The 71,460-nt window shown below is 49.3% G+C and overlaps 1 protein-coding gene across 2 annotated transcripts; it reads right to left on the reverse strand.

The window, feature by feature from the left end:
• Positions 1 to 516: 516 nt before the first annotated feature.
• Positions 517 to 32,808, reverse strand: FAM20B (FAM20B glycosaminoglycan xylosylkinase). Of its 2 annotated transcripts, XM_016141206.2 has the most exons (9): positions 32,678 to 32,793; positions 26,449 to 26,534; positions 20,429 to 20,941; positions 15,228 to 15,314; positions 12,155 to 12,264; positions 8,564 to 8,735; positions 8,163 to 8,354; positions 6,567 to 6,626; positions 517 to 4,311 (listed from the first exon to the last, which is right to left on the reverse strand). In XM_016141206.2, exons 3-9 carry the CDS (start codon positions 20,803 to 20,805, stop codon positions 4,080 to 4,082), a joined length of 1,230 nt encoding a protein of 409 aa, XP_015996692.1. In that variant the 5' UTR covers positions 20,806 to 20,941; positions 26,449 to 26,534; positions 32,678 to 32,793; the 3' UTR covers positions 517 to 4,079. The 2 variants fall into 2 exon arrangements, with proteins under 2 accessions (XP_015996692.1, XP_015996694.1); XM_016141208.2 differs by lacking the exon at positions 26,449 to 26,534 and having other exon boundaries at positions 32,678 to 32,808.
• Between the last annotated feature and the right edge of the window lie 38,652 nt (positions 32,809 to 71,460).

The raw sequence follows: 71,460 nt of genomic DNA on the forward strand, positions 1-71,460 counted from the left end.
TTGGAATTCAAGTACAAATGACAAACCCTAGCAACACGAAATGTTGCGAATCAAGTTAAAAAGTCTTACAAACTCTGCTGTTGTCTGCTTGAATCTTAATGTTGGATTTGCACTTCACAAGTTGAAAACCAGGCTGTCCTAAGAACTACGCCAGGGCGCTGGGCTTCCCTTCCGTGCCTCTGTGGTACCGTGCCGGCAAGTTCTTCAGGATTCATAATTCTTTACTCCTGAAGGTGTACGGACGGAGTGAACTGCTAACTGCACAGCAGCAGCACAGACCACCCTATGGGACACTGTGGCCCAGTCGCAAGCTGGCGTGGGCCGCTAGGAGACTTGTGGGGAGGCGGAAAGGTCTCATCCATCAGATACCGTGAAACGATCCCTGGGAAGTTCAAGTGGGTGCAGAAGATGGAATCTTCTTTTGTCACCTAACAGAACAGATAGGAAACTGAAATATAAAACACTGGAAATATCCTGAAATGTGGGAAAAAATAAGAGGAAAACATGAGACGTCAATACTTATTAAAATCTTTATTCATTTTGTTTCCAGAATTGAAACCCATAGAACACATTAGAAATTCGGGTGCGCATCTGTCTTGTTCGGTGTCCAACCAAACACACCCTCAACTTGTGCAACAGCTCTGGGAGGAAATCCTCAGCAGTTCAAGAGGGTGCTGGTTCTCACACCTCCCTTTTAAGCAAAAAAGTTAGCTTCCCAGTAAGTTATTCCCAGTTCCCCCCAAATATTTTGTATTTGGAACACCTTAGGCCTTAGAAACCATGGCAGCACAGTACCCAGCCACCTTTTCAGCCCAGTCTTGAGGGATCGGAGAAAAACTGGCCTTCCCTGTGAAAGAGGCCTCACCGAGTCAGGTCTGCCCGGCTCACTTGTGTGCCTGGCTAGGGCAGGCTCACAGAGCACCTCAGCTTGGAGGCTAAGGGAACCTTCTACCTTCAAGTTCTTCAGCAATATCAGTCAGTGTTTCCCTGTGTCAAAATAAATATGTTTTCTTCTTGCTAGAATACATACGTGGCTATATACATACATAGACCTCACTCACGTTTCCTGAAATCAAACTGAAAGGATGACTCATACGAGACAGCTCACTGACAGATGCTGTTTTACCATCACTGAGGTGTGGTCCTTTACTGGTCAAACAACACAGGGACTAAGGAGAGAGGTTGAAGGAATATGATGGATGGGAAGTGGAGGCCCAAAAGCCTTTTTTCCTTTTTTGAGAAAAGATGGATCTCTTTGGAAGAATGTTGCATTCAGGCGACATTGAAAAACTGCAGTGTATAGGATTGATCTTTCCCAAAATATGCAATAGATGTACCCAAACTCTTCCATTCCCTTAAGTTTCATTTGATACATCAATCTCGAATACAGACAAGGAGAAATACCTTACTATTACTGAACAATGCATTGAGTAAATCAGATTCTATTAATTTGTTTTGCACAGAAAATTACTCACGATCAAAAACCCACACGATAGCTTCACATTAAAGTTTTAGAATGAAGCCTCCATACTCATATTTTCTCAAACTCTGGAATAAACATATTTAAGAAGTACGAGGAGGACAGGAAATGGCAGTCAGTTCTGACCTTCCTGGTTTTATGACACTAAAATGTATCCACATCTACCTTTAGGTTTTAGCTAGGCATACCCTACCTCGGGCTGACCAAAAATCCTTCCAATTACTTGTCTGACTATAATCGTGCTAGATTCTAATAAATAAACCATAAAGAGGACACTGTTACAAAACTTTGAAAAAGATATCTACCTCATTTTTTCAAACAGAATTCAGTGTTTGTGAATTTTAGGGCTAATGCTTATGGATGATTTTCTCTTAAGATTCACCTAAACATACTTTTCCAGCTTAACGGAATCCTGACTTAGGACATAAATTTATATTGTCAGTGTCATATCATACCACTCTGAGCATGATTCTAACGTTAACCACTATAGATCTGAACACCTTTTATCATCATCAATTTTAAAAGAGGGAAAGAGAATAAAATTACACATCTTCAGCAAAGTTTTAAAAGAGGAGGAGATGTTTTCGAAGCAGCTTTCCCTCCTGTTCTTTTCCTTAGCAAAATCGTCTTCCTTGAACGTTATGAAGAAAGTCCCCAGTTTGAGAACAATTCACAAACATTGTCACGTGTTTGAGAGAACGTGAGAACGTGATTTAGATCGACTAACATTTACCCGGAGGGCGACGCTGATGTCCGCTGTGTCCCTCTGGCCGAGTCCCTGACGCTTTGGGGTAAGCACTATCCAAGGCGTCCTCATGCTCTACGGTGAATCTGGACGCACACAGCAAACGGCCTTAAAATGGGAACCGACATCCCCTTCTGTTATCGCTAGCTCAGTGTTTGGCGCTAGTATCTGTCTTCTGAAATTCAATCTTTTGTTTTAATAACTCAGCCCATTCTTGTATACAACATGAAATGTGTATACAAAGTATAAAAGTACCCTAATTGCATGCTTTTTAAAGTAGGTACTCAGTTATCTTTCATTGCAAAGACACTGGGGCACACATTCTAAACTGTTTTTGAAAGCGTGGTTGCTTAAAACTGGTCTCCGATGGCTGGCATTAAATTTGTTCAACCACACTGTTTAAATATTAGTCTCTGCTTGACAGGACAACACTGGAACGGACCCCAGACATGATGCGGGACACACGCACAGGTGAGTACACTGTGGGCGGGCACACCTGGCCTGTCGTCCTCTGGTCCTGTATTTTACTGCAACTGCTTCCATGTCAAAGTCTCTTTGCCGGAACCCAGAACTAAGCTTGTTTTAGCAACCTGAAATTTGAGACGGCTAACATGAGACGGCAGAACAATATACGTTAATGGGTTCAGAAATTCAAACAAGATTAGATGATAAAATTAGAGTTTGATATAAATAAAAATCTTAAGGCTCTTCCTGGTACAACCTCCTTAGTTTTAAGGCTCATAAGGCTTAAAATCTTTGTTTCCGGTCTACCGTATGGCCCAAATCATAAGACAGGTCTGGCCGCCAGCAGGACCTGCCTTCTCTTCGGCAGGAGTGAGCTGGCTTTTCTCACAAGAAAGGCACCGTCAGGACGGCCAATCTCTTGGGAACAGCAGCTTCAAATGCCTTAAAGGCAGAGGTGGAAATTCATTTCAGAAGAGAAATCAGGATGGCAGATCTCACAGGCAACCTAACTCTGACTCGAGGTATTATTTCAGTTTGCTTTGTTAATTGGGAAAGGATTTGCCTCCTTTGGACAGAAGGAAAAAGTCTCCATATGACAATTGTGCCTTGGGTTGGAACAATAGTTCCATGGAGACAATTTTTTGGTTAATTTGGACACAACTGTGAGAACGCAGATTTTACTTAGGTATAAGTCACATGACTTTTACACACCTTAAGATCCTGAATACAGGGGACCCGTTTTTCATTACTTCAGTCATCTCCCCGATTCTGGTTCTACCGCGTGGGCCTCTCCTCTTTCCCCTGCTAAGAACGACCGAAAGCACTACCACCTGATCGCTTAAAAGCCCAAACACCTTTCCTGCTTGCGTCCTTCCTTCTGCTTCTACAAACCACATCTCTTCCGACAGAACAGGACCTTTCGGCCAAGCAGGACGCCAGGTTTTACTTGCTGCCACTCCTCAGGAGGCAGTAAAATCCCCAATTTGACTAGTCTTGGTAAAAAAGGACGCGAGACTGCAAAGTGTTTCCAGAAAATCCACAGGTGTGGCAAAAGGACTATAAGGATGAACTCAAAATACACACTCCAGAGCCAAGCCAGATGTCACACCACGTTTGTCCTTTAGCATGACAATTAACCGACTGCGGTGTCCACTGCTGGAACGGGAAAGTGCCGAGGAAGGCAGGGGGTTCGGCAGGAACGGTTCCGTGGCCTGAAGCTTGTAGTCTTTGTTTTAGCTTCTGCTATGGGAAAAAAACACCAAAGAAATCCTGTCCCTGATCACCAGAACCTGCTGCTGGCCATTTCAAATCCTTCTCAGGGCGTTTGGAATTGATTGTGCTGTTTCTCTATCTTTGTAAAAAGAAGTTTCACTCGTTCTGTGTTGAGAATCACAGGTGCGAGAGAGGCATCCTGTCCTCCACCAGCACAGCGTCCGTCCCGAACTGGTCCGTGCACTGCTTCACGGTGGCCAGGACACTCAGCAGCCGCTGGTCCACAGCACCCAGGTGCGAGTCGGGGAGCACTGGGGAGATAGGGTCATGGGCCATGGCAGATTGTAAGGCAGACTTCAGCACGCCATTCTTCAGGTAGTTCAGTCTGTTCCACGTGGAAACCCGAATGCTGGAAGAAAAAATTTTAGGGCAGATTACAGAATACCTCTCCCTGTAGAATGCGGTTTAAAGGCTGCTTGGAGGACAAAAGTAAAGAAATAATAATGTAAAATATCTCAACTAAAAAAATCATTATCACATTTAGAATTTTTTCCAGGTAATTAATCCAAGGTATATAAAGATTCACACGTGTTCACTGCAGTGCTACTGGTAACAGGAACCAACCTGAATGCCCAACAACTGGCAAACAGGTAAGTACAGCTCGCCCATCACAGAACACACCACGCACACACTAAACACGGTAAGAAAATGTACGCATGGGAAGATGTCTGCGATACGCTGGGTGGGGGGAAAGGTAGAGGAAAAGGACGGTTTTGCTCCGAATCTGTGGGGAAAAGAAAATGTGCTACACAGAGCCACACATACACGTGATTAGAACAAAGGCCCTGCGGTGCTCACAGAAATTATCCTGACCTCCTAAGGAGTCATTTAATTTCCCTCTTGTTATGTTTCTGAATTTAAAAAATCCTACCATTAATATTATGGATATGAAAAGTTTATTTTAAGAACACCTATCTTAATTACTTCACTGAGTAAAGAGGGTCTTTTGTTCCCCTTCCTGTGGGCACTGTGGGAATTCCCGGGAATGCGGGAAAGCTGGACTCAGAGAGGCGGCCATTCCGCGACTATTTCAAAAGCAAAGCAGATCGATCTTTGGCTACAGCCTGGAAGGGGCGAAGGAGCTCAGAGGCAGTGTGGTTCTGCCATTCCAGAAAACACCACAGACACCCACAGTACCGGAGCTTCCTGTGCGTGACTAAGCTATCACTGCCTCTCAGCTCCGAATTCACGCCTCACAGAGACCTGCTGTAGGGGACAGGTTTCCTCAGCACGTCTCGTCTGAAGCTTTCTCAGGAGAGGGTACTTGAGGGTTGCTGCGGAAGGAAGGAAGGTTCTCCAGTCGCTCTGGCTGCTGCACAGTGGGTCGGCAGAGCATGGGAGGTCATCAAATGGTTGCCCATACCCAGGGCAGGCCCTTGGTGACCTGGCTGCCTCGGGCTGGCCTAAGAAACCTTCCTGAGGCCCTCCTGACATGGCAACAGGAGCCCCAAACGTGCGGCCCAGAGGGGTTCTACCAGGTGGCCCTGCCCTCTATATGGACGAGCTGTTGACTGCGTGCGCCAGGCCTGCACTCTGAAAGGCTGCTTCCTGCTCGCCCAGAGCTGCAAGCTAGTGGACTTCTCTGCCATCCAGCGGGTGAACTATACCTTCTCCATGAGGTCCAAACCCCAGCCTTGGGGAACGGTCCCCTTCCCAGTTTGTGCTACTTTGGTTGCTCCTCAGTCCTAGCTGTCTTTTATGGTCACTCTAGTATCAGAGTTAACAATTCTTTATCCTAAACTTTCCTATATAACCCATTACACCATTTCTATCTCTTGACTGGACTAGACTACTAACACTATCAATACAAAAACATCTTCCTTCAAAGACAGTTTTTGACTGGATGTATCACTGCTTCCAATATTAATGAAGATAATCAAGGGTTGCCTGGGTAAACACTTTCTGCAGAGTAGTACTGCTACTGAAAAGATAAAGCAGAGCAGACCAAGTGCCCTGAGGGTGGTCGTATGTGGTCCCGGGTCCGGGGCGGACCAGAAGGAAGTGACACTCTGGGATCTGCATGTGTGTGTGGATCCCAGTTGATGCTCAGGGTTCACACTCTACAATTTTACCAGCAATTGTGATCTGCAAAGGAGCTCCTTAAAACCCAGTCTTTATCTCATTTTCTTGATTTACGTTTTAATTTCTTAGTTCTCTAACATAGGCTTTTTTAAAAAATCAGTTACTAAATACCTACGAGAAATCTTACTTTTGGTTTATAAAATTTCAAATTGATATGCAAATTGCAGGATGGGGTGTGAGTGACAGGACTTAAAAGCCTAAGGTAAACACAGTACAGTGACACAGATTGTACTAAAATTTTTTTCAGGGTGCGGAAGAGGACTATATGCTGATATTAATACAGACATGGATATACATTACTGAACGCACTGAAAATTTCTATTCATACAAAACTCAAAATGAATTGAGCATTGGGTTGCCTGCTCCAACTTTCCCTGCTCCCCCATCTCAGGATCTTGAGGGGTGCTGGGTTGGACAAGCGTAAGAAGCACTGCTCAGGTATTAGGAAGCTTTAAGGCCACTGTTACCTGAGCCCGGAAGGGAAGGCAACGCAGGCACATGCGTCTGATGTGCGTAACTTACATGCAGCACTGATAGAGGGGGGCGAGGATGCTTCTCTCATCCAGCGAGGGGTTTCCAAAGCTGGAAACAAAAAGGAGAGTGTGAGGAATCAGATGAAGTGCCAGTTCCCTTCTCACCATCAAGCGAGAGCAAATTCTCTAAGAAACCCTAACGTGGTCCTAACTTCATGCTCCTGCAGCTCAAATCTCAAATTCAAAATGAACAGGGTGTGACCAACACAGGATTCCTAACGGCCTGTCCTGCAGTGTCAAACAGCACATACACTCGTTTACACGGACCCTTCCTCCTGCCAAGATCCTGCGAGGTGCTAGAGCATAACCACAGCAACACAGTGTGGCGTCCACAGACCAAAGGGAGAACCTGGGCTTCCTTAAACCTGGGGCAGAGAAATAAAGGCCAACGAGTAGATGGTCATTACTTGTAATAAGAAGTTATACTTGTTCTACTCCAAAATACCAATCAGAAAAGACTTGGACAGGTTCAAACTGGAAAAAGCACTCACAGAGCCTGAGAAAACCGTGCTGCAGAGCAGAGGCTCAAATGCTCTTAGCAGCAGTTCAGAGATGGAAAGGAGGACTGACTCAGGGACAACCACTGGCCCCCTACTCTCCCCACGGACACACGCCTTAAGGGCTGGAGGGTCGGGCAGCCTTCGGCACAGCGTGGGCCTCACACAATGAGTGGCAAAGGGGTGAAGGCAACTACTTCAGTGTACGCAATACACACAACCTTTTTTTTAAAAAAAGATCATTTTTACGAGGAAGGATAAGGATTTTCAGGGACATGCACAGCACTGGCTGGGACGGGGAGGGAGAGAGGCAGTAGTCGCTGTCATGACCCTGGTGCTCAGCATAAGGGGATGCGGCCCTCACGGGCTCCGCGGAGGACCCCTTTCCCGGCTCATTCGCAGCGACCATCACTGACGGCAGTGACCTGGGCTCCTGGGAAAGTCTACCGAGTCCTTATTACGTGTAACTAGAAGCGCGGTACTGAACTGGGCACCATGGAGAACGCAGAGTGCACACCAAAAAGAAAATGTAGCCTTCAACCAGCTCAGACCGAAAACAGTGGCAGTCCGTGTATTCAAAATTAGTAACATCCTCCTCTTCCAGATCATCTCCACACACAATCACCACTCGACCCCTCTCCTCTCGTGACGTCAAAACGTCTGGGCCCAGACTGCCATAAAAAGAGCAAAATACACTACCAATCAAATCAATTTTTAAAGTGCATGAACTTTCCGATAGAATAATTTAATAGTCATCAAATTTCATGTTCTACTACATGTATATTTGTCAAGATTCTGAACATCGGTCAAGAAAGAATGGGAGTAGTGATAAACCGAAGAGCGTGGCTTCAAGCTGTCTGTGAAGAGAATCGTAAAGTCTATGACTCCTGGGAAAAAGCCACTTTTCCATTTTTTAAAGTCAGGACCCCAAGGAAGACAGAGGAACGGGTGCCAACAACGAGGACCCTGAGCAGAAACCAGAAGGACGCCTCCTGTCAAGTGTCTTCTGGGTTGTTCCAGGATACCCTAGAAAATGTCCTTCTTGTCTACACAGAGCCTTTATGGCAAGGGTTGTCTGCTGGCCCTACCTTTTGGCATTGTCGAGAAGGATGAGCATACTAGCGCCTTCATCGTCTTGGAAACTCTCATAGTGATGGCGGTCGGCATTGCCAATTAGGTAATCAAAGACGGCCGTGTCAATGATGTCCAGGAGGCGCGGGCCGGAGTCATAAGGGGACGTTTTCTTCACAGCATCGCAGTAGCTCTCATCATACTCCCACCTGGAGGCAAGCAGCATCGCCAGGCATTTACTGCGAGCCAACGCTACCTGACATTGTTTGAACACGGGGACATGAGGTCCCTGCCTAGCAGATGCGCCCCAACCCTCCCCCATTCCTTTCAGTCCTGGACAGAACCCCCGGCTGCACACAGGGCAGGCACCTGGCCAGGCGCGGGAGAAAATTAAGTAGCGGCTCACAGGAGCCCTTACCTGGCCAGCTTGCCCTCTCGGTAAGTCCTGCCCCATGGGTGTCGGTGTTTCTGCAGAGGCCACACATCTGGAAGCCAAAGTGTGACAGATCCCTCCATGGTGTCCCCATCGGCACAAGCTGGCTCCGTTTCTCGGCAGTAATAACACTTTCCATAGAAACAAGTATTATTTCCTAAAGGAGAGAAAAGAGCCAAATATGCTTAAAGGAAAAAAGATTCCACATTTCTCCCAAAGTAGAACGGAGAAGCTAATACACAGAGGAAGTATAAATCTCGGTTGCCACAAGATCTTGAACTTACATTTAAAACATCTGTTTACTTTCTGTTTAGGGAATAAAAGCACATGGTGCAAAAAAAAAAAAAAAAAATCAAAAGGTACTGAAGAATCTATGTGGAAAAGCCAGCCCCCCTTTCTCTCTGTCCCTTCTACGCGACCTCCCTCCCGGGAGCCCACTGCCATCACAAGCATCTCTCTGAACTCCTTTAAAGTAAAGGTAAGTAACGGCCTCCTCTGCTTCATTAGGACTGAGGTTCTGGTCGGAGCGTCCAGGGGATCTGGAATGTTCTATTTAATATGTTCACCAAATGCTTTCCATTCAAGTATCTCTTAACTCTTTCCGTCCCGTCCTTGCTTTACTTCTGACTCTCACTGCGTAAGGATTTACTACAACAGCCCCGAGTGCTCTCGTCCCCCAGTTCTCCCCTTCCCAGTGCGTCCTCTACAATGCTGCCACAATTACTTTTCTGAAATTCAAGTCTGATTTTCCCACGTTCGAACTCTTCTGGTGGCCTCCCGGTGCCTGAGGAGAAAGTCTCGACTCGTAAGCACGGTGTCAAAGTCTCTTGAGTGACACTGTCCCGACCACCGGCCTTCCCCGCCCCAGCTCCACACACAGCCTTCGCTTCAGCTGAACTAGTCTCCTGAGCCTCCCCTGCTCTTCTCGTCACCCTCACCCATGCTGTCCTCCACCTGGGACGGCCTGTAAGCGGCACATTTTTATTTTTATTAACTTCTATCTGAAACCTAGCATCCCCTTCGATCACTATGGTAGGGAGCAAACCATTAGCATTATCTGACCTTTTCACCATGAGAAATCACAGATTTTTTATATCGTAGTAGCACTGTTGCAGATATTACAAAGCATCACTTATATTCATAGCCTCAAATTACGGTAGTTACTAGATCACTGCTAGTTCCTGCTAGTAATGTGTTAAATAACAAAGCACAGGTGACTACATCACGAATTTGCTTTTTGTAACTTTTGATACAAAATACCTCAATGTTGGCTTCGTTTATAAATCCATGTGTCCTAATTTATGCATTTAAAAACATTACTTAGAGAAAGGATCCATAAGCTCCTCTAGACTGCCAAAGGAGTCTCTAGTGCAAAAAAGAGATTGAGCCCAAACCTTGGATGTGTGCTTGCCCACTGTATCTTTCTGCAGACTGCTACTTTCCCTTCAAGAGCTGGTGGCAATATCACCTTCACCAGTCATACCCCTGGCCTTACCTTCTAGGCCCCTCCCCTTCCCCTCCACATTCCCAGAGGCCCTCTGTCACCAGCTCCCTCACTAGACAAAGCTCCCTAAAGGCAGGAAGGTTTTATTCATTTCTATATATTCAGCATCTAGCTCAGAGCCTGCCACACAGAAGTGAAACAAAATTTTGTTGAATTAATAAACAAATAAAAAAAGAATACAATCAAATTAAATATTTTAGAAGTCATAAAATCTGGGTTTGAATCTTAACAATTAGTAGCTTTGTGACTGAGAAAGTCATTTATACTCTTTTAAGCCTCTTTCTCAGGTGTGAAATGTAGATAGATCCCTACTCGCTGCACTTCCGTCAAGAGGCTCAAACGAGCTAACTGTGCGGCAGTGCTTCGGTGCCCTGTCGAGTCGCAAGGCTACCCAGAATTTCGTTATTGTTACACCGAGTTATCTCAGTAACACATTTTTAAAAACTGTGCTAAGGTCAGCCCATTACTTAAAACCAGCTCCAGTCAAACCCCTCTATCCGCTCGCTTCGGACTGAAAGTGTGTGCCCCCACACTAATACGCTGGAGTCCTGGACCCCAACACAGTGGTGTTCGGAGGTGAGGCTTTCAAGAGAAGCCCCTATGAAGGGATTAGTGTCCTCATAAGGAGACACATAAGATGATCTCTCTCCCTCCCCCCTTCCCTCTGTCCCTCTTTCTCTGCCATGTGACGATACTGCATCTAGGTGGCTGACTAAACCAGGAAGAGGGCTCTCATCGCAACCCAAATAAGCTAGCACCCTGACCTTGGACTGTCGGCCTCTGGAACTGGGAGAAACTCACCTCTGTTATTACAGCCACAGAGTGTATGACATCTCGTTACAGCAGCCCAAACTAAGACACTGCCCTATGCTGTGGGTGCGTCTAGAAGCTCGTTCCCCACATGTACCAATCCTGTGCACTTTTGAGTCTTCATGCCCTCGCTCCTATTATTTTGCCCAGTGCCCCTTCCTCATTGCTGCCTGGGTAGCTCCTGCTGATTCTCCAATACTCAGTCCAATACTCAGTGTTAATAACCTTCTCCACAAACCTCTTTCTGGCCTCTCCCTTCTGCTCACAATGCGCGAGAGCTAACCTCTGTGACTCTAGAGAGCAGGGACTCTGGCCTATGCTTCTTGACCTCCTCTCATCCATTAGGAGCTCACCTTTGCCTGAGCATAAAATTGAACAAGCAAACGCAATCAGAAAATAAATGAAACAAATCGGTGACACCGTATGCTTTTGATTATCTGTAAGAGCAGCATAGCTCTAGCCTTATAAGTTTAAACTCTGAATGACGAATCTGTCGCAAGTCTTTTAAATATTCAGCTTCACCTCATTTAAATGTAAATCCATTCACTCTGGCAACGCAAGGTGAAGTTCATCTTGCAATGTCTGTTTCAAGTCATATTATAATGTGGAGCACTGTGTCATTGAAAATGTCGCCATGAACAGGCAGGGACAAGAGACCACAGAACCTCCTAATTCTTCCCACTCTCGCTGTGCCCACAAGAACAGGAGTGAGAGTTTTAGCTCAGATCCTTTACCGCAGAGTGAGAGAGCAGAAGGCAGAGGCCAGAGGGACTGAAGCCGGTCCATGCACGTGAGCTGTGGGCTAACCCCTGCAGAGGGGCAGTGGTGATCTTCTGGGCCCTAATGCCTCCCTACAGGAGAATTTCTGACCCTCTTACAGAGGTTGCCCTAAGGTTTTCTCGACTTAGGGGAGATAAGGAGACGGTTCCCAAGAAAGTACACGTGTAAGTAAAAATCACCAAGCCTATGATATATAGACAATAGCAGATTTAGTTTGAGATTTAGCTTAAGATCAAGCAGAAGGAAAAAAAGTTATTGGCTACTTACACTAATAATAAACGATCTCACCGTCTACTTCACAGACACAACAAAGCACACATTAGGGAAACTCGGTTTCTTGCCGCTACCCTTAGGGCCATCTCCCCAGCAATCCGAGGACAAGTTGCCTGATTCACTTCTGTATTCCCTTGAGTCCTTCAACTCCTAAAAGTCCGATGACGCGCCATTTAACTCAGTCGCTATTTCCCTACCTAGAACCTTACCTACGGTTAAGAAGGTGCTCAAGAGCTGCTCTGTGGCAACGGGCTTGATCTCTGTCCGCAGATTAACAAATCTGCCAACCACCAAGGGGGCTCGGCGGAAACCCAGAATCCTGGTTTGGAAGGTTGAAAAACAGAAAAGAAAAACCTTTGGAGATGTACTTTAGATAACAATCTTAAAAATTATGGTTAATCAGGTTAGATATGTAAAGGAACTGTTGACAACTAGGTAAATTAATTTTTAGAGGTACATATGTGAGTTTAATATCAAGATGCATGAATGTGTGTTAATACACACTTCGGCCAAAAGGATAAAGCAAATCTGGCAGAAGTGAATAATTGCTTATTCCATGGAATGGGTACATGGGTTTATTATGCTATTCTTTTGTTTCTAGAAAGTTTTCAAAATAAAAATTTTAAATAAATTTTAACAAAGCATTAAAATAATTTGAGCCTACACCCACTCTTGGGTTCAAAGCTTCGGATAAAACAATACATTGAAAGAAAACTATACAGATTAATCTAGAAAGATAAACTTATAGGACAAATTAAATATAGATACATTTGAAGACATTTCACTCTAATGGTCTAAAAGTACAATGCTATGGTTGAACACAATCATTTTTTAAGAAATTACTCTTCCTGTCTAAAAAAATACACAGTCACTAAAGTTGGACAGACAGAATTTGGAATTAATGCACAAAAAATTTATAATAAAGAAAATAAAGATCGCCCATAATTCCACAGCCCAGAAATAACTACTGACATTTTAGTATTAGTATTTTTCCTTTATGTATATATAGAAACATATACTCACTCCTGTGTAGTTTTATATTCTGTTTCTCACTGATTATTATATCATGAGCCTTTTACCATGTCATTAGAAGGCCTTTAAAAATGGCTGTGTCATAAATAATCCACTGTTCGGGGCTGCTGACTGACTCTGTCCTAAACTCAATCTTTGAAAAGCCACAAAAGCAAAGAGATTGATAGGTCTGTCAAAATGACATAAAAATCAAGAGACCCTCCTGAAGCCAGAGAAGGGGGTCAAACCCTAACGTAACGGAGAAGCAGCTACCCAGAGCGGAGAAACGCCAGGAGCCGTGGGTGGGGAAGACGGCTGGGAAGGTGGGTTCCCCCACTGACCGCTGCCAGCTTAGTGCTCAGGAGCCCGTCACAGGGGTACTTCAGCCTGGCTGGTGTGGCAGGAAATAAAGGTGCGGGGGCCTGGCCAGACAGAATACCCTTCAGACTTTGAAGTAGGGAAGGACTTTTAAATACAAGGCCCCCAAAGCACAAGACATGAACTGAAGCATTATATTTAATTAACATCAAAAGCAATGATTTCTGTACAAAGACTACTTCGCTCTAAGTTAATAGGTATTGTGCAAAGATAAGGAGATACTAAATTTTGCCAATATCTGGGGAAATATGAAATAAAATGAGATACCACTTTACAGATATTAGATTAACAAAAATTGGTTTGTTGGATGACAGGAAACATTGGCATGGATATGGGAACAGGACCTTCCTGCACTGCTGGTGGCTGTCAACAGAGAAGCAAGTGGGAGTTTGGGGATGAAGAAAACAGGGAAACAAACGAGGTCTTAGAAAGACTAATTCTAGTGCACCACCAAGTGAGAAGTAAGATTTACCCAACTTTCCCACTAGGTCTTGAAAAAGACAGTAAAATTCATGGGACTATGAACATTTTCTCAACTCTTCCCATCACATGAGATGTTTAAATTGCTACCAGCTTTTCGCTATGGAAAATGCTAAGATCGTGGTATATGTTTCTTTGAATTTGATTCCTCTGGGGTCCTTCCTCAAAATATTTTCCTAGAAATATCTTAAATATTTGCATAAAATAGTAAGTAGCTACTCTTTCAAAGAGTATGAACGTTAAGGTTTCTGACACGTAAGGCCAGAGGTCTTAAAAGACTGAACTATTTAACGATGCCAGAAGCAGCATCTGAACCTCAATGTGTCCCTGTCAAAAAAAAGTATTATTTAAAAAAGAAAATCTTGGTCATTTTTAGGACAAAATAGTATCCCCTTGTTTCAAGTGGATTTTAAAGAAATTACTCATCAGGATGAATCCCCCTGCCACATTTGCAATTAAAATTTTCTATTCTGCTAACTATGTCCTTAGACCATTTTCTACTAGAGTTTTAGCATATAGATAGATTGTACGAACGTTTATGTTAAGGCTGTTGATGCTTAGGTTATATTAAAGTATTTCCTCCTAGTTTTTTTTGCATTTAAATTTTGTTTGATGTTTTTTGACATGAGTTAATTTTTTTTAGTTGAGTCTGTTGAGCTTTTTGTGATTTTTGAAATTGCTTTTATGCTTAGAAAATCTTTACTAATCCAGAAGAAGACAAACATTCAACTTCATTTTCTTCTGGTTTCCTTATGGATTCATTTAAAAAATACCGTAACTATTTCTTTAAAAGTCTGTCACTGTGCCCTGTGAAAGAGCCGCTCAGAAGAGCAAGTGAGACGCCACACAGCTCGGCTGCAAGCCTGACCAGCGGCCTGCTGAAACATACTAATTCTCCTAGTTAACTTATGCATATAGAGTTCACGTCCATTTTCCTTTTGGAATTATTCTGGTTATTGAAGCTGTGCATATTTCTTATGAAGGACAATAAAATTCAACGTATATGTCATGCCATAAGTTTCTACTATGTGGGGGATAAGTATTACTTGAAACAAAAACAAAGTAACAACAAAACACTACTGCCAGGCCCAATGAACAACTCGTTCAATTTGGAGATTTGAGTTCAAACTCTAGTTTTCATCCTGCCATTTTATTTACCAATAACATCTTCGCTCACGATAATAACAAAGGGTGTACCGGAATGAAATGACCCCAAAAACCCCCTAGTTAAAAATTTACTTTAGTATTCCTAGTACTACCCAAATTATGAGGGATTCATACGAATTTAACAGACTCAGTCAATCAGCTATCCAAAGCGGGTAATAAGTTGTTAGTGTCGCACCCTTCAGAAGGACCCTCCGAGATTTTTTTTAAAGGAAACAAAACGAGCGAAACCCACGTGATCACACATACCTGTCCAAGTGAAAAGCTGCGACCTCTGCGTTGTGTCTATCGTAACCCGCGTACGGCTCCCCTTCCACCACGTGGTCTCGGTTATACCTGCGGAGTGACGGGGAAGCACAGGTGCAGACGTGAAGCACGTCATGCCCCACGAGAGGCAGCGCAACGGACACCTGGGCGGGCCTCACCTGCTCTCTGCCACCTTCTCTGCCACCCCTGAGAAAACGGCGAATCAGCACGAAGCACGCGTAGATGCCGTGGAGAAGGAAACCAGACTACCCCTCCACCTCAGTAATCGTTCCATGAATAAAACAGAGGGTGTTATTTTCACCTTTGTAACACTTCCAGTATAGTTTAAGTAAAACTACAAGGTAATTTTCTGGAAGGCGAGAACCATCTTTGTATCTCTAGAACAGCGTTAAGCCTTTAGTTGGTGCTCAACAAATGTTTACAAAAATGTTTACTAGACTGAAGAAATGAAAGAAAACATACTTAAAATGGTTGCTTACCAGAGGGTTACGGCAAGGCTGACAGAGAGGTTTAAAACCCTGGGGAAAAGTGGTCCTGACACGCCCAAGTGCTTGTTACTGAGTAGGCAAAAGCGCCCTTGAAAGACAGCTGCTTGAATAACCATTCTTTTTCTCTAAGTTTATGATGATGCAGTGGAAGAAATACTGAAGTGACGACTAGGGGTAGTTCTGTCATCACCTGCCTGGATAACCTTAAGCGAAATCCTTCTCTTCTCTGGGTCTTAGAGTCCTTAGCTACGATGTTCGGGGTGGACTGACAGGCAGTTTCTAAGAGCTGTTTCATCACAAACGCCATTTGATGATTTTATATCATACACATGACAAAGGATAATGAAAACCAGTATTTCTTTCTACTCATCATAAAGAGACAATTTAAACCTGTTAATTGGGAAGAAAGAGACACTTAATTCGCCTAAGACCTCCAATGTTCACTTGTGTTTCCTGAATCAAAAGACGGCTTTTAGACTCTACAGGAAACTGTAAAATAGAAATAAATTGAGACTGAAGGGGCGAGGAGCTGCCCCACTAAGGACACTTGGATGTCCAGAGCTGAAAAGGCCGTGGGGGAGTGGGAAGCAGTGCTAGAAAAGGCAGTGACTTCGACATAAATGACCTTGGAACACCAAGTGAAACCTACCCCAAAACACACATTTTCAAGGCAAAGTGATGAAACATTTATGCTAGAAAGTAGCCACGCACCACCACCTGGGTGGACACCAGATTCTTCTCGGCACGGTCACTGTACTCACGTCCACTGCTTGTTTCTAGTGTCGAAGCTTATTTGGGCTCCCCAGAATTAGAGTGGCTACCTCCAAGTTAAAAGTCTCAGTTTTTAGACAGGACTGCAGCAAAAGCTGGCACTGTTCAAGCACCTTCCTCTCCACCGCAGCTATAGGCTCGTCTGTAAAGCTGGGGGGATGGTCCTTGAGGTCTTTATTTTCCCAGACTCCAGTGGAGCCACAGGAAGGTGCGTGGTGACGCGCGGTGCATTCCTTTCAGCGAGAGCTGCCCGACGACGTACGGAAAGGCTGCTCAGAGGGAAGGGGAGGAGGAGGACTGAGAAGCGACAGGGAGGAGCCGGGAGGCCTGAGCCCCGAGCCCGCGCTCCGGCTGTGTGAGTGTGGAAAGCTGGACTCGGATCTCCTCTTCCCCACCTGTGAAGTGGTGGCTGGACCAGCTCACCTCCACGGCCCCTTGTAGCACTTCCTGGTGCCACTCGCTCACTTCTACCCACCCACAGGCCCCTGGCATCTTGTTTCTGTCTCACCAGAACTGCAGTGTGTGCCCGTGACAATCAACCTACCTCTAGAATGGATGCACCTGCACTGAAAAAAAAATCATTTATAACGTAAGGCAAACGCATAAATAAAAGCGTCACCGTGTTCCTGAGTACTTCATCCATCTCCCATCTTCCGTCTCCGAGCAGGGCAAGCAGGCTCCGGAGACGCCGAAACCACAGTGGCTATTAGAAGTGCACGTCTCGCCTCAGCGGCAAGGACTCCTCTCAGCAGAGTGATCCATCTTAAGTCGCTGACAGAGCAGCGAAATTCATACAGTAACGGCGCTGAATCCCTCCTGCCCGTCTGTGAAGGACACCGATTCGCACTGGGACTAAATCGCCTCTGAGGCCCCTGGGGTCAGAACAGCAATATGCTGGGCGCTTAAAACTAGGCACGAGCACTTAGTGGGCACCCGCCTGCCCCAGCCTGCGACAGTGCCCGCTGCGTTGTGTGCGGTGACCAAGGGCACCGTCACCCGCTGCAGGGGCGCATACGGCTCGCAGGGTGGGGGACGGGGTCCCCCAGAGCTGGGAGTGGACGCGGCTGTTCAGGAGGTGGTGAGGGAGGAGGGGACCGGTCTGGGAGAAATAAGGAGCTGGGTGAGGCGAGGAGGACCAGACCAAGGGCTGGGCTGTGGAGGCCGCGCTTTGGCTGGTGAGCGACAGGAAGTCCCTGGACGCTGTAACTGGGCAGCATGTGATAACAGTGTTTGCGGGAAGAATGGAAATGGTTTTCAGGCTGGTCTGGGAGAGGAAGGTAACGGGAAGGTTGCAACGGTATGGAGATGAGATAAGGCGAGAGCAACTAATGTTAGTTTATGCGTGTCCTGCTGCCACGGCCCCTAGCCGCCAGTCCGGCCTCGTCCCCCTTGCCCATGCCTCGTCTGAACACCCCAGGCCTCCGTGCCCAGCACCCGCACCGACGCTATGCTGCATGCCACCAGGACTGCCTGGCCTCCAGTGCTCCCGCTGTCCCATCTCACCCTCGGGCCTCCGGTGCAGAGCAGCGGACGCAGAGGATGTCCTCTCATTTAAACACGAAATGCCTCCAACTCATCTCTTTACGCAAACGTAGCTTTTGTTTCCCGTTTATCTTCTGTCACTCTGCTTACGCTGTGATCTCTCAGGCTACAAACCAAGAGCTCGAGGACCACATTTCCAAACTAAACCAGTGGTTTTGGATGAACAGTGCCCCACGTCTGCACACTTAGCGGAAGGCAAACGAACCTGAGAGAATTACGTGTGCGCGCCACACCTCCGGCCACTCACACTGTCAGACCCAAACGCCAGCTGCATTAGTACTGCAGGGTCACCCTGCCAAGTCAGTTACTCTCTCTAAGCCTGTTCCTTATTCTGGAAATAAGAACTGTAAGTGCCCAGAGCTGTGACGTATGGTGAAGGCATTAACAGGCACAGAGGCGCTTAGTGCAACGCCTGGCCGGCGGTGTGCGTTCAATGGAAATTAGACCCCACGGCCCACATAACCATGCTTTTTCCATATTACCTGCCAATCGGACTTTTCTGTTCTCCAAATGTCTACTGCATTTTTAAACTTTCCCAATTTCCACATCTTCCACACATCATACTCCCAGTTGCAGGCAAAAGCAGATCCCTTCAGTTTCTAAGATCCTAATATGTTAGGATCTACTATTGGGTAATGAAGGGAGCTAAACCATCTACTCTGGTCACAGTTGAATTCTGTATATCTTTACCCCATATTTCTTCTCCCACTCCAGCAAAAAACCCAACCCAAAGATATCTGTTCGAGTTCTTTCAAAAGCTTCATTGAGGAATGAAAAAAATGGTTAGTACGCAGAAAGTTTTAGAAATTACAAACTTTAAGAAAATTCACTGGTAACTCATTCCTGGGAAAAGAACATGAATCACCATGTTAACCTATTTTAAATTCATATACTCAGAGAAAACTTAAACAAAATTAATTATACTATGGAATTATACACAAATTATCTCTGTAGATCCCTAGAGAAGCCCAAATGGATCTCTAACAACACACAATTCAGTCCACTCTCTAGTTCACATTTTGGACTGAGGCAACCAAAATGGCCCAGCTCTCTGCTTAAGGCAGGTAACAGGAACAAGATATCACTACACACCTATAATAATGGCCAAAATCTAAAACATCGACAACAGCGAATGCTAGTGAGAACGTGCAACAATAGGAAATCTTTGCTGGTGTGAATGTAAATGGTACAGCTACTTTGGAAAACAGATTGGCTTTTTTTTTTTTTTAAACAAAATTAAACATACTCTTATCATATGATCCAGCAACTATGCTCCTTGGTATTTAGCCAAATGAGCTGAAAACTTGTATCTACACAAAAGCCTACACACAAGTCTTTACAGCAGCTTTACCCATAACTCCCAAACCTGGAAGCAACCAAGAGGCCCTTCAATAGGTGAGTGGGTAAATAAACTGTGGCATATACAGACAATGGAATATTATTCGGCACTAAAAAGAAATGAGCTATCAAGCCACAAAAGACATAGAGAAACCTTAAATGCATGTTGCTGAGAAGCCAATCTGAAAAGACTACAAAAGGCATGATTCCAACTATATGGCATTCTGGAGAAGGCTAAACTAGGGAGACAGTAAAGAGATCGGTGGCTGCCAGGGGCTCTAGGGGAGGGAGGGAAGGATGAACAGGTGGAACGGAGGGGATGTTTAGGGCAGGGAAGCTATTCTGAATGACACCGTAATGGCGGACGCTTGTCACTGTATGTTTATCAAAACCCACAGAAGGTACAGCACAAAGGCTGAACCTTAATGTAAACTATGGACTTCAGTTAATGTTAATATTGGCTCATCACTTATAACAAACGTACTACACAAATGGAAGGTGTTAATAACAGGAGAAAGCGGGGTGAGGGGGAGAGGGAATACAAAGGAACTCTGTACTTGATCTTGCCCTTTCCATAAACCCGAAACTGCTTTAAAAAGTTTACATTGATTAAAACAAAACCAAACCCAAGCGAAGGAATCGTAGCCTCATGCTAAAACCCGCTCCAACCTGGGCCGCCCCCACTCGGCGGCACCCCTGCCATGTGGCTCTCCAGTCCTAACCGCACACTCGTGGTGACGGGCTGCCTAGTTCCTAACCAATTCATTTTGTATCTCTAACATCTGGCGCAGTAGATACCCGATAAACCCAGAAATCAAGGATAGCTCTAATTATAAAAAGTTCAGTCTTATAATAGAACCAATACATGTTCCTACCAATTTCCCCTCCTCAAAGGCTCACAGAACATTAAGAGCTAGAAAAGACTTCAGAGGCCTTCACTTTACTGAGGAGGACACCAGGAGGAGGAGAGGAACGCTCTCACGTAGATCCCAAGTTTCAGGAATCGGCCAACCAGCATATCCAACTCCCGAGAAGCAGACTTACCGCTTAGGTTTGAAGACAACTTTCTGTCCTCCTTCAAGTATCAGTAAGGCTTTCAGTTGTGTCCCTTTGTAACCCACATCAGCTTTAATGACTTTCTTGGTGGCCATGGCATGCATGATTGCCCCAAGCTCTGGTGTCTCTTCAGGGTACACTTCCCGGGGAACCACCCACTGGGCTGCGATCTCCCAGGGGGACTGCAACGTGTGGTCCAGCTTGGGCACCAGCTCCACCCGCAAACCTGCCATCATTCGGTGAAAAGCCCTCTGGTCCTCCCGGTTGGCAGCTGATGAATCTAAGTTGTCAATCAGGAAAACTTTGGTGAAGATAAAGATGACGAGGAGAATTGCTAACAGCACGACCCGCTGCTTTAGCTTCATGTTGATCTCTTTTCCTTCTCCCCTGACCCACTCTCTCGCTTATCAAGGAGAGCAGGTGGTGACGGTTAGCAAGGAGAGTCCATGATTATACACTGGTCCATTTCTTCAGTGAAACGCCTCCCACGATCCCTGCAAGCTGAAGCATAAAGCAAAATTCAATCAGAAATTCTGTCCTTCCACTCCTGAAGCTTTTGCAAACTTCAAATACATTACTTACCCTTTGGGCCTTGCTAAGTCTATATGCTTGAAAAGACCTAATAACTTAAAATTAACTTGTCTGGGGAAGGACTTAATAGGTAAGAACCAGGTACAATGGAAATTTGAAAGCAAATACTCCTCTTTTAACAGGGTGCATGCAGAGTCATTGAGGAGCCCCTTGGATGGCTACTACTTCCTAAAAACCGAAACAATGAGAAACAGCACAACAAAAACAACACATTAAGATATGCGTAACTCTTAGACTTTCATTTTCACCTTCCGAAATCCGTAAAAGACTTCTGAACACACAAAACCACCAGTATTTGGTAACACTCCAGTTCTTATCTTCTCCAAATATGTCTTATGATGCACTGGAAGATAGGAACTCCTAAAAATGCCAGAGCGGGTACAGGTACGGAAGAGAATAACTCCTCCAAATGCAGCCCCCAGCCACCCCAGATGCGTCACATCTGCTGCTCGTGGATTTGCAGATGACACCCAGACGTGCCTCTCTCATTATTTTTCGAAATTAAAATTTGTAAAATGTGAATAATGAAATCTGGATAAATTAAGTAAAGGAAAAACATATCCCTATATCATCTGGCTATTAGTAAAACATGACTAGAAGACTAATGACACCTGGTACCCAACAGCACTGCTGGTCTGGACGGGTCTGGCACGCCACGAGGATACTGAGGCCACAGACAGACAGAAGTGCTGCTTCCTGTATGGGGCCAACCACGCTCGGTCAATTCCCAAGCTAGAATATCCCAAATGCTTGATTCTCGCAGGAGTGTCAAGAACACATGACTCCGTCTCATTTGCATGCTGAGAGGTTGCTTTCCACTCAACAGGGCCATTTGAAAACATGCACGAGCTTGCTCTGCTGCACGCTTATGGCACGGCATCCGCCTAAGACAAAGATGACAAGGTAACAGGGTGTTGCTTCACTCTCCGACTCGTTTAACAACTCAAACCATTAGGAAGAAATAAAAACCAATACAAATTACAAGGGAAACGATTCAACCTGAGACACTCCCACCCAAACTGGAGACTGCTCCCCTGGCAACGGCTGCATCATATTCAAAAACAGTCGACTCGAGCAGGTGCGTTCTGAGAGCAACGCCCTGAGGTGCGTCCGTTGACGTGCAGTTTATGCTTCGTCACTAACCAACCACTCTTTTCATGTTCGTTTTCATGAAGCGGAAAGTCAGTCCAATTCGAATTCTGATTACCTCCAGCCACCTGTTTGGTTTCATCATCATCTCCCGGGGAGTACATAACACTATTAGTGGAAACAAAAGCAATTCGAGTGCATCCAAAATGTAACTGATGATATCGGGTTTGGTGTGAAACTAAAAGTTCCCTGTGAATACGGATAACAGCAATGCTGGGAGGGCAGATTTCAGAGATTTCTGCTAGTTCCAACATGACCTAAACCACACAACTTCTTCAATTATTTCTTCAGTAGTACATATCTCAGGCTGCAGTGATAAGCAGTAACATGGAAATTTCTGTCCGCAGTGGCTTCCTCGGCACCTCCACCTGCACCTACTACAGTCCTGGTACAATTCTGGCACAAAGAGGGTCAGCTAAACTCCATTCACTTCCTACAAGACATTCTTCAGGACTGAAGTCTGGTTAACCCATAAACTTCTAATGATGCTGCTCATTTCATTTAGATTAGAAATTCTTCCCTTGTGCTATATAAACATCATATCTAAATATTTAGAATAGAGGTTAGGGATACTGAGTTGTCTTTTTTTTTTTTTTTTTTAAATTACCGCTGCATGCAATAGGAAATTCTAGCAGCCCCTAAATTCAGACAAAACAAACTGCCCAATTCTGCAATTTGAGTTTGTGTGCTTTTAAGTTTTGAAATTCCATTACCTTTTGAACAGGCCTCAGAAGAACACATTCTGATATCAATTCGGGGCTGCAAACAATTCATCCACTCTACTGGGATAGAAATTTATACTGAGTGAAGGGAAGAATTCAACTGTTCGATTATTTCACTATTTACCTTTGCAGGTAAGTAGTGAGGGCAGGTTTAAGGAAGAAACTAAACCAGTTTTCATGTTTGCGATCAGTTACCACATCCAGGTAGATCACAATAAGGCATTGTTTTCTATACTGCCCTTCATTCCCACTCACCAACTTAATTTACTGCTCAACACCTTTCCCTGGATCGCTGAGACCTGCCTCCCAAGCCACCAGGTTCTCCAATCCAGCCTAAACAAGCAGCAGAATTCAGTTTTCTAATCGCACACCACTTCTGATTTCTACAAATTCCTTACCATGCATTAAAGCCCCACCCCACATGGCTTTGGCCAATCTACTTGGCTAGGTATCACTCTCTCCTCCATTTCAACCCAGACCATGAACATGCTCTGGTTCCCAACACTCCATGTGTGGCTGACCTTTGCCCTTGTCACTTCTCACAATGGAAGGCCTTCAAAATCCCTCTTGCTCTTATCTTTTCTTCCCATCTTCTCCTGTTTAAAGTCTGATCGTATCTTTCAAGGGCCATCTCCAAAGTCACTTCCCCGCACTCTATGCTAACCTCGCTCTCCTTTATACCAGGACTTAACTCCATTTTGCCTTGTCCAATATCTTCTTGTATATAGTTCCTAATTCCGCTCAGAATCCTGGCTCCTTAGTAATCCTAACTATCTTCGCATTCCCCATGGTACATAGGATGCCTCATTCACCTGAACCACAAACTACTGCAAATGAAGCTTTGCAAATATCTTAAGACTCTGGTGTTAATCTCCTTCGGTACTTAGCATGAAATGTCCATCATGGGCACCTCATCCTTAGTCAGCCATCCTCCCCTTTTTTGGCCATCTACTTCTCTACCAACACTACCGACGCTGACAGTTCAGAAAGAGGCTTTCTTTCACCTGTAAAGCTGCTATTCCTTCAGCCTGCAGGGCAAGCACAAAGATATTTAAGAAAGTGGCAATGTAGAGTTTAAAGGGGAATTGCTACAAGAAGTCTCCTATTCCAGAAGAATGTATGAGATGCACGGTGTGGAACAGTTTCATCCTCTAATGATGGGGTACTTCAATCTTGTATCCTTGAGAGGCTACCCAAAACAGGGTTTCATGCTATATTATCTTCTTTTCTTGAGACAGCAGCATACTGTACACTCTGCAAACTGGGTTCCTCAGATACTAAGGAAATTAAAGCAGTATCACTGGGTATATTCCTAATTATTCATGAAAACTTCACTTGCATTCCCAGGAGACTCTGCCTGCGCTATTTCATGCCCTCACCTCCTCCTGTAAATGCCTCCGGCAGAGTAACTGTCCAGTTACATAATGGTCATTTATTTTAATGTTTCTATTATGTGGAACAGAGCCTACTTCAAAGAACAAATACCTCAAGGTAATAACATAACTCAAAAAACGTTAAATATAAAAGAGGCAGTGCAAGCTGACACTGGCGTTCCAGAAGGTATACCTTCACCAGGGATTTACCTGCTGACCCTGGTTTCACTTTCAGCTCCAGAGGCTAAATGAGGCTTGCTGTGGAGGTTCCATTTACTTTTGTTCTACACAATGATATAGACCCCATTCTACACGTTTGATATATGTTTTATAAGGACAATCTTAGGACTATGAAGTTGTTTTGAGAGAAGAGATAACGGCTGCACAGAAAAAGGTGAGGTCCTAGTATAAAGTCCTCTGTTCAAGAATCTGGCTTATGTCTGGAAGAACATATACAGAAAAACACGTCGATGCAGAGGTCTAAGCGCCATGTGATAAAGTTCACTGTAGTGGCTGCCGAGGAATATGAGAATACCTACCTAGGGGCTCCCACAAGCTACAGAGACCAGTAAGGTTCCAAGTCTCATTAGCAGCAGCCCCCCTTCAATCTCTCTGATCAAATGATGACTTTGCACTACTTCTCCTGAGGTCATAGAGAAATTCTAACCTTTGCTCACAGCAATTAAAATGAAAGCTTCAGTAATAACCCTTTTGTATGTTTCCAGTTCAACAGTCAAATCATGTTTTTATCACATAAATGGAATGTAATGTTCCCTGTGAGGGTTAAGGTACCACAAGGAAAACAATCGGCATGAGCATTTCATCCAGGGGGCGATCAACAAAGGAGATTTGTGGCAAAGGAGACGGAATCTGTTATATAACTTAGATGTGATCATACTTACACAAACTCCCTGCCCTTGATCCTGAGTAGGAATTACAAGGACCCTTTCACAAACTTTTCGGTTGTTGGTTTCAGCAAACCTCTGAAGGTATGGAGAGTATAAGAAGAGGTAAGACCTGAATTTAATTATAAGTTTTTGGTCGACTGCCTACAAAAATGGATGCCGACAATCCCTGCCCCCATCCATAGGTGGAATCGATTTCTCCTCCCCGAATTTGGGCTGGTTTTGTAACCTGCTTTGACTAACAGAATGCTGTGGAAGGGACTGTGTGCCAGTTCTGGGCCTTGAGCCCTGGCGGCTTCCACATGGGACCAAGCCACTAGGATGCAGCAGCTCAGGTGAGACTACTGAATCATGAGAGGCCTGTATGGAGGGAGGGGCCGGGCGAGGCCCTCGTTGTTCTGGCCAACCAGCGGAGTGCCAGCCCCAGAAGTGCAGCCATCAGGGGTGTTCCAGTTCCAGGTGAGGTCCCAGCTGAATACAGCTACACGTGACCCCATGTGGGCAGAAGAACCCACCGAGTCCAGTTGACCTACATAATTATAAGAAATAAATCATTATCTCAAGCCGCTAAATTTAGGGTAGTTTATAAAATCCAACGTTCTCACATCATTTCTGCCCATATCAATTATTTGGGGGACTTTAAAAATACCAGAGCAGAAGACATCGGTAAATAGATTATGTGACTAAAAACAATTCTCTCAGGAAGGAGGAAGCATTAAATTCACCATTAAATATGAATGTTTATACGTGATTACTAATGCCTTCTACAAAGCTATAAACTATGAAAGTTATATGCCATTTCTCTAGGAATAGATTTGTTTAGGAAGATACATAATTAAGGACTCTTAAAGGTAACACAAAAAAATAGAGCCTCCACTGGATCATTTACTAAAATCCAGTTACATACTTTAGAGCAATCAAGGCTAACCTAACACACTCAAACCCGTACAACTATACACACCCACTTTATAAAGCCCGATCTTTATACTTCAACCAAAGCACAAATAAAAGCAAAAATCACAATCCTTTAATACAAGAGAAACACACACTTTCACCCTGAGCTAAGGCTGTTTTACTTGGCGGTGACATTAGAGCATTGTGCTATATTATTATTAGCTGCCCCCTGGAAACAAATGCAGTCTCTCCTGATTGGTAGTGGCACTTATAAGTAAAATGAAGAGCATTCAGAAACCTTTCTACTCGTCATCATGTACTTAGATCCAGGAAGCCAAAACCTCCAATACCAAATGGCATCAAGTGTTTATTACCTGAATAAACTCTGAGCATCCCCAGAAAACCAGCCCACCGCACAGCATATTATACTGCTTTTTCATCTTCAAGTGGGAGTCTTCAGCTAAAACAAAAAACCAAATAATGACATTAATCAGTCTATATATAATTCTGTTTTCCCTGCTAATTCTCCACTTAAGAAATGGCTTCTTAATTCACTTTATTTTAAATACAAACTCTTCTGTAGCAGAGGCATTGAGAGTGTGTGCTCTGGACTCTGAATGCCTGGGCCTGAATGTCTGCTCTATCATCTTCTGTGGGATTTGAGAAAGTGATTCAATGTCTAACCTTTCTGGGCCTCAGAACAGTATTATCTAACTCATAGAGCCGTTAAAAAATGGATGACTTTACCACATGTCCTATGCTAAAATTAGTGCCTGGACAGCCCATACTGATCATTTGTTAAGTCATTATTGCCATATCAAACCCCAAAGTTGACTTTCTGAGAAGAAAAAGAAATGACAAATAACCCTCACTGGTTAGTAGTCTTCTGGGTTACAGAGTAAGGGGCCAGATACAATTGCTGCATTACCAAGAGTTCAAGTAGTCTTATAACCCCGAACAAAATCTTTTCCTAAATTTGAGAAGCAGCTAAGACTGTAAGCAAGTAGGTAAGTATCTTCAGAGTGGATACCATGGCGCGCAGAAGACTGGGTGGTTATATCACCAATTTGACCAACCTGTTTCCTTTACAAAGTTCAATTCTATCACATTCAATGAAAGTGAAACCAATAAGAAGCATGAATTTATTCTATTTCACAAAAAAGACTGGGAAGAGTGCCTTTTACAATATTCTTCAGTTTGGAAAATTAGCTGTTTTAAAGATGACAGCTTTGCATGTCCTTAAGCTCTTAAAGTAAGCCTTAAAAGTTACAAGTACAGGAAATCTAATTCCCATTTAGTCCAAACTGGTCTGAATGTTAGATTTTCCTGTTTTCACTCCCACTTAAACATTTATTCTTAACTGTAAACCCAGAATCCCTTAGGTGAAATCCTCCAACAGGTTCCTGCGAAGGAAGCCAACTTAAGACAACCACAAGGTATTAGTGAAGCATTAAGATAACTTTTCTTCTCGGGTATGAAAGTAAAAATGAAACAAGCAATAGTATTTATTCCCTTTGAAAAAAATTAATTTTTTGCAATCTGTCCCATTTAAACCTTGATTTAGGGCAACGCTCTTCCTTGAAAAATGAAAAAAATCTTATACTGTAATTTGTTCTAAAAAAAAGTGATCACTGATCTAGAAACTCTGAAAATGCCTAAGAATTTGCATTGTTTCAAATGGGCCAGGAATAATGAACCTTCCTGAGTTATAGGTATTTCACTGCTCTATTGTCGGTATATAATCACTTCGGCTTTATTATAGACTGTTATTCCTAGAATATAGCATAAAGATATCAAGTTTCAAATAATCTAACATTTTCCTTCAGATTTCCATCTTCACTGTTCAGTTCACTACAGTTCTTGGAAAGGTATATAACCTTTATGCAACAATAATAGTGCACATTTTTTAATCTTCTGTTCTAAGAGTGTCAAGCTGACAGGCCACAGATCACCGCGAGCAGGTCTGTGCTGAATTATGGCTGAGCGGCTCTAAGCATGATCCCTTTGTTAATACACACACACGCACACGCACACACACACTTTTTGGTATGCCTGTCTCCCCTACTACATTGTGGGTTCCTCCAGCACAGGGGGTGAGTTTCACTCTGTGCTTCCGAGTAAGCTAGCACAATGCAGGGCACGTGAGAGGCACCTGAGAAATGCCTGTTGAATAAAAGGAGTGAAGAACACGGGGAGAGACCTTTTGCTTATACAAATTTCTGTAGCCTTTTGGTTTATAGATGGCCTCTTATTACAGATATAGGGAAACCAGGTCTGATAATGAATTCAGATAAGCAGTACAGTAAAAAAATGCAGACATATCAATTACATATACCAATTTTATATACCCAATTTTACATTGCTACAGTCTATATATGCTGCTTCCAGTTTTCAAAGCAATGCGACTGCCAACCTGGTTCCTGGCATTGGCTGGGACTGGGAATAAAGATAAGCTGGAAATGCTAACTAGACTAGAGATGGTTCAAGACACTGTCCAAGAGTGAGATAAGGCAGGGTGGAACCAGAGCTTCAAGTGTCACCGACAACGCTTTCTGAAACGAGAACTGACACTAGCAGGTCATATCATTTTCTTTTTTCTACAGAAAGGACTATAGGAACACAAACGCGCAGAGTGCAAGTTCACTATCTAAACTAAGAATAAGACACAGGAAATAAACGAAAGGTCTTTGGGCAGCCAAAACAGTGGTTACAGAGTTCATCCATTGACAGAGAAGAGGCTGCAGACCCTCACTAAGCCTCTTTAGCTGTTTCACATTCAAATTCAGGAAGTGGAGTTATCTGGGTTACTACTCCACAGAAGACCAGAAGCTGCAAATTAAAGAGGGCAGCAGGGACGCTAACGGCAGCAAAAGTACAGTTTTCCCACCTCTGAAAGAAGAGACAGACTGACTATTGAAGTAGATTCAAGAATTCAAAACACAGAGGGGGACAAACCACCTACGTATTTCAACTGCCTTGAAGCCCAGCTCAATTACTGTCAGAATGGATGCTAGTAATGACCTTGAGTCAACAGAGGTTAAACTATATTGTTTAAAAAGCAAAGTATATATTACGTTGTAAAAATGTTTTCTACAAAAAAGTATAGATAAAGTAAGGATTTTTGCACATAATACCTTATTCCCTAACAACAGTAAATAACTGAGCCACTGCTATACACATAAAGCAGAAAGTCAGCATCTGAAAGCGTGGAACCACAGACTTCACTGTCTCACCTGTACCTGGTTCTGCTACGCACTCCTTGACCTTTTACAATGTACCCAAGTCAACACCCTCCCCTCCATGAGGCTGTTACCTTGCCAGAAAGTACAGACCCCCAAATACACACCAAGCTTAATCTCTCTTTTCTACATTAGCCTCTATTTCTTATACTTCAGATTCTTGTTGAAAATATACTGCTGAGGTGGGTATCTGAAAAGGGTGTTAACTTGCTGGAGCTGCCTTGAGATCTGAGTGTGTGAGTGTGTGAGTGTGTGGTGTTCTAGCCACGTGCAGCCCGGGAGCAGCCCATGATGCTCTGGCAGGGGCAGCTTCACAAACTTGCTCCTGAAGCCTTCTCTGCCTAGGCTAACTGAGCAGTTGTTTGATAGTATTTCTGCATTAATAGAAGAACTACAGCTTTGGGGATGACAGATGCACCCCCAAGGCTCATCAGGTCCAGAGCCAGGCCTTTCCTCCTCTGCTTTAGGATAAGGAAGACAAAACCATAAGTTACATCTTTGCATTACATTCTCCCCTAGATGGCTCTACCAGTCATGCTGACATCATAAGTTGATCAAAAGCTAGTTTCAATTGCAAAGTAAGGTCTTCTGTTCTGTACCCCAGGTCTGTACTAATAAATTAATTAGTTCGTGGGGATTACAGAGGCAGTTCAAGGAAGGGAGAGAGAAAAATAGAGGTGGAAGGAGGGGCTGCTAAAGCAGTTCAGAAAGGGATAATCCTCCTCTTCCACGCCCAACATAAGGGACTAGAAAGTACATGGGGTCAATGATATTGGCGCAGCCATTACCAAAAGCTATAGTTCTATTAATGCAAAAATACTATCGATTAACTGCTCAGTTAGCCTAGGCGGAGAAAGCTTCAGGAGCAAGTCTGTGAAGCTGCACGTGCCAGAGCACCACGGGCTGCACCCGGGCTGCAGGTGGCTAGAACACCATGCACTCAAATCTCAAGGCAGCTCCAGCAAGTTACCCTCCTTTGCAGATACCCCCTCAACAGTATATTTTCAAAAAAAAATCTGAAATATACATTTTTTTACACAAAAGGAGAAACGAAACAATTTAATATGTGCATTAGAATGTTTCCCCTACCCTTATATTGTTTTCCATTCATTTATTCAACCACCAAATATTTCCTGCACATGTATGTGCTATGCACTGTTAGGTGCAGAGAGAAGAGTTCCTCAATTACCATCACTATTACAGCAAACTGTAGTGCCTCACCACACTATGCTCCCAAACCATCCACAAAACCATCTGACACTTAGGCCCAGAGTGACCTGACATCGGCTTCAAAAGACCGATTCTTTTTAATTGTTTGCAAGCATGGCTGCAGAATAAGTCGCTGAAGAATAAGCCGCAGAATACAGGAGGAGCCTCCCATTCCTATCATGTGATTATAGCAATCACCAAGAGACAACCACTCTGTTACTCTTTTAGAAAGTTATCAAGAGCTGAAGTATCTGGCTTCATTGAAATCATGGTTACACAAAGTGTAGGAAGCTGAAGCTAACCTGCAAATAAAGGAAATAAAATCTGATTTAGAGACTCAAAAATTCAGAAAAGATAAAAGGCAGAAGCTTTAAGGCTGTGTGAAAGAGTTGAGTCTAAAAATAAAAACCAAGAGAACACATTAACAGTCAAGAATTATCAATTCAACATTAAATAATTCTATGATACAAAGGATTAGGTGATAGAAACAGTAAACAGTAATTTGTTTATTTGTTCCCTAATTCAAAGTATCCAGAAAAGAAAGCAGGGCATGTGTTTTCAAATCATAGCCATCTTCCTCCTGGTTCCAGAAAAACAGAACAAATCAATGTCACATTTTCACCCGCCACATTGAAGGAAAGCTGTGAACTCCAAGATTTCGTGATCAGCTTTTACCTCCATCCCTTTCTATCATTGCACTTTACTGTGAGGCCGAGAGTCTGAATTACTCGCTTGTGCTTTTTCATTCTTTAATAAGCACATGCAAATGTGGAAGGCCCGCCCGCTGGCTGATTCCTTGCATGGTTCTAGGGACCAAAGTACGACATCTTCACAAATTTCTGAAGTTATTAATTTAACACAATTTAACTTTAAATCTACCTTAGACTGTCTGAGTCTAGGCAAATAATTTGTCATCTTTACCACCTGTACCTGTTTCTCAAAGACATGTCATGATGATAAATAATATATAGGGAAGTGTTTTAAGACCTAGCTCAAAGGTCCTGCATAAACTGAAGGAATGTTTGTAATACATTAGCACACTAGTCTTGAACCCAATTTAAAAAAATCAATCCCACTGAAAGTTAAACATTCATTTACAACACCAGGAGAACAAGAATAATTAGTAAATAGCAATCTTAATGACTAGAGCACATGTTTATAAAGTTGTACAAGTTAAAAGCTGGAAGACCCCACATTCCTATTCCTTCTTTTCAAGGTGAGAAATCAAACCTCCAGAGAGAAACTGGCTGGGTGGAGAGGATACTGATTCCTGGCCCTAGACTCAAGCAGCAGTATCAAGCATCTTTCATTTTCCCAAATTACCAATCCCTCAACCATCCAAATGATCGTATAGCCATTTAAAGGACTAATAGTTCCATAACGACCCGTGATGCCCTGGTTCGCCCCACTTTCCCTCCAACTTCCTTCTACCCCTTCTATTCCTACCAGGAGATGTGCAGGTAACAGAACCCTGATCAGAATGAAACTTATCAGATCCCGCAATCAAGGACGCAGCTTGACAACTGCTCACAGTCGTCACTCATGGCAACGTTTCGGTTTTCCTAATCGCAGGGCCATCACACCCGGAAATGGAACCTCAAGCGCAGCCCACTTCAGACTACCGTATCATTTCCTTAAATCGCGCCCAATTGCGAGCGCGGGCTGCGCGACCCCGAGACCGCGGACCCCCGGGCACGGTTATCCCGCCTCCCGTGTGGGGCCTGCAGGTCACTCGTGCCTCCCGGCCACGAGGCGGCCCCGCGGGCGCGTGACCCCCCCGCCCCGAGCCGCCGCAGCGGGCGGCCGGCGGGACGCGAGGGCGGCATCGCGGCCAGTCGCCTCGGGACCGCGTCCGGGTCGGGCACTGGAAGGGCCCCAGACGACCCGAGGCGTCCCCAGGTAAAGCCCCCGCTTAAGACGGGCGCCCGCGGAGGCCGCGTCCCCTCAGCCGCGACCTCCCGCAGGAGCCAGCGAGGAAGCGCGCGCGGCTCGGGTGTTCTCCGCCCGGAAGCCGCCCGCGGCCGCTCGGGACGGCTCGGGGGCACGGGCGCCCGGCCCTGCGGGGACGCACCGCGCCCGGCCCGCGCACCGCCCGCACTTTCCCGCCCGCCGCGGGCAGGGGTCGCGCGCCCTCCCCCGCCCCCACGCCGCTCACCTGCCGGGCCCTAGGCTCGCTCCATGGCCGCCCGCACGGTGCGGTGCGGCCCGGCCGCCCCCGCCGCCTCCGGGGAGGGGCCGCTCCAGGCCGCGCTCACCGCCCCCAGCTGCCGCTGCGGCTCCCGCCCACCCCCCGCCCGGCCATTCCGCGGCCGCCTCTCCCCGCGCAGGGCCGGCCGTCCCGCACCCACCCCCCGCCTCCGCGGCCCGCGACTGTTGGTACCGTCCTGGCGTAACGCCTTCCCTGCGACCAATCCGAGGGCTCCTTCGGCGAGGCCCCGCCCCTGCCCCGCCCTCGGTGGGCGGGCCTGCCGGGTCCGCTCCGGCCCGCCCCATTAACCCTCACGGTCCCTGGGCCGCCCCGCTTAACTCCCCGCGCGCGGCTCCGACCCGCACACCCAGATTGACCCCACTTCTCTGTGGCCTTCGCTTTTCCTTTCCTGGTTTCCTTAAGCAGGTAGGTGAGACAGGCAGCAGGACTGGAGAACTGGGGTACTCAGATCAAGTTCTGTTTGTGAGATGCAATTTCCTTCCTCCTTTTGCCCCTTAATTTGCCTCGACTTCTGCTTCTGCCTATTTAAATGATCCCCTCGCCCAGAAGAGGCCAGCTTTCCAACAACGAGACCAAAACGCTCTTCCTTAGGACCAGAGTAAAGCCCCCTACTACATTTAGTTGCACGTAACAAAACTGTGATCGGCTTACTGTAATCTTACTTGTTTAACGTCTGTCTCTTGCAATGGACTGTAAGCCCCATAAGGACAGGGCAGTCGTGTCTGGGTCTCCAATGCCAGACATTCGGCTGACTCCCTATAAATGATTGTTTCCTTTCCCCTGATTCCATACAGAACATCTGCTGTATGGAACATCCATTCACCCTGTACTAAGCTTGAACTTAGTGTACCTGTCCCTGACATGTTATAATGCACATTGCTCCATGGGTTAAGATGTGTGACGGGAAAAGATGGAGTTGATGCTTTTTTCAGCCTGCATAGTTCCTTTATGCTGCAGAGTGTGATGGGAAGAACTCCCTACTGGCTGTGATACTGGGTGTGCCACTAAACCACTCGCAGTATCCTTATCTGGAAAATGGTAATCATAGGACCTATTTCACAGGGTTGTTGGGAGGACTTAAATCAGGAAATGTGTGGGGAATGGACTTGCAAATTATTGAATGATGTTAGTTATTATTCGTGTGTGAATTTATTGAGCACTTACTATGGGAAGATCTCAGAGAAATAATTGGTTTTGACACTGGCCTCAGAAAATCCAGTTGGAGAGGCAGCCCCTTTGCAGAAAATATTAATCACTGCAAGGAGTACAGGGTCAAATACAAGAGTTGTATCAGCCTTTTACCAGAAGGTTTGAAAAGGTTTGGGAGTCATTTTCACACCATGGAATACATAATTCTTGGGAAAATGAGCGGGATGGTCATGAGAATCTACCTTATTTCTCTACACAGGGACACTGGTCTGCCTGCAGTCAGCAATTCTCCCTGAACTCTGTTCACTACATCAGCTCATAAAGCAAAAGTGCAAAGCAACAGTTCCTCTAAGACGCTTTATCCCAAAAGACACTCCTTTCTCACCTGTAACTCTGGAAGAACCGGGAGGTTTGGAATGTCCAACCGTTACTGCTCAGGAGGCAAGCCCATCCTGCAGCCTCGGTTTCCTCGTGACCCTCCACTCCAATCTTTAAGGACATCAGAGAGAAGGGTTCACGGCTTCTCCAGGCAATCCTCTCCAGTGCTTAATCCATCAAATCTTTCCAGCCACCCCACAAGCTGCAGGACAGACACACTTTCTCCTCTTCCGACCTCAGAGTTCAGGGCCTCCGAGTCAAAGGCTTTCAGACAGCAAAATTGTTCTGTCCGCCCCCTCCCCCCCCCCCCCCCCCCCCCCGTTTTCTCTTCACTAGGCCACATTAGCCAGGCTCTTTGTGAATGTACGCATAGCACCAGCACAGTCCTACGCTCCAGGGTGTCAGTTTCTGTCCTCTCCTCCTGTGATGGGCCTTATTTCCCAACCAATCAACAGTCAGTATAGTCTGGATGTTGTGGGGGATGCAGTCATTTAAGATGGGGACTGTGCCTTCAAAGAGTTTACATGACTAGCATATAGGAAGCAGCTGCAAGGAATATGGGGGCTTAAATTATGCAGCGCAGACTTTGTGATCATTGAAAGAATCCGGGTCCAGGAAGACAGCGTGGGCTGGTGCTGCCAGGGAGGCAGGATTGAGGTGAGCAAAGCATGAGCAGGAGATGAGAGGGGCGATATGAACCAAAGTCCGGCAGTGCTATGTGAACTTAGACAGATGACACATGATAGGAGAGTTGTTCTCACTCCCTCTTGTCCCTCCTGCAGGGAATGTCTGCCAAGTGCCAGACTGAGCTAGACCCAGGCCATGCAAAGACCAGGGAGGCCTGGCCCTCATCCTGGAGAAGCTTACAGTCTAGGACTGAGGAACGGAAGGTCAGGCAGAGCCCCCATTACGAAAGCCTGAGCACTTTGCCAAGACTTGCATGATGCTTCTTTCACAACCCACGTGATGGACTGCGGTTCTAGGGTTCCTCGTCTAATCTCCCCCTTTGCCTCTTTCTTCCCTGTCCCCAAACTGCAAGGCTCTTAAAGAAACAGTCTGACTTTACTCCATCTTTATTTTCACCTGTGGAGTGTCTGTCTCACGTAGGGTACCCTTCTCTGCACTGATGTGTTGAAGTGCATTGAATTGAAATCAGAGCAGAATCCTGGCTGTCACCAGCCGAGGGCGGCGCACACACCTCCTTGGCAGAAGAATATCTCCCCAGCACCCTCCAGTACTTGCCTGCAGCCCGCAGGATTCAATGACAATTCCACTGCTCAGCATTTCCGATCTCAGTCCGCCTTTCCAGGTCCATTTTCTGCAAATTCCTTACCCTCCTTCCTAAAGGGCTCAGTGCTCTCTGAAGCCATCCCCTTTCCCTGTCCCCACGGTTGGGACAGAGTCTTCTTCAAAGCCCACCTCACCCCGCCCCCAACTCTACCTGGGAAAATGTTACTTCTCTCTCAAACGTCACTGCTCATGAAGCCTTTGCTGCCCTGCCTGGCTGTTTCCCTGGGCTTCCAGACTATTTGGCTCTCCTGCGCAATGGTTTGTACTGACATCTTTGGGGTGTATCTGCCCCTTCCCCTGGAGTGTGAGCCCGTCGAGGCCAAGGACGGTGTTTTATTCCCTTCTGCGTCTTCTGTAGCACTAACTCTGCATGTAGCCCATGGTTGACACTCAGCACTTGACAAAGTTTTAGGAGAACAGGTCCCATGGAGGTGGGAAACCAGGGGCCCTGGAGGTTTCTTTCTTGGTCCCGTCATCAACGTAAACATTTTCTTTAAACTGTTTCGGAATTTCCAAGTCTGACAATTTGTCAAGCCCCTGGACTCAAATAACAGTCCAACAATCCCCAAGGTATAAAGAGAGTATCGTCTCAAGATGCCTTTATGCGCGAACACGAAACGCACGCACCCCCTCCTCCTTCTGAGAAAATGCACCCAGTGACGGGTCCTACTGAAACGAATGAAGCGGATTCTACATTGAGAGCTAACAGGGGCTGTCTAAGCGCTCACGAGATTTCAAGGCGTGTGGTGCCTGGGAGAGGGTGATGGGAGATCAGTGAGTGGAGCACACGTGTCCCTTTGTGCCCTGCTAGGTGCACTGAATAAGGATGCGTAGGTGGCTGAACTAAACTCGCACCATCATTAACTGTGATGCTTGCGTACCTATTTAGTGAAGTCAGTCAGTAGTAGGTAAGTTATTCTCAGGCGACTCCGTCTCTAAGTTCAAGGAAAGTACTAGTGAAATAAAAAACATTTGGTCCTGGTGGCCCTTTCTAGTGCCTGCTTGGTACTCTCTGGGTGTGTTGTGGGGGGTAGTGGAGGACGGATTTCTCCCTGGTTAGGTCTAATAGGGAGCAAGTGAGAGAGAAGTGGGGGAGGGGGGGAGGGTTATTGTCAGGAAGATGGAGAGCTTTTACGAGAACGTTGCTTTTAAAAAGTGCTTACGGAAGGAAGGAAATCAACCTCAAAAACACTAACAAAAGCGGTTCAATATTCTCCTTTCGAGGACCTCAGAGTAATGAAGTCTCAAGCAGTCAGGTACTAACCTTGGATCTGGTCCAGTCTCTTCATGTTGCTGATGAAGAAACAGGTTGAGTTGAAGTAACCTGCCCAGGGAAACACAACTGGTTAGAGTAGAATCAGAACTAGAGATTGGATTCCAAGTCCAGTCCTGCCTCCTGACACCCACGAGGCCACCTTCTCACTCCCCTAATCGTCCCATCGGAGCGGAGCTGTGTGTCTCTGGGCCTGGTGCGTGATCAGCTCTTCCACAGTGTGCGCGGCTGGTTACGTGGGGCCTGTCCCACCTGCACCCCCCCCACACCCTTCCTTCCCCATTCCGCCTGGCCTCTGAACCTGCCAGAACTTGTTTTTCCAGCTTCCCATCTTGCTAGAACATGGGAAAATGCCCAACCACAACTGATGGGACCAGAGGAGAAATCCCCTGGAGGGTTTCTAGAAAAGGCTGTCCTCTTTACTAAAAGGAGAATGACAAATGAAAAATGCCCAACTTCCTGCCTTTGGATGCAGCTGCAAGGAGCTTACGTTTGTGACTTGGCAGCAACTTTAAAACCGTGAGGGTGGGAGCCTGAAAACAGGGCCAGTTCCACGAAGAAGGCAAAAAGGACGAGGCACTTTTTTTTTCCCTTGCATATTTAAACGCCTGAAGTATAACACGTAGAAAATTACAAGCATACATACAGCACCATGAAATTTCACAAATTGAACACACCTGTGTAACTAGCATCTGTTATTCACTCCCTGGCCCCAAGGGTGAACACTGTCACAAGGTCTAACATCACAGACAAGTTTGTCTGCTTTGGGGCCTTGTATAGATGGGACCTGACCAGACCCTGCTGGATAAATCATCTTCCGAAGGCCCAGGACTCTTCTGTGTCTGGCGTCTTTAGCGTGAAGTTCGTGAGAGTCATCCACGTCATGTGTAGTTATAGATCATTCATTCTCATGGCCGAATAGAACTCCATTGGGAGCATACGTTACAATCTATTTACTGATTTTTATGCTTGATGGACACACGGGTCGTTTCCAGATTTTGTCTGTTACAGACAGAGCTGCCGTGAGCCTTCCTGTGCTGTGAAGAATGTTTGCGTTTGGCTGGGAGTGGAGCTGCTGGGTCCTTGGGTATGGGTCTGTCAGCACTAGTAGCTAGTGCCTTCGGAAGGGGAGGTACCACTTGACACTCATGCCGGCAGCTTACGAATGGCCGTAGCTCCAGTTCTTGCCGCCTCGATCCTTTCTGAGCCATTGAATTAACCGCACCTGGAACTGCCTACTTCCCACTTGTGTCAGTGTTTAAGCAATGGCTACTCAGAGTCTCTGTTGCATGCAGCCCAGGGCTCCCAACGAAGACACCCGCCAAGGGTAGATCGGGGTGCTTCCCTCTGAAATACATCTTTCCTTCCAAGGCCAACCGCTTTCTGACCTAGAGGGCATCTACCGCACGGTGGAGGCCAGTCGGTACAGAGCCTTCGTGTCTCCTTAGGGAGGGGCACATAGTTTCTCACCACCACTGCTGCCGCTCATCTAGGCCCTCCCCATTTACTTCCTAAACTATTGCAATAGTTTGCTCCCGGATTTTCTCATCGGCATCTCTCCCCACTGCAGTACATTCTTCGTACCGTCCACGGAATTAACTGCCACGTATCCCTCACAGCTGAACTCCTGGGGTCTTCTGGATTATCTAAAAACTGACATTATATTTTCTTCTATAACCCCTTTAGCTGCCCGAGAACACACTGAAAGGCTTCTTTGCTAATAGCCAACCAATCACCCAGTATAGTAACTACAATGAGCTGAAAATTCATCTTGTTTGCCAAGCCCTGTGCTGAGGACATCATATATATTATCTCATTTTATTCTCACATTAATCTTAAGATCTTTGTGCCAGTTATCAACTTATGACCTCTCAGTGCCAATCCACCCTCATTGAAAATCTCGTTGGACCTTCTGGATTTTTTTCCTTTGCTGGGTGGCACTGTGTTAAGCTTTGCCAGTGGAGGGCGCTGGAGAGGCGCTGCCAGGAGGAAGGGGCTTTCTTTCCTTGTTGGTTCTGGCATGCCTCTCTCAGACAGACAGGGTCCTGCAGTGCACAGAGGCCAGCTGCTCCCCCCAGCATCCCTCCTGGCGCCTCTGGTGAGACATCTTTCCATAAATGGCTTTCCTTAGCATCCCAGAAAGTGGGCTTTGAGCAAGTTTAGATTTCCAGCAAGTCCCTCCATTTGCAGCGTGACATGACTTCTCTGCTACTCAGTGAGGCAAGACTGCGCCCTCTCCAGCAGTCTGGATCTCAGCCCTGGGAGGGGAGGGCCTCCCCTGTCACTGTGTCAGCTGGAGCAGGACGTGGCTGGCCCTTGTATCTGCTATTCTTATGTTCTAGAGAGTTCTGTTCACTTTATACGAGCCTATCCCCTCTTATTCCAATCCACCGTTACAGTTAATAATTCTTTTAAACTTTCTTTGTTCAAATTACTGTCTAGTCCCTATTTTCTGCTCAGACCCTGATGGATATAGTCTTTTTCGGATTACCTTTTCTTTTTTGTTATTGTTGTGAATGACTTTTTTTTTCTTCATCTGTTCAGTTTTATTATTATATCAATCCAAAAAGCTCTGCCAGTAGACTTCATCTCCTCTCTACAAATTGAAACATTATTTTAATAATTTCATCTTCTGTAAGAAATCTTCCCTCGCGCTGACTGGCTCCCACAGGCTTTTTCGCCCGTCGTGCCTGGTTCGCCTCCACATCATGTTTGAAATCTCCTTGGACAGGCCCGCCCGTGTGGCTCACATTCGTCCGTGTGCTTCCATGTTTTGTCATTTTCGTCCTGTTTTTGAGGATGCACGCCTTTAAAAAATAACCATTTGGGGCTCTAATTACAGGCCCGGGTTTGTTTTTCTTTAGTCTCACTTTAAAGCAAATTTTCATTTACTTGTTATCCTCCACTGAGGATTTATATTAATATAATTGCTAAGATTCTAATAAAGAGCCTATTTAGGGAAACGATCCTTTTATTTTCCTTTTAGAAGGTCATGGGGAAGAACCAAAAAAGCATACACATGTGTTTATTTTGCCATCTTTACCCAGAACTTCCTGCATATATTATTTTAAAATCTACTTTTTAACAGTGTATAACTTCATAAACAACTTCCCACATTATTACATATTCTTTTACCAAAACATTTCCTTAAACTACTATATTTAAAATGATCTTTGGTATCCTACGTTGTAATTTATTTAGGTTTCCCTTTCTTGGGCATTTAGGTTGTTTGCATTAATCTGCCACTGAGAAATTTTTATAAGGGTCATGGGACAGACCCATATAACAGGCAGCTTGTCACGTACACAGCACATTTGCACACCCAGGGGCTCTGGAGAATCCATAAACCACTGGAGTTACCTTCTTTGATGCCCTGTCTAGCTGCCAAGGGCAGGACATCCTGACTGCCTTCTTAGCTAGCTGCCTGCTGATCAGCAGCTTACCCAAGAAAAGGCGAACTCCTGCAGTGCACAGAGGCCAGCTGCTCTCCCTAGCATCCCTCCTGGCGCCTCTGGTGAGACATCTCTCCATACATGGCTTTCCCTAGCATCCCAGAGGGTGGGCTTTGAGCAAGTTTAGATTTCCAGCAAGTTCTCCATTTGCAGCGTGACATGACTTCTCTGCTACTCAGTGAGGCAAGACTGTGCAAAGTTCATTATTCTCAGCTGGTCTTCAGTTTTTCCTTCTCCTCTATTTTGCATTTAACTCTTAATTTTGCCTTCCATATACGAACTAAATCCATTATTCGTTTCCCTGGCATGCAGTAGTGTGCTAATAATTTTGTATCTTTGAGTTAGTCTCTGACACCATGACGTACGATGTTTCTGTGCTGCTCATGCGGGGTCGTCGTCCATGGATAAATTAGGCCCTGACTTCAGGTGAGTGCTGTGGCGCCATCTTGGCTCATCTGACTTCAGCTCATGATGTGGGGGAGCGGCTGTCAGCATCTCCAGTCACAAAATGCACCAGATAAAGACACAGGATGCTCGATGGAAAACTAAATTCCGGAGAGACTTACAAGGAAAATGACAATAATTTTGACCCTTCAAATCTTTACCCTCCTCCACACACAGACTGGCAATTCACAAGAAATTGCAAGGTTTTCAACTTCCAACATTTTGGAGTAATGAAAGAAAAAAAAATGAAGCACTCTATACAGTGCCTTTCCTTGTCCTTTTTAAAACTCAACGTTCTCCTTCTGAGTTGAAACCAACAGCGGCTGAGGTGGCCCCAGCACAGAGCTCCTTTCATGAGTGTGAGTGAAGACTGGGCTTATTCATAGAACTTGCTGGGCGGTTAGACCACACCCTTTCTGGGCTGCTGGGTAAAAACCCGCAGCTTAGGCTGGGCCTGCATGGGCGGGCCGACGGCCAGAGGGCAACATGGGGTCTGCTTCTGAAGCAGCCTTCCTTCGCAGGGGCAACCTGAGGCGAAAGCTTTCGTGCCAGGAATGATCTGTCGCTCTTGATAGTCAGTCCGGCCTCCGATTCGCATTTCTTGAGCTGAGGCCACGTGCCAGGCCTGGGAACAGGGCACCAGCCCCGTAGGGAGATACACGCAGACACCCAGAATCATGACTTTTTTCATGCCGCTGCCTCATGTAACAAACACCTACTCACCGGCTATTTGTGCCACTGCCAAGATTTCAATAGAAAAGGGGCTTAGGGGAGCCCTTTTGGAAGCGGGAGGCCAGGGGGCTGATGGGGCAGTTCCTTCTTAGACTGTACGTCGCGTACTAATAAAGTTTTCAAAGATGCTCTTGTTCACGTACATCAGGTTGAGAAAATGTCAGTTTTCCACATTACATACATCACATTTAAAATGTTTTCCTTATTCCTACGGGGGGAGGCCGGGGGAGCACTGGTGGAGAGTGTAGGAGGCAGCTGAAGCACCCCTCGCCATGCTGCCCCTCCGGCTGCCTCTAACCAGGCCCCGAGCCCGGCGCAGAGTGGCGTCCAACACCGTCCCATCTGCGGAGGAGGGAACCACGTCATGGGGCGTCGCTACGCAAATAAAAACGCAACACAGCCGTCTCCCCTCACTCGCGATTTCACTTTCCCTGGTTTTAGGTACCTGCGTATGGTCAAACGTCCAAAAATATTAAGTGGGAAATTCCAGAAATACACAATTCATCAGTTTGGAATCGTACGCGGTTCCGAGCAGCGTGATGAAATCCTGCCCCGCTCTGTTCTGCCCAGGACATGACCATCGCCTCGTCCTGCGTATCTACACGGTACACGCGGCCACCTCCTAGTCACGGAGTATCTGTCACAGTCGTCAGAGGGAGGGAGGGCGGGGGATGCCACAGGACACTGTTATAATTGTTCGATCATTGTTATTAGTCTCTTATTGTGCCTAATTTATAAACTGAACTTGACATAGGTATGAGTGTGTAGGAACAAACCTAGTATTTATAGGGTTTGGTGCTATTTGCAGTTTCAGGCGTCCACTGGGGGTCTTGGAATGTGCCTCCCTCAAATAAGGGGGAGACTGTGCAGCTCATTAATCCACTTACTGAACCCGGTTTTCACTGTTTATGGAGTACCCCCTGCAAGCCAGCCAGTCCTGGGCCCTAAGGGCACCAGAGTCCTCTTTCCCTGAACTCACAGGGCAGGGAGGCCCTAGGGGAAGGGCAGCCTGACGGAACCCAGGGAGGCCAGTTAAAACCGCATTTCAGATAGAGGAAGCACACATTTTTAGTATAAAAGTATGTCCCGTGCAATACTTTCACTTGCCGAGTCTGGTGGCCCTTCCTAGGAGAGACCATGCAGAACGCAGTGCTGGGGCCGGCGGAGGGAGAAGGGCGTCCGTCAGGTCCCTGCTTGCGTGCCAGCTCCTGGGCGAGGCCTCCGTGACCCTCCCCGCAGCCGAGTCACCCCGAAACGGCGCACGCACGTATGCACATACGTGTTTGCCGTCAGGACGGAGTCCCTCCCGGCGGGGTCCTTTCTCCTCTCCATCCTATTCACGGTCCTCTTTCCAGCAAGCAGGTGTGCAGTCCCTACCTGCTGGATCGATAACGTTCTTGGGGAGACGGAAGGGGGACACGGTGGTCAGGGGAGGCAGCGCAGAGGTGGCGGCGATGGAGTAGGGCCCTGAGGAAGTCCACGCTCTGAGGCGTGACGGGACGCGCCCTCGTGGGGCATGGTGGGCACGCTGCACGCGCGAGGCCACTGACTGGGAAGGGGCGGCCGCAGGTCCCCAACGGCTCGCGCGGTGCCCCACTCACCAGCCAATAGGAGCCCCAGATCTACTGGGCGACATTTTCCTCTGCGCCCCCAAAGGGACTCCGCATTGGCCGTGGCCTCAGGGAATAAATTCTCCTCTAGGGAGTCGTGGGGGTGGCTCAGCTATTTAAGTGGTGACATCTACGGATCAAAAACAAGCGCACAAGGATGGATGACGAGCTAATGGCGTTTCACAGGCTAGCGATAATTCCAAAGCCACGTGACCCGTAGGGCAGGAAATTAAGCTCCCAGGCGTCTGCTCGGAGCCAGGCCCTGCCCTGGCCCTTGCAGGCTTCACCGTAGGCCCTTCCTACCTGCGCTCACAGGAATGAAGACCGGGGGCCCACAAGGAGAGAGGGCTGAGTTTTGTTGTGCGCTTAGTTTAGTCTTTGCTTTTATCAAAAAAATTTTTAATTTCCCTACAGCAAAAGCCACTTTTTTAGTGACAGTCTGTGCGTTTTTATGCACATATAGATTCTTGTGAGCACCACCTCACGCAGATACAGAACAATTCCTACACCCGCCCATCCCTCTCGTGCTGCCCCTTCCGTATCCAGACCTTCCCGCCTTCCCTAAACGCTGCCAACTACTGATCTGTTGTCTGCTCCCATATTTCTGTCTTTCCTAGAATGCCATGGGGATAGAATCATACAGCGTGGGAACTTTTGGGACTGGGCTTTCCGTCAGCATAACGCACTGGGGACGCATCTGTGTCGTTGCATGATCAGTAGTGCCTTCCTTTTCGTTACTGTGTAGTACTCCATGGTACGGACGCGACGGCTTATCCATTTGCCATCGAAAGATGTTTGGGTTGTTTCCAGTTTGGAGCCACTGTGAATAATGCTGGTGTGAACATCCATATACAGGTTTTCGTGTGAAATATGCTTTCATTTCTTTAGGACAAATACATTAAAGTGGATTGTTGGGTCACAGGATAGGTGAGGGTTTGACTTTTTAAGAAATTGCCTTTTTTCCAGAATGCCTGTGCCATTTTGCATTTGAGAGGGCGGAGTTTTGCTGATTTTTCATTGGTCCCTTCCTACTTTCCTTCCTTTGTTTCTTCTTTTAAATTTTTACTTCAGTACTACATGCCATCTTAAGTAAAAAAGTAGATGATTCTCTCTCCTCTCTCTCTCTCTCACCCCCCCCATCCATGTAACTACCACCCAGATCGAGATACAGAACACTTCCAGCACCTCCTTTCAGTAAATACCTCCCAACCCTGCAAAGGAACTGCTATCCCGGCTTTAATCGCCAGATTAGTGTTGCCTGTTTTAGAACTGCACTGAAATAGGGTCAGACAGGACGTACGGAATCGCCTGCCTCCAGTCTCTGCACGCGACGCTGTGTGACGTTCATCCGGCTTGATGCGTGCTGCAGCATCGCAGTCTCTTTTGCATTGCTGAGTAATGTCGCAATATATAGACATGCCTCAAAATATTCATTCGCTCTGCCGTGATGGACATTTGGGGTGAGTCCAGTTTTTGGCTATTAGAAATAAAGCTGCTCTGAATGTTCCTGTCTATACGTTTCTGTATGTTTTTGGTGGACGTAGGCACTCATTTCTGTCGGCCGTATACCCAGGAGTGGAATTACCGGGTGTGTTTAGTATTAGCAGAAACTGCCAAACAAGTTTCCAGGACGTGGACCAATTTACAGCCCCGGCAGCAATGCAGAAGTCTATGCTGAGTCCCGACATTTGGTGGTGTCAAACCTTTTTATTTCAGCCATTCTGGTGGAAGGAGATAGTATTTCAATGTTGTCTAATTCTCATTCCCTTGATAACTAAGGATGTTGAGCATCTTTGATATGTTTATCGGCCATTTGAATGTCTTTTTGTGAGGCACCTGTTTAAATCTTTAGTCTGTTTTAAAAATTGGGTTACCTGTGTTGCCTTTTCTTTGTAGGAGAACGAAGGTTATATGAAGACTCTAAAGTTAGGCAGTGATCACCTCAGAGAGAAAATGGACGTTGGCCCAGGGACAAAAAGTGTTTTTTGGGGTACGAGTGGGAACAAGCGAGAGGGGAGCTGTCCTCTCTGAAACCCCGCCATGGCGTGGGCGGTTCTGTGCAGCTGGCCCACCCACCTCAAAGATCCCGAAGCCCCTTTCCCTCTCCTGGCGTTTCTCCAGCCCCTTGGGTAAGTACTGGAAGACTGGGGTCTTGGGAGGGACCAGCCTCTCCTCCTGGATCACATGGCTGCTGGCTCTCCACAACCAGCCAGGACTTTTGAGTGAGGACTTTGCGGGTGGCAGTGAGACAGGCTGCTGTCCAGTGCCGTGGCTGCTCCCCTAATGCAGGGAGACGCCTCTGAGGGGGCTGGAATGCCTGGGTCCTCCGGCAGTGTGCCCGAGGCGGCCTGAAGGCAGTGGTGCAGTGGACAACCTGCTCAGTGCCCGGAGCACAGAAAGCCCACTCCTCGCTATTAGCCACTGATCTAGTGGTGAGTGTTGTCGCGAGCCATGGGCGTCAGGCTTCACCTGTTTAAAGTCATGGAGATAGTGAGAGAGGTGTTGGAGTCGGCAGTCCCCGTAAGGATGTGCCTCTCAGTGTAGACGGTTTCAGAAAGTTCTGGGCATGTTTACTGTAGCATTCCCCCAGTAGAATGCAAGCTGTATGAGATCAGGAAGTTTGTCTATCTTGTTTACAGCTATATTCCCATTGCCTAGAACACAGCGTGATACATATTTGGGAGCTCGATAAATATTTGCTGAATGAATGAACACTGTTTAAAGGGCCTCAGCCTGTCACTGCTAGTAAGTTTTGAGTACATAGAGCTGGATGTGGAGGGGCAGGAATGTGGCTGGGTACTAGAGAGGCAGTGGAGAAGTCCAGAAGGGAATGGGAGCAAGTCTGGGCCAGAGACCAGACTTGGAGGGGGTGGGAAGAGAGACTGAGGATCTGGTGAGGCAGACCTCACATCTGACAGGTTCCAGACTGGCAAGGTCTCCAAGGTGACATTTACAGCTCATGCCCACACCCCCTCCTAGCCCCAGGGTCTCCCCGCACAGCCTGACTCAAACAACGGGAGCCTCTCTTTGCTTTGTGTGTTTTGCTGAAGTCTCCTGTGCCCACCTAAAATCAGGCCCTAACCAGACAGGATCCAGATGAGGCTAAAAGTCCCCTCAATGGAAAGATGGGGATGGGCTGCCTCTCGAAGGTCTGGCTCTAGCAGGCGGAAGGAAAAGTGCAAAGTGCCGTTAGCAACGAGAGCTCGTGGAGACGACCAGATGAAGCCGAGGCTGACTTCCCACGGAAAACCATCAAGTGACAATTTCCTTCATTATCGCAGGCTTCAGTTACCCTGAAGTTTGGGACAACAGAGGAGGTCTTAAATGCCATAGAAACACAGTAATCAAGACGATGCTAACGACGTGGAATGTGGGTGAGCTCAATTAATCACTCTAGCTTGGGGGCAGAGCCAAAATCAACACCATCCTAAGCACATCCGTTTTGTTCCTCGATTTTGCAAAATTGAGTTAGCACCTACTTTGAGTTAAATCCTGTGCTAGAGATGGTCGTACAGAAATGGATAAGACACTGAGATGGTCCTCAAAAAGTTGTATGGTTTAGTAGAAGCCAGCCAGCTTCTGAACACAGGACCGTAAGTGTGTAAGTTGTGCCGTGTGGGCCAAAGACCTGCCGCCAAAGAACTCGCCGCCTTTCTTACCGTCAACCTCACGAGGTCTGAACTTGCTGTGATGCCACCTACGTCCCTCGGCTGTCCCTCCTGAGTCTTGAACCCACCTGTCTTTCGTGAATCAGTCTGTAGCTCCAGCCTCTGGGCCTGCCTCTTAGGGTCACGAGTCCCGGAAGCGTGCTCCCTGTCAGGCGAACCGGGTGAACCCCTCTCGCGGTTTGCACAAGCCGCTCTCTCACACACAGCAAGGGGATCCTCTAGTGAACGGTCTCCGTGTGTGAACTCACCGTGTTTCCCTGAAACTCGCTCCTTCTGTATTTCTCATGCCTCCGGACGGCATCGCCATGCACCCCATTATTCAAGTCAGAAAACTGAGATGATGCTCCTCTCCCGTCCCCTGCTGCTCCTGGCCACCACGAGGCCTCAGAGTGGCAAAGCGGCCTGGCTCCGGGCAGATGGGGTGGGAAATGGAGTGGACAATGGTTTGTCAGCTGTGCGGAAGCCCACGGTCCTACAAAGACAGCTCCTCCGCCCCCAGCCCTCACCTACTCCTTCGGTCCAGCTGGACGGGCCAGAGATCTCACCGTACCATCCACTGCCCCACTCTGTCCCCTTAAGTTTTAGCCTCCTGCCCCCACTGCTCACGCACGCACACACGTGTGCACGCACACACACACACACACACGCACAACGTCCTTCCCCCTTCCGAATAAAACAAGATACTCTGCCCCTTTTATTTGGTCAATGAACACAAGCTTCTGTCAAAAACAAGACAACAGGTCCAAAATGGAGTTGCTTATGCTGAGCCGCAAGTCACCAAACGGAGATTTGATTTCACTTCTCCCAGAAGTGGAATCTTAAACCAGTCGGTCAGGAACCATCTGATCAATGCTCGTGGGTCCTCTGCGTGACAGAGCCCAGCCATCCCCCAAAGGAAAGTAACTGTGCAATGACCAATCCACTGTTTTGCCTGGTATAATATCAATTCCCTGTCCCCACTCCCTTCTTCCTATAAAAGTCTTTTACTTTGCACGGCTCCTTGGAGCTCCTTTCTGTCTGCGAGGTTGGATGCTGCCTGATTCTCGAATCAAATAAAGTCAGTAAGATTTATTTAAAAATTTACTCGGTTGAATTTTTTTTTTAACAGTTCCATTCAACTTTGATGGTTGCAGAACAATGTGTACTTAGTGCTGCTGAACTGTGTGCTTAAAAAAAAAACATGGGCAAGCTGTTAGTGATACCATGTTTGGGACACTGTGCTCTGTGCTTTAGGGGCCTGAGGATGAGGGAGAAACAGAGCTCTCCTCCCCTCGGCCTGTGAAAATCCTTCCTGCTCGGTGAGCTCATGCCCGCCACCTGTGCGCCCCCTCTCCTGCCCGCGATGAACTCAGTGTCCGAAAGCCACAGCCCAGTAACAACAGCACGGAATCGAGAGCGCCTGATGGGGACAGGGCACCAGAGGAGAGCGGTCAGCAGGCCCTGTGCTGAGTAGGGACAGAGCTGGGTCCATCGGGGAGGGTCTGAAGGGGTCACTGGGCTGAGGTCAAAGGGCCGGGGGACCACGCCGGTGCCCCACGCCCTCACTCCTCTCCCGGTGTTGCACCTCCACAAGTGGCCACACGGGGTCAGTGTCCTTTCGCGCTTGGGTTGGCGCCGCGGGACCCCACAGCTCTCCCTGCAGTCTTTCTGCAGAGTTCTGGCTAACGGTGAAAAAAACTTCCCGAGGGCTGTGAGCGATGTGGTCCACTGGGCCAGGGGCACCCCGGTCCAGGTGGCGACGAAGAGCAGGTGCCTTCCCGGTCACACTGTCTTACTGGGAGCAGCCACAGGGCCCTGCCCGGGTGCCCTGCGCCCACTGGCTCCGGGCTGATTCAAGACAGAAAGCGCTCACTTAGATCGGCATTGGGGCGGGGCGGGGGGCAGCGGGCCGGGGGGCGGCGGGCCGGGGTGGGAGGGGTGCAGGCGGGTCTGCCAGAGCAGGGGAGCAATCGGAACCACGCGCGCTCAGGAAGACGGGTGTCACGCCCCTCGGGAGCGCACCTTCTGTTTGGTCGTTCCCAGCAAAGAGGGAAAAAGTCCGCCGTGCTCCGAGCTGCCGCGCTCTGCCCGCGACTCGCAGGCGACGCTGGCGCCCGTGGGACCCGGCCCCACCTTTCGCGCCCGCGGCGCCTGAGGTTTCCCCGAACTCCATTCCGACTCTGTGCCTTCTGAGCCTCGCTCCTCTTCCACCTTCCACCTACCCCGCCCCCGTGCCAGGAGCCGCAGGTCCCCGCACGACCTTCGGAGCGCGGAGAGAACGGCCATTCCCAGAAGCCGTTCTGCACCGGGGAAAGGGCGTCATAAATCATCGACACTGGGGAGCGGCTGCAAATCACACAGAAAACGCGCTCTCAACCTTATCCCCCCTTCGGCCAGACGCTCAAAATGCCCAAAGCCACCGCACGCACTACCCAGCACGCGGTCCGGCGCCGAGTGGGGGAAGGCTGCAGTCATGACGGGCTGTAGTTAACATATCTCACGGTTCCAACTTGTCCTAATTTTAAGCAGTTGCTAAGGGCCTCCCCCCAAGAACCTGGAAGACCCCTCGCCGGCGAGGGTCCTGGACCTCGAGCTTCCTGAGCTTCCTGCGGAGTCTGCCCCTGCCTGGAAGCCCTCGCCCTTCCCGCCCTCTGTCCTCCAGGAACTACTTGGCCTTCCTCGCTCTTCACTGCTCAACCTGTGCTGCTTCTGCGGGAGGAATTTCTTCCCCCTCCAGGCTGAAGGCTGAGCACATCTCAGCCCCACCCCCCACCCGCTGCTCAGAGAGACAAAGTCACACACAGGTGTTAATGGTGCATTTTTAGCTGTGGGCTGACGTGAATAATCATATCTTTTGATGAAAACAGGTTTGGGCTCTCCTGGGGCTCTAACCTCTTGAGGTGGGGTTGAAGCTCTGGGTTGACAAGATGGATAAAGCCTAGGGCAGCTGGTGGCCGAGGTCACTGCCACCTCCATCCCCCCCACCCCCGACGGACCCTGAGTTGTTTCCTGGATGAGACCAAGTCTCCTGAGGGCAGAAGCTGTGTCTTATTTATCTACACGTCTTCTGTACCTGGCATAGTTCTTGGTACACAGTTGGTGCTCAATGAATGCTGAGTTTGAAAAGCGGAAAGGAGCTGGGGGCCCCGCCTGCTCCCGGGCGGCCCCTGTGGGAATAACAAGGCTGCGCCGTGCCTCAGCGGCCGTGGGCACGCGAGGGCCTGCGATGGGCAGCATCCTGGCGTCGGTGCCAAACCCACCGCCCCCCCTCCCTTCCCCCGTGTTCTCGTTTACGACGCTATTCTGTTGAGCAGCGTCCTTCCTTGAGAAACTGGACAAGGACCAACTGTAGCCTAGCGTTTCTATGCAGGAATTTCTTCCGGGCATTTCTTAGGAAATCGGTATGTTTTTAAATCCTGACTGCTGAGAAAAATCAATCGGGAGAATAGGAAACAGGCATTCTTCACGCCTAACAATCAACCCGGAGACGCGGCTGGTTTGAAGGATCCCACTGCCATCGAGGGCAATCAGAAAGCGCTGACGACTCCGAGTCGAAGGTTAAGGTCGACATTTTTGGGAACAGGGACAGGAACACAGAGAGACGTGGCCCCCATCTCATCAGTTTTACTTAGCAGCTGTTGCAATATTATGAACGTGTGTCTGTGGCCGTACCTGGTGCTGAGTTACTGTCACGACAAAAGCAAATACTAACAGGTTGAGACATTTAGTGCGCCCTTTTCGAACCTTCCAGCATTACAAGAAATAACAAGCAAAAATAAGTCCCTAAATTGGCAATGTCAACACAATTCTGTGGAGTGCTGTTCACTCTGCTGAAAGATTTGAATGTCACATTATCCGAGAACTATCCGTTTTCCTGTGTATTTATTTGCTATGGGCAGTGGTTCTTGGTAAACACCACTAAATTTAATATTTCCTATATAGCCAATGAAATTTTAAACACATAATAATGAGTAAAGAGTAGGAGGATTGATTACAGTGTTTTAAAAATAATACGATTTGGGGGAATTTCTGAGAATTCCCAGGAACTCTGATTTCTTGTTCCTGAATCCTGAAGTTAAACACCACTCCAGGGGGGATTCAATTTCGAGTTAGGGGACTGGGCGCATCCAGTGTCATGGGACTAGGACACCAGCTGGGGGAACTGCCAGGTTCACTTCAATGTCTCCTGTTATCGGCCTCAGCCCTGGACACACTATCTGTGTTTGGGTCTGTGGGTTGCACTATGCTAAGAATTGAGAATTGGAAGCGATCTCAGGCACTGCCCACTGACCTTGCCCTGGAAGGGCATCCTTGGTGCATGGCCTCGTAACCACCGTTCCCTTACCCTTGAGCCCCAGGTTCGCCACTGGCCCCAGCCCTGTGGAGGGGGGCATTCACCTTCTCCCCCCGGGTACCAATCTGAAAGGCCGTGCAGATGCTCCCTGACTTATGATGGGGTTACGTCCTGATAAACCCATCCTAAGTTGAAATATCATTAAGTTGAACACGTATTTAATACATTTAACCCAGCAAACATGATAGCTTAGCCTAGTCCACCGTGAACATGCTCAGAACAGCTACGTTAGCCTGTAGTTGAGCAAAAGGATCTAACGCAATGGATAGCTGTAGCGTGTCGGTTCCTGACTGGGAGCTGTGGCTCGCTGCCTCTGCCTGACATCGTGACAGAGTGTTGGACTGCATATCACTAGCCCAGGTAAAGACCAAAATCCAAACTTCGAAGCACTGTTTCTACTGAATGTGTGTCACCATCATAAAGTCAAAAAATTGTAACTCGAACATCCTGAGTTGGAGACCGTCTGGTACATTATTCCTTAACTTGGCATCTTCACGTGTGAAGAGCTCTGATTAAAAACGCCCAGATTTGAGTCCCGCATCTGTCATTCACAAGCCTCGTCACATTGTAGGAGCACTCGCCAGGCTGTGAGTGGGGCATGGAGCCCTACCAAACACTGGTTACATAAACAAACAGGTAGGTGGCTAAATGAGCAGTCTGGGAGGCCCTGGGGAAGGAGGTGACGAGGCTGCTGGCAGGTACCATCTCTGGTCCTCACGAGAGAAAAATGACAACTCTTGGTTAGACAAGGTGGATTAAAAACCTGTGTCTCTCTCTCCTCCCTCCCCAAACTTCACTTAAGAAGTTTTATTAAGAAGTAAAAAAAAAAAAAAAAGGTGTAAACTCACAAAGACAAAGAGATGTCAACGGGGCAAGGTCAACAGAACTGGCCTTTCGGGGCCGAGGAGGCTGCAGAAGGTGCCGGGTTCCTCAGAAGGTGGGGGAAGAGACGGGACAGACAGAGAGCGAAGGGACAGTCGGGGCCACCCCACCTTCACAGGAGACAGGGAGTGTGTACTTTCCAGAAACAGACCCGACAGACCAGGGGTCCAGGTCACCAGGCCCCAAGGACGAGGGTGGGGGGCGGGGAGGAAGACGTACAGTGAGATCGACGCCCTGAGTGCAAGTCCCGCCCAGCCTGCTCCCGGAGCCCCAGCGTCCCCCTCCCCTGTGCTCAGCGGCCCAGCTGCTGCCTTCCAGGTGGGAGATGGGAAGGTTCTTCTCTGGCAAAACTGACCAGCCCAAGAGAAAAGGCTTCTGCAGCTACTGAAATGTGGGGCCTCTCAATGACACAGGCAGGTCTACAGAGTCTGGTCACTCTGTCGAGAAGCCTGGCAGGCCCCACGCCCTGTCCCCACGCTCAGGGAGGCCCCACTCAACCACCCGTGGGCAGCCCAGAGTCACCAGAATGGGGGAAAATCAACAGTAAACAAACAAACTCAAACTCTGCCTGTGTTCAGGTCTTAGGGAGCATGCTCAGAAAACACTATTTAAAACCACTACCACTCCCCTGCGGCAGTAAGAACAGGTAGAATTATTCTTAGCTGTTTGGAGTTTTGCACTGAGTTCTGAAAACCATGATTTTTATGAAAAAAGGCTTACTCAACTTTGAATCATTAATATTATTCACACAGATGTAGATTTATGATTAATGCTCTAAATAAAGTTTCATAAATTTGGTAACTAATTCAAGTGTTTACTACGCATTTCTTTTATGAAAAACCAGTTTTAATGCAAATGAAGTTCCTTATTTTTTATTCCTTGGGCATCGGGAGTTCTTAAGAACAGAACATACAGTGTATAATAAAATGCAATTCAATTTAAGATTTTAAAATTTATACCAGTGAGTTTGCCTAGCAAAGCATTTTACTGAAAAAAAAAAAATGACCTAATATTTTTAAAGAAGGTAGCTTATAAATTCTGATTAGACTTTATTTCTAAAGGGAGCCTTATTCATATCTTGCTTTTGTGGCTTATGTATTTTTTTAAATCCATACTACACAACCCCTAACATTAAAGAGGAGATCAAAATAAGCCATCAAAAATAAACAGGAAAAAAGTTCAGAAAATAAGGATCATGTGAGGGACCAAGGAAAACAAACAAAATTAGAATGATTATCAGAAAGACCAAGATTCATAAAAAAAGAATTATATATTATAATACATATTATAATACATATATGTGTGCATAATAAAACCCAGGGAACAAGAAATAGCTCTTGGAAATTTAACATACGATAGTCAGGTTCATTAGGGGGGTGATACATAAACTCATGGGAATCTCCCCCAAAACAGAAAAAAAAAAACCAGATGGAAAATAAGAGGGTCAAATACCATACTAGAGAGGTGTCAACGGGAAAGACCAGAGAAAATGGAGAAGCAGGCACCATCAATACACGAACACAAGAAACATTTTCAGCACCGAGGCCATAAATCACCAGTCTGAAAAGACCCGCAGAGTGCCAGCGAGGAGGAGGAAAACGGGTCCACGCCACCATGGTTAATCTCACTGCCAGGACGGCAAGAATAAAGAGGTGGCCCCGACAGTCAGCTCGGGGCGTGGAGGGGCAAAGTCGCATACCAGGAGCAGTAAGGAGCCGGGAGGAGGCGTCTCACCAGCAGCCGCGGAGCTGGAGGACAAGGAGCAAGCGCCTTCCGACCTCAGATCCTGTTTCCCGCCAAACTCTTGCGAGGGCGGACAGGGCATGTGGGGCGCACGACTGTGACACGATTTCCCTCCCACGCACCTGTTTCTCAGGAAGCTACTGGAGCAGCTCCACCAAAACGTGGGCCCAGACCGGAGTGTGGGGTGGGGGGACGAGAGGCAGGGGGGCGTGCGGGAGTTGGAGGGCAGATGTCTCAGAGGAAAAGCAAAAGTGGCCCATGACCTGGTGTCAGATCACAGAGAGAGGCGTGTTGGAGAAAAATGAATGACAGGTACCCGGAGAACACAGAAAACCACAAAGGCCGCTCTCAGCGTGGGGGCGGGGCGGAGGTGGGGGGGCGGGGCGGGAAGGAACACGCAGTCGGGCGCCAGGAGACTCAGCTCCGGACCGTATCTACCTAGTAATAACGTGAATACCCAACACTGGTTCTAAATACTGCCACGCGGCTTGCTGTGAGGCGGGAGAGTGGCTGTGTGTGTGTGGGGGGGGGGGGCATGAGAGACGCATCCTTATCTTTCGTGGGGGAAGTCAATAAAGAATGTGTAAAATGAAAAAGAAATCCAGAAACAGCCCTTTATGCATGGAGGTTTTTGTTTGTTTGTTTGTTTGTTTAAATAGCTAAGGAACTGTTGCAAGTGGTCACCCTGGAGCTCGGGAGTAGAGGACTCGGGGTTTTATTTTTTTTTGTTATAAGCCTTGAAGCACTTGAAGTACACGTACCCCATATTACTATACTAAAAGCGAGAATGAATGGCAATTGCCCAAACCTCTGGCCCCCCTCGATTTTACGCTGCACCACCCCCCCACCGGGCCCTCTGCACTCAGAAGCCAGTCTGCTGGGCATCTAAGGAAGGGCTTCCCGGTCCCCCGAAGCACAGCAGAGTTCCGGAAAGCGGGAGCGGCCCCTGAGCTCCTCCGTGAGAGCGAGCGAGACCCGGCCCGGCCCGCAGCGCGCCAGCGGGTTAAGTGCCGCATGGAGTCCCCCGCCTCCCTGTTCGCCGCTGGGCTCCTGCCAAGACTTGGTTCTTTACTAAATCAAAGCTGCAAGCCCTAAATCTTCCGCCCCACCCCCACACCGGATCCGGCCAAACTGACTTTGCAGGCGGATTTATTAAACTGGAGGTACCTAATTTACAAAGGGGCGGCAGGCGCACTCAGACTGCAAGGCATCTCCACAATTGCTATGGTCCCCTGGAGGGCAGAACGGCAGGGCCGCCCTGGGAGACCAGGCGGATGGGAAACGCATTACAGATGTGAGCTTAGGCATCCCAGGGACACTTGGAGACCTGTGCAGTTCAGGAGCTCGGGGGTATTCATGTGTTGCCTGGAAACCAGAGACCAAACAGGAAGCCCTAGCAGAGAGAGGCTTAACTACTTCAGCATCATTTCCAGAGGTGAAGGCCGCTTGCCAAGGCCTAAGGGCCCCACTGGTCCTTATTTCTCCTCAGCCTCAGATCGTTGGAGCTCCTTCTACCTCATCTCACTGCCCCCATCTCACTTTGCACCTCTAAGAGGTGGAGGGAGGCTTCTCAAGGGGTCCACGGAGGAGTTACCATGTACACACATGAGATGTGAAGCCGTTTTCTAGAAATTTAACGGAAGTGTCATCTCACACATGCGGGTCTCCTGCAGCTGCAGACTGCCTGCCCAGGGCACTGATTTATTGCTTCCACCTGTGTGCCCCTGGGTGCGGTGGGGTCTGTCTGAGTTCATCCCAGAATTCATAGCTGGAGCCGAGTGTGGCCATGCTTGAGAGTTCCGGGGACCCCAGGGAGCCCAGAGCGTGGGTGCAAGTGGCCCCCAGCTGAACGCACCGACTGTGTCTTCCTCTGCTGCAGACACAGGCCTGGCCAAAGGGGTCCCCTGTGTGCCTCTCCATGTGGAACTCCCACCCCACCTCCCGCCTGAAGGCCTCTTTGGGGGAACCCCACACCCCGCGGCTCTCTGACTGCAGTTCTCATTTGGCACTGGCATCTGCACACTTGAACATTTGGGGCGTCCATGTGGTGTGAACTTTAGGGTCAGGCAGAACTTTCCTTCCATCCTCAACTAAATCTAGGGCAACCTAATCTCTCTCAGCTTCGGTTTGCTCCTCTCCAAAAACATGGACAACCCCTTCCTCTCAGTGCTATTGTGAGGATTGGGATATATGAAAATATCTGGGTCTTGAACAGATATTTCTCCAAAGAAGATATACGACTAGTCAGCAAGTACATGAGAAGATGCCCACAGATGTCAAATTATAATGTACACCTGAAAATTACATAATTATATTAACCAGTTACCCCAATAAACTTCATTAAAAAAAAAAAGATGCCCATCATTAGTCATTAGGGAAATGAAAGTGAAAGCTGCAATGAAATACCACTGCATGCCTACTATGATGGCTATTAAAAAAAAAAAAAAGAAGAAAAATAAAAAATAACGAGCATTGTCAAGGATGTGGAGAATCGGAACCCTCACACGTTACTGGTGGGGATATGAAATTGTCCGGCTGCTGTGGAAGACAGTCTGGCAGTTCATCAAAGAGTTAAACACAGAATTACCATATGACCGAGCAATTCCGCTCTGAGATATGTACCCCGAAGCATCAAAAACAGATTCTCAAGACAAAAACTTGTATACGAATGCTCATTGCATCATTGCTCACGACAGCCAAAAGGTGAAAATAACCCAAAATGTCCTTCAAAGGATAATAAATTGTGGTCTCGCCACACAATCCGGCCTGAAAAAGGAAGGAAATCCTGAGACACGTGATACCAAGGACGAACCGTGAAGGCGTCCTAGGCGAAACAAGCCCGTCACCAAGAGACAAACACGACTTGATTCTATTATACGAGGGGCTTAGAACAGTAAAATTCAGAGGAGCACAGCAGAATGGCGGCCGCCAGGGGCCAGGGTGAAGAGGGGAGCGGGGAGCTCCTCTTCCCCGGGGGCAGAGTGTCACTTTGGGAAGATGAAGACAGTCCTGAGGACGGCTGGTGGCGACGGCAGCGCAGTAGCATGAAATGGATTTGTTGCTACGGAACCGTAGTCTTAAAAAAGGTTAAGATGGCATACGTTTTATGTTTTTACTACAATTAAAAAAAAAAAAAAAGGTTTCTCTACAGCCCCCCACTCCCCAAGCCACGAGCCACAGCCTGTGGGTCATAGAGAGCTTCGTGCCTGGCCCGGATTCGGGGGGAGGGCGCTGCAGGGACCGGACGCGTGGAGCTGAGAGTCGCTGGGCCCGACAGGCTCTGCACTCCAGGACCGGGGCTGCGACTGCCCCGTCCCCCTCCACCGCGTGTCTGACTGCCCAGTCCGCCCCCTTCTGGGTCCCGCATCTTGACTGGCACAACCATCCCGCCCCCTAACACTGAGCCCAGACTCTTCCCTGACCTTCCCTCAAACCCGTTCGGTCACCCAAATGTCCTGCCTGTGTGCAGCCTAAAAACCTCGACTCGCCCCCAACCCACGGTCACCGTCTGTCTCTAGGCCACCACCTGCCCACGCGTTGGGCTAACGCGAGCACCCCCTCTAACTGACCGGTCTCCTCGACTGGCCCCGGCAGCCCTTCCCCCACATGCCCTCCAGAGGGCACAAGTCACAAAGTCAAGTCACGAAGGGGGGATCCCGCCCTCCCTGCCTGACGTAACTAATTACCACTAAGTTAGCAGCTTAGAAGAACGCAAATTCATTATCTCATGATTCTGGCCCGGGTCTCACGGGGCTAAAATCAAGGTGGTGCCGGGGAGAATCCTGTCCTTGCCTTCCCCGCCTGGAGCACCCGCCCTCATTCCATGGTCTGCACACCCCCCCCCCCACCCCGTCTACAAAGCCAGCAATGGCTGGAGGAGTCCTTCTCACATCGCATCCCCCTGGCCGCCTCCTCTGCCTCCCTCTTCCCCTTTCGAGGACCCTTGTGATTACACTGGCCCACCTGGCTAACCCGGAATAATCTATCTCAAGGTCAGCCTCTTAGCAACGGCATTCCATCTGCAACCCTGCCTTCCTTCATCCCATCTGCTTGCTCTTGGCCATGCAATGTAACACAGCCACAGATTCTGGGGATTAGGAGTGAACATACTTGGGGGACCAGTCTGACGCCTCTTTTTTAGTTTCGTTTGGAAGATTAGTCAGAAAGGAACCGAGGAAGTGGGGGCGCGTGGGGGCCACCTGGCTCACACAGACGTTCCCACTCCTGCGGCCCTCTCCCACGCTCTGGCTGGAGACGCCGCCGTCAAACCGGGAGCTAAGGAGGACACGAAGCGCCCTCCACCCGGACGGCCCCAGCCTTCTCCAGAGGTTGGGGTGATTGACTCGTCTGAGCCTTATATAATAAGCCCAAGACAGGCAACAAACCCCCGATGACGACCTGATGACTATTCATCATGTGGACGAATGCCCCCACAGTCCAGCTTTGAAGAAAGTGTCTGGTGAAAACAAAGATCTAGAAATTGGCAGAGCAGTCTGCCCTCCTCAATCTAGTTTCCAAAATGACCGAGACACCTTTCTCCTGATGGCCAATATGCCCCCCGGGCCACGTCTGCTGACCCATCCCTGACAGCGCCGACGTCACTGGAGAGACTCAGGTCGTCAACATGATCACGGACCTTCCGAGGCAGGTCTCCTACTTGGAAACACGAAGAAAGCGCTCATGTTGCCGGGGACCGACTCGTAGAGAGAAAGCAAGGTTTGCGAGCTCTGCCTCAGAGATTTCAGAAGACCCAGGAGAGGGCAGAAGCTTCGGTGGCGGGCATGCTGATAAGATTATGGTTTAATGTTACGACAGCTGGGTTTGTTTGTTTGTTTGTTTTTAATTTGGTGGCGCGTATACATGTGTGAAAAAGCTGTATACTACCTTAGCGAGCCATACTTTCTTAAAAAGTACATCCTTTTGGGGAATGTTCGGAAAAACGACAAAAAAGAAAGGGATAGGCCGAGCCCCTGCCTGGGGAGGTGGCGATGCTAGCGGATGTCGGGGCTCACCAGATGCTCTCCGCTCCGCAAAGGGGAAAAACAAACAATTGCAAGAAGAAATCGCAACCCGACAAGGAGTGAGATCGTGCTGCGGATGACAATCTTGGTTCCTGAATTCAAGTGGGCAAGAAAGGTCACATTTCCCTATTTTTTTTCAAATTGACTCCAACCTGACCCCACATTCCTACCCTGCCAGTGTGGCAGGAAACTCAAATTCTTACCAAGGCCCCTGCTTTCTCAAGAATTAGGGGGCTGCCCCCCTACACAATCAAACATTATCACCGCCACCACACTACGTGCCAGGCACTGTTCTAAAGGTTGATGTGTATGAACCCATTTAACGCTCGCAGCAATCCTGAGACAAGGGATGTGAATGTCCCCAGACCTAGAGAGGTTCAGGAACTTGCCCAAGGTCACACGGCTTGGGGAAGGCAGGAGGTGCCAGGAGACTGGCGGATTTCAAACCACTTTTTTTAAAAATGGAAAATGAGGTAGATTCCAAAGCCTTGACAAAACCTCTTGAAAAGATTAGTAAAACACACAATTTGTAAGCCTCCAGCGGAGGAAATGGTCTCATTTCCTTTAATTACAGGGTCAACAGAGAATCAGTGGGATATTGTGCTCTAGACTGAAACAGGGACCTAAGTGAAGACTTTCACATCTTCAAGGTTAAGACGGAGAAATGTCACCGAGATGATGACCCGATTAGATGGCGTTACGGACCCCGTCACCATGTCGAAGCCGCAACCCCACAACGTGATGCTATTTGGAGATGGGGCCTTCTGGAGATGATCAGGTTTAGCTGACGAGGTCAGGAGGGCAGGGCTGACCCAGGGTCAGCTGTTTCAGAGGGTGACAAACAAACTCAGCCAGAACAGCAGGTCATGCGCCTTCTTAGCACAGAGAGTGGCCGAGCTGTCACTTCTATCCTGACTGGTCTCCCTGCTTCCCTAGTCCACTCACCACCCAGCAGCAAGTAATCCTGTTCAATCTGAAGTCGGAACTCTCCAGCAGCTCAAGCCACCAGGGTAGGAGCCAAAGTCCTCCCCCAGGAAGCCCCACCGTGTCCCCTGACCCCCCAACTCTGCTCCGCCCAGGCCCTGCCAGCCTCCTGAAGCATGTAAGCCTTTGGGCTTCGCTCAGGGTGCCCCCTGCATCCAGAACGCTCTTGTTCCAGACACCTGTGTGGCTGACTCCCTGACCTCCTTCAAGTCTGGGCTCAGATGTCTCCTTTCCAACGGTAGGGCCCTCAATAAAGTTACTGAATAAACAGATTGTCAACAAATCCTTCTGGCGCCTTCATAAAGTCCTGAGTTAAAGCCCTCCGCTCTAGGTCTTGATACACATCTCACATAATAGTCATTTTTTGAGTGTCAACCACTGAAAAGTTTGCAAGGCACAGATCTAAGCATGGTATAGGTATTTACGCATTTAATTCTCAGTAATTAAATACCAGATAAATGTTGTTATTATTCCCATCTGTCAGATGAGGAGATGGCACCACTGAGCGCTGAAGGCCAGACCCGCTGGTCTGCGCTTGACCTGCAGGCAGCACTCTGGAGCTCACCGTGGATGAACCCAGGCAAGCAGGCCCAACAGGCCACAGAGTGTGCCAACCAGCGGTGGGAATACCCACAATTGTCACTTCCTCACGGACATGCCGTCTGAGGGCGAGCAAGGCAGGAACCTGTGTCCAGAAACAGGGGGAGGCAGACAACGAGCCAACCTGCCCAGATGGGTGATAGGCCGCTGGGATGACTCCATGTCTGGTTAACGTCTCGGGATGTTTTAAGTGGTTTGGCTGCCAGGAAAGTTCCCCCAAATATGCTTTGGGGAAAAACACCCAATCATCCAAAAAAACAAAAATCCAAGCCCCGCCCTTGCCCTTCAATTTTTCAATCCATGTGTATTGTTTGAGAAAACTCAATCCATATGTTTCCCAGCCGTTTATACACTGAGGCGTTTCCTGGGGAGTATTCGACTTCCCAACCCTCACGCCTCCCCTCTCCCCGTCTTCTGCATTACCCCATCCCGCCCGACACTTTACAAACAGGAATTCCCTTTCCAGTAAAAGCGAACCTTGGGGGACACGCAAAGGCTATTCCCAAGAAGCCTGAACGGCCCCCGAGCCACTGAGATGCCCGCGGAGCGGCCCCCTAGAGCCTGCCGCCTCCGAGTCTCGTGCCAGTCAGATGGGCTGCATGCGACACGTTCCCCGTGTGTCCCCGGCTCTGAGCTCTGCGCCTGAGCAGTGGAGGCGGCAAGTCCTCAGTGCCTCTTCACACACTTGGGGGCAGGACAGCCAGACAGTGCAAAGCCGTCTGTGAAACCAGATGGGGACTTGTAGCCTGGGCCCTGAGAGTCTCAAGACAGCTCTGCCCACTCCTGAGGGTGGCTGTTCACGCCGGGCCCGTTAGGACAGGCGTGTGGGAGCAGAGTGTGTGCGGCGTCACAGGCTGCTCTGGGGCTCAGGCCAAGCTCCACGAGGTGGAAGTGATAATAATTATTAATGCCTGACACTATGTAACGCTTCATAGTTTAAGAAATGCTGTCAGCACCTCAATGTAGCCAGTTTTTTCTTGGAGCCAAGACACTTGGATTGGGATTCTTTGTCCCAGCCGTTCAACTCTGGGCAAATCACCTAACCGCTCTGAGCCTCGATTTACTCACATGTGAAATGGCGACAACGACTCCTGCCTCGCAGGCTAGATAGCAACCCTCAACTGCCCGGGAACACAGCTAAATAAATCACCAAGTGCTGACAGCTGGAGGCGGCTATTGTGGCGGTGACGCCTCGTCTCCCTCCACACTCAAGTCCTGATGCTCAAGAGCCTGACCTTACTCCAAGGACACACGAACTTTCAGTTTTCCATATCTTTCTGCAGAAGAAAGCAGATGCCGCTCTCTGGCTTACCTTCACGTCTCCGACGCTCCCTGTCGCCAGCAGCACGTGTGGGTCCCCGGACTCCGGATGCTGGCGCCCGTTTCTAGGGGGCCTGGTGGAAGCCCCCAGAACTGGTCCTAAGGGAACACAGGGTAGAAGGGCAGGGCTTGGGGCGGCTGCCGGAAGGCGAGGGGTGGCTTTGCGTACCTCTGGGGAATCCTAGCAGGAAGCGCTGCCTGCGAGGACAGGCCCCCCGCGCCGAGGCGCGCGTGGGGTCCGGGCGCACTGGGCGGTGGACACCTCCACAGGCGCTGGGGGGAAGGCACGGCAGGAGTGGCGTGGGCGCCCAGTGCTGTCCTGGCCCTCACTGAGACCCCGCGTGGACTCCCGGAATTACTGCCCCTGAAGTCGGGGTCCCGCGACAGCAGGTAGGGGCAGCAGCACTGCCCGTCCTGCGGCTGCCATACTCCTCAGCACGACAGAGGCTCGTGGGAAGCAGAGTCACCAGGAAAAGGCCTGAGCTCCTGGCAGCGCCGCCTGGGGCGTCCCGGGCCGGCCGCTCCCCTCCCGCGCCCTCTGCGCCCGGCCCTGCACCTGCTCGGCTTCCCCGCCAGGGCCCAGCGGACTGTTCCACAAGTGGATGGGACAAGTGGAGAGGGTGAGGGGTCACCAGGGACCCCCCAGTGTTCCACCTCGGCCCCCGGCCGCCCGCGTCAGCTGACCGTCTCCCTCCCGGGTTCCTGCGCTTGCCCCCGGGGGGAGGGCGGCCTGTGTGCAGCTGGCTCACTCACCTTGCCTGGGGCCACCTGCCCCTCACAGGGACCTCGGCTTCGCAGCGGCCCTGGGCATCGCCGGCCACGCTCGCGCCCGCCGCGCGCTCTGAGCGAGACTGAGTCTGACGCAGTCACGTGGGCATCGCCCGCGCGCTGCGAGCCTCCTGCGCAGGCGCCTCCAGGTGCGGCGTGTTTGGCGGCGCGTGAAAACCGCCAGGGCCCGGGCTTCAGCCCACGGCAGCTGTGGGGGTGGGGCGCAGGCATGGGTTGTCTATAAAACGCCCCAGGTGACTCGGAGATGCTGCCAAGTTTGAAAAAAGGTGACCGAGGGAACTTAAAAGAAACCTCCAGGCCCAAGCCTCAGGCCAAACCAATGGACTCAGGGTGCCTGGGCCACCTGGCTTGGTTCTGCTCGGTCTCCAGGTGATCCTAATTGTGCACGGGCGAGAAGCTCTGATGAAGCCCAAAGCGCTCATCTGCCCATCTGTAGCTCGGAGAGGTCAAAGTACTCGCCTGAATACATGTAATGCACGGTGAGGCAGGGGCATGAGTCCAGCTGCAGGGTCCCAAAGCCTAATCCAACGTCCTTCCTGTCACACCGGTAGACGGCCCACGGGAGACGCCCTCTGGCCATTCATTTCCCAGCTGAGGTCAGGGATTGGCACATTTGGTCAAGAGAGGTTGCAAGATCACCTTGAGTTTAATCAGAGCGCTTACCCAAGGACACCACTCCCTTCCCTGACCTCTATCAAACCCAAAGGGCCAAGTCCTCCAGAGAGACATCACCCACCTCCCCAGAAACGCATTCGGAGTTCTTGATGCAGGTGATAATGACAAGACACGAACTAGGACGGCGTAAAAGTCTAGAACTATCACACCCAGAGGGATTTTTCTGGGCCTCGCACACCCTGTACTTCCCTGGGAACTGCATAGGGTTTCCATGCCTCTTGCCCTGATTCATAGCACAGAACGTTCTGAGCATCGTGGGTTGAGAGAGAGACAGCCTTGAGCCCCCCTCCAGCTCTGCCGAGTGCCGAAACCAGTATCCGAGTGCCCACCAAACCTGAGCACTGTGCTTTCATGTCCTTGGCCTCTCAAAGCCCAGGAGACTCAGGCTGGGCTCATTAACGCCCACTCCGCGGACGAGAAGATGGGGTGACGAAGGCGCGGGGTGGTTAACCGCTCGCTCCAGGTCACCTGGGCTGCCAGCGAGGGCGCCGGGGTCCAAACTCAGACTGCGAAGCCTTCGCTTTCTCGCCCGGAGGACTCTGCCTCCCCAGTCTGCACCTTGCCCAGTTCACTGCAGGCAGCTCTGAGCAATTCCTCCCGTGTCAAATTCCTCCTTGTCTTCTGAGACCTCAAGTCACTTGCTTCCCGCCCTTGCAACCCGGTCCGCAGCCAGGATTCAGCCTGGGCTGCCTGTTTCCTCTACGGCACCATCTCTCCCTTTTCTTCTCGACCCCATGGCAGGGGCCCAGACAAGCGCGGTGACCTCAATGGCCACCAGGGCCCCTGAATTCTCCAGCCTCTGAGGAGACATACCAGGTGTCAGGGCGGCAGAGAACTGACCCCACTCTGCCCCGCCCGAGACCCTGCCTCCCCGAGTGTCTCCTTCCCAAGAGACTGCTTTTGGCTCCAAAAATCAATCAATCAATCAATCAATCAATAACGAGGGGGAAGTAATAGCTACGATCGGCTTGGCATGAACTTACTATGGGCTGGTCGACTGGCACTTTAATTTTATGCGACATTTTTATTACTAGCATAACTTTACAATAAAATTAAAGGAATCTGAAGGAAAAAAAAAAACACTCCAGCGCATAATCCTACTTACTCTTTCTTTCCCCTTCCCAGGACTTTTTTTTAAACAATTGTTTTCATTTGTGCCTCTTTCCAACCTTTACTCAAGAGAAATACACATTTTTTTACTTAGTTGTAATCAGCATTTTAAATAAACAATTTGCGTTCTGCTGATTTTACTTCGAAGTGGCTTGGAAACATGTTTCCACACTCTCATCTGCACATTCAAAGGTCCATAGTCTTCTGTCGCAATTTTTTGGTGCCATAGTCACATGGTTCCCCAACAGCTAAAGACTGAGGTTCATCTGATCGGTAACTGTGGGCTGACCACCCTTGCCCGTACATTTCTGCTGGGGGGCAGGGAAGCCAGGGCTGTTGTGTGTGGTAGGGGGGCTGGATGGGGTGGGCAGGATGGGAGAGAGATCAGCTCCTGCCTCGGCTGCGTCTGCACCAGCCGAGTTTCCAAAGCCGGCTTCCCAGCCACCAGCTTGGAGGCGGCTGAGTCGCAGGCGTCACTAGCAAATCCCGCACTGCCTGTGGCCCTGCAGACCTGTGTCTTCTCCCCGGCCTGCACCTGTGAAACTCGACCTGGAGGAGCCCTCCTTACTGGGAGCTGCTGGATGCTCGGCAGTGTGTGCGTGAGCGCTGGGGTGGGGATGGAACGCACCGCACACCACGATGCATCCGTTGCACACACGCCATGTGCTGGATGCCAAGTGCTTCACGCCAATGGCCGTATCGCGTCCTCTCACGCGGCGAAGCAGGTGCTTGGCAGACGAGGGCCTGGGGCTCAGGAAGGATGTGCGCCCTGGCGAAGCTAGCAGGTGGCAATCGCCGGGCTCTGACCCATGGACGTCAGATTCACCTCGCTCTCAACCCCTAGTCTCGACACAACGAACAGTCATATCCCGACAACCTCGGGAAGCAGCTGGGACTTTGGGGCCGACTCCAGCCTGTGCCCCAACCCAGGCGGGAAGAGGGGCTGAGGTGGCGCTGAGGCAAGACGCAGAAGCTCCCGGGAGAACTGAAGAGGGCAAAGGGCTTATGTCTATGTGGGGTTTTCCCCTAGAAGCCCAAGAGGGTTACTGACCCCTGGCAATCACAGGCGTCATTTTCAACGTGCACGCTGTGGCTCCACCTCCACAGGAAGCTGCTGGAAGCCGGGGTCTGGGCCGCATCCCACTTCGGCCTCGAGAGATGATGGGGTCCCCGTCACTGTGTGCTCAGCCTCCAAGGATGGCGGAGACGCCAGTTGGTATAAAGAAAGGGGAAGGGCAACCCAGGCAGGGGGATGGTCGAAGCTCAGGCTGGGAGACGGGATCGGGCAGGGGGTGTGTGGGGTGAGTGGGAGGAGAGAGGAGCCAGAACTTGCCAGGCTGGGTTCGTGCTGGGGGAAGGTGAGAAGGCGCCGAGGACAGCCCTGGACCAGCTGCCAGCCTGCGGAGCGACCCGCCCCAGGTCTGACTTTCTCCAGCCCAGAGTGGAGGAGGACAGTGATGAGGGTGAGGGGGTTGACGACATTTGGCAATTCCTTATAATCAGGAAGGGAAAAAAAAACAAACCCGACACTAGATGAGGTAAACTACAGAGCTCCAAGCTGTCGTGTCCAGCCAAGTGAGAACAGGCTGCTTAGCGCCTCTGGATTCAAACACTCCCGGGTGAGCAGGGCCCTGCACAGTCCCGGGAAGGACGGCGGGCCCAGCCACTGCCGTGGCCAAGGCTGGGTCCTGGGGCGGGTGACGCGCAGGGCAGACGCTCCCCAGAGGAGCACCCTGGGATGGATGCTTGGGGGGTGGGGGTGGGGGCGAGAGGGCCTTTTCTCTGCAGACCCCATCTCTAGTTCTCACCCGGTGGTTCCTCCAGAGGCTCCGGAATCTACCAGGAAAACCTGGGGAGGCAGAGACCACCTTCTGGAATGGCCAGGGCTTGCTACCGAAGCCTCCTCGCCTTGGTTCTGGGTCTCTCTTCCCTTGTCATCTATGGTTGGTGGTGGGGAGAGGTGGTCAGCCCCTTCTCTGCCTCCCAACCTCTTGGGCTATTTGCTAATTTTGGTTGGAACGTTGGTGCTAAGTCAAAACCTCAGGGATTCCTGGCAAGGACTCAGACAAAATGAGATAAAAAAACCAGCTGCGTCTCCAGCAGGTCCCCAGCAGTGTGAGCGAACAGCCCAGCTGCAGATGGCCCCCGGAGGACGCCCCTTGGCAACGGACAGCCCCGAACCACCTGCCTTTGGCTCGGGAGGCTTCCTCTGCCTGCGCTTCACGTCAGAAATTCTGACCCGCACGCCCAACTCACTGCTGGACATTTCCATCCGAATGGAAACACCTCGAGCGCCACAGGTCAGAGCCAAACAGGTCTCAATTTCCACTTTGTTCTCTCTCACTTAGCGGCTGGTACTGCCGTCCCTGCAAAGACAAGAACCAGACACGTGGGAGGTACTCGTCTCTCCTACCCAGACACCAAGGAACCTCCAACTGCCTCTCGCTTCCTTGGCTCAAGGCTCTGGTTCTCGACTGTCGCCACCGACTCTTCGACCGCCTTCCTGCCTCTGTCCTGCCCGTTCCCATCCATCCCTGACCCAGCCACCAGCGGATCCACCCGGAACACAAAGCCGCTCACAGGCCCCGCCCCCGCGCTCCTGGAGAATGATGGAGAAAACAGCTGAAAACCAACCACTGCGGGACGGGGTCCTCCTCGGGGGAAGTGGTCGGCGCGGGGTTTCTGTCCGTGGGGCGGTAAATCCCGGTCCTGCCTCTCCCCCCTCGCAGGAAGGGCTGGGGAGGATGGGCGACAGCTGAATTTATGGCTCATTGTTTAGTTCGGCACAGAGACAGACTCGGTGGTGGCTGACGGCTCACGCCGAGGAAAGTAAACAGATGCGAGGAGGCACACTGTGTTACGCTAGAAAAGGGAGCGAGAACACGTCACCTCGACAACACATACTTCTCCATCTCTGACCGAGGCAGCGCTCCAGCCCCATCCCCCGCCTCCCCACCAGCACCACCGCCGGGTCCCCATCCTCCCTCCCAGCCCCCGACCGTGGTCTCCAAAAGCATTCTCCATGAACAGGAAAATGAAGATCGAATGGAGGACAGCCGATTCCATAGCTTGAGGCAGGAAAAAAGGGAAAAAAAAAAAAAAAAAAACAACCCAGGATGGGCCTGTAACAGCTCGTTGTTGCCGGAGAGCAGGAATGCCTTCGAGAACGTCGGGGGCCGCACTGCGCGCACAGGGGAGCCAACCCAAGGGGCTCCCCGCCAAGCCCCGGCAACCTGGGCGTGAAGTAGAGCAGGCTGAGCCAGGGAAAGAAGGTGACTTCACTACGCCACTTGCCGAGCGGTCAGCGGACCACAGGAGGGGGGTGGACATGACGGGGTGTGCCGACGTGAGCCGGGCACGCCACATAGACGGGTGTTCTGTTTCTTCTGTGAGTTCCGGACCTGTTCATCAAGGACAGACAGGTGCTCGTTTCTCTCTGGGAAAGCAGGAAAGAAGGAACGTAAGGAACGCTGAGTCCGCCCATTTGTCTGGGAGCAAGCAGGCGCTGTGCCGGGACAGGCCCTCTCGGCCCCGGGGTCGCACAGGACAGCCACGGAAAGCGGAGCCTGCCTGTGTTCCCCGTGGTCCCCGGAGAAGCAGCAGCTGCGGACCTGGCTGGTGCCTCCCCGCTCAGGGGATGACACTTGGCGACGGCCCCTAGAAGGGACAATGCAGCACCGGCAAGGAGACCCGCGTTTTTAATGATGTTAAGAGATCAGGACAGGACAGTACGTCATGATGTGACCCTGACACTGGCCGAGCAAGATGCGAATTCCTCTAATGTCGGGTTGGGGGAGAATTCCGAGCTGCAAAACAGAAAACCTTCCCGAAGGAGGGGCTTTCGAAGGTCTTGCTGAAGCCACGTAGAAAGTTTAATTATAAAAAGGGAGCTCCCCTCATGAGACTCTGCTTCTCCTTGGACTTTGCGTCTGGGGCCCACGTCCTGATCCGGAACCACTTGTTCAGCCACCCGGACTTTGCAACTCCAGGACCCGGGGTGGTTCTTTTCCTTCTTCTTTTGGTCTGGTAAGACTGTTCAAATCCCTAGTTAGGTAAAAATAGTATTTGGTGAATCACTGAAATCCTAGGAAGGTGTCAAAATTGGCACCCGGAAAGGTGTGGAATTCGGGATGAGAAACCCGCTGAAATCCACAGTATTAGCGCTTTTCCAACAGGTTTCGATGTGAGGCTTTGAAATGGCTTTGGAATCAATGGCATTTTACATCTTTAATACATTTGGAGTTTTTAAGAGAGAAACTGCTGTATGAAATTTGTGAGCTGAATGAAACGTCTGGAGGTGTTTGAGTCTGTACCCAATGTTAAGGGTTTGTGAAAATCCAATTTGCTAAACTCATGATTTAAAAAAAAAAAACACCCAGACTTTATTTTTTAGAAGTTTTAGGTTCACAGCAAAACTGAGTGGAAAGTGGGGGGCTCCCCCACACCCCCTTCTCCCAGCCCCAGCCTCCCCCGCCATCGACGCCCCTCACCAGAGCGGTACATATGTTACTATCGAGGAACCCACAGTGACACACTGTAAATCACCCAAAGCCCGTGGTTTACGTTGCGGTTGTACGTTCCGTGTTTCGACATGCATACAATGACATGTATCCGCCATTACAGCATCCTACAGAATAGTTTCACTGCCCCCTGGCTCCTTCCTCCCCACCCGGCCCTGGCAACCGCCGATGCTTCTACTGTCTCCACAGAGCTGCCTTTTCCGCAATGTCAGATAGTTGGACTCACACAGGATGATGTAGCCTTTCGCTTGGTAAGATGCGTTAAAGCGTCTTCCATGTCTGTCACGGCTGGGCAGCTTGTTTCTTTTTCGTGCTGACTGCTACTGGATTGTCTGGACGGACAGGCCGCTGTTTGTTCATCCATTCACCTACCAAAGAACGCCCTGGTTGTTTCCCAGTTTTGACAATTATAAACAAGGCTGCGCATCCATGCGCAGGTTTTTGTGTGGACGTAAGTTTTCAGTTACTTTGGGTAAAAGGCAAGAGGTGTGACTGCCGGATTGCGTGGCAAGAGCAAGTTCAGTTTTGAAAGAAGCCAACGAGCCGTCCTGGAAAGCGGCCACGCCATTCTGCATTCCCGCCGGCCGGGAAGGAGAGGCGCTGTCACCCCGCGTCCTCGCCAGCATCCCAAGCCGTCCTCTGAATGCTGGCTGTTCCGACAGGTGTGGAGTGGTACCTCGCTGTTCCTCACTATGAAGTTTTGATTTCTTATCTACGTGGCGTGGAAAAATTTAGAGGAATGCTGAGAGTTTACGGAGTGATGCTTGTTATAAATTCATGAGATTAATGGGCACTGAAACCAGAAATAGATGGCAATCGGTATTCCTCTCCACGCCCAGAGGCCCTTCGGAACTGAAATGACCGTCAGTGGCCCCGAACTTGCACTGAATGGTGTAGGCCGGGGTGAGGGGCGGCAAGGAAGGGCCACACCCCTCTCTGCGAGACAACGACTTAGGGGGGAGCGTCAGGGGCAGAGGGAGCCGGTCAAGTCGGAGCGAGGGGCACAAAACAATATGGCAGGAGACCACAGCCCAGGACGGGAGGAATGGCTGAGGAGGAATTTTTAAATGGGGCGAGCGAATGTGTCGTTTGCTCTCATTGGAGCTGCCACGCTGTGCACCTTCTCCATTTCTGCCGGGCGGCCACACCGCGCCAGCGAGCGCGAAGCGGTTTTCGAGGAACTCGGGAAGAGTGACTGAGCTCCACGCCTGTGTCCGCGAGGCGCAGAGAGGAGGAGCAGCCGTGGCAGGGAGAGCCGGGCGGCAGTGGCCTGGAGCCGCTTGATCACTGCGGCCCTCCACCCCGCAAGGACTGCACGGGGCCTCTGAGGCAGGACGTGGGGGAGGGGAGGGGTCGCACGGGACCTGCGATGCAGGCGCGAGCTGGAGCCGGCCTGGACCGGCTCGCAGGCTGTTTCCTTCCCCGAAGCTCCTGTCCAACGTTTGCCGCCACACCTGGCCTGTGAAGCCGTTTCCGACCTGGCTCCTGTCCCCTCACCAGACCCAGCTCTTGTCGGTTCCTGCTTCTCACACGCCAGCAATGCCGAAGGATTCGCGATTTCTGTCTCCTGACCTGCAGATGCTGCCTGCCCCCTTTCTATATTTTAAGATTCCACTCCGATGTCACCTCCCGGGGAAAGACTCCACTCCGGAGCTGCTGCCGGCACATGCGGCACCTTGAGGCCATGGGGAAAGGTGTCTTCCTCCCGTGGGGTCCCGCCCTGGTGCTCCCCTCCCATCCTCTCCTCCGGCTCGAGACCCCTGAGCTGGGCTGGCAGACCCACTCACTGCTGCGTCCGGGGAGGCGGCTGCGGGGCGGCCCTCTCTCAGCTGAGCAGACGATCTCCGATCTCCGAGAGGAGGTTCAGTGCTTTAAGGTCAGTTGCGGTGCCATCGGGTGGAGGGCAATGTTGTTTTTGAAATCAGAGGGTAAACCCTGCCGAGCGTCCTTGGACGGGGAGGCGAGGTGAGGCGAGGGACAGCCAGGGCGGGGCCCTCACGAGTGCCGGGGTAGCGGCTGTGGCCTGCTGTCCCCGTGGCCAGGGTGGGAGGGACCGACCCCACGGGGGTGTGAGCAGGTCCCCAGGCCTCTGGGCTGGCTCCACAGGGTCGACGCCAGGTCTGGGCCTCGCCGCTGGCTGCTGGCGGCCAGGGGCACTTTCTGACTCCTCGGACTGGTCAGCAGGACTGGAAACGGTGGCCTGAGTTAAACATTCAAACTACGGGAAATTTCTCAGGGCTGCAGAGAGAAGAGCTGCTCCCGGGGCTTTCACAAGAGTCCCCGGTGCCCAGAGGTGACACAGCTTCAGGGTGTTTACGGCTCACTCCTGCTCTCGGCTCCATCCATTCTTGTTGGGGTGGCAGCAGTGGGGGCAGAGGAACAGGCAAAGGGGGAAGGTGGGGCTGAGTCGGCCTCGTGACCCTACATGAAAGCGAGCCAGCCCCGAAGTGGCTCTGCGGCCTGTCTGGTCAGGGAGCCGTGGGTCGCCAAGGCCAGTGACGAGGGCCAGGCTGGCCGAGGATGTCCCCTGACACCGTTTCTTACGCGCTCAAAGCAGCGTAAGAAACACTGTTTACTTTAGAATGCCAAATGGCACAGGAAAATTCTTGCTGACGGTTACTGTAAAATAGACAATCTTCCTGGTGGCGGCAGGACATCGTCCCCATGGCCAGCAGGAGACGGCTCGGAATGAGGGGAAGGCCGGGAAGCAGTACGGGCAAGTGTCCCCGCACCCCGGCCAGCCGGATGCCCTGCCC

Source organism: Rousettus aegyptiacus, unplaced genomic scaffold, assembly GCF_014176215.1.
Source record: "Rousettus aegyptiacus isolate mRouAeg1 unplaced genomic scaffold, mRouAeg1.p scaffold_m13_p_17, whole genome shotgun sequence".
In the NCBI taxonomy this organism is placed as follows: Eukaryota; Metazoa; Chordata; class Mammalia; order Chiroptera; family Pteropodidae; genus Rousettus; species Rousettus aegyptiacus.

Excerpts from the sequence above, each read along its gene's own strand:
- FAM20B (XM_016141208.2), bottom strand. The coding sequence starts at position 20,805 with ATGAAGCTAAAGCAGCGGGTCGTGCTGTTAGCAATTCTCCTCGTCATC. Across the intron at positions 15,315-20,428 it reads GTTGTCTTCAAACCTAAGCG|GTATAACCGAGACCACGTGG; the intron begins GTAAGTCTGCTT and ends GTCACTCCGCAG. Across the intron at positions 6,627-8,162 it reads CTTCTCGACAATGCCAAAAG|CTTTGGAAACCCCTCGCTGG; the intron begins GTAGGGCCAGCA and ends TTTTGTTTCCAG.